The following is a 72,089-nucleotide window of genomic DNA, read 5'->3' as shown; positions in this document are numbered from 1 at the left end:
TGCAGCCTGGGACACCATCCAGTCCCATTGATGATGTGTTCTTAGCTTTGGAGAGGGCTGTCTTTACCTGCATGTCCATGAAGTCTGGGGCTCTGCATTCTTCTGGGATGGACACAGGCCCTTTTGGGGTTGATGGGGGGGAGTTTGCACTGAACCTGTCCCCCAGGATGTGGGCAATGTAAGTTGGTTCAGTGTATTTCTTGCCATTTTTCAGTAGCTGACAGCATATTTGGAAGTTGCCACCTACATTTTTGGTATAGCTAACGAAGGCTTTGTGGTTGTTATTCTTAAATTCCTTGGCAATTTGTCTTTAGAAACTGGCCTTGGATTATTTTATGAGCGATCATTGTTTCTTCATAATAATGATCAGTGATGCCTTTCCTTTTGTGAAGTTTGCTCTATCATGTGTTCGTTTCCTCCTGCTTCTGTCTAGCTTATTTATGGGTGATGACCACCAGATTGGTTTCTTATTTTTAGAGGAGTGCATCTTGGTTTTATTTGGGATGTCTCGATCAATGCATCCCTGTAGATGCTCAAAGGATGCACTTGTAAATTATTTGGAAGATTGTATGGCATTATCCTATAGCAAGGGGGCTTTGGAAGGTTCCACTTTGGTCTTGGGGAAGTGTGCAGTTTACTTTTGAAAATGTCTTCACAGTGGTTTCATTGACTGGATGGGGGGGGGAGGATGTGGATGTCCAGTGTGATTACTTTATGATCTGATATTACCAGCGAGGAGTTTATCTCTGTTGTGGTACACTGGTACCCCGTGTTGGTGATGATCAGGTCCAGTATGTTGTCACATCTAGTGGGCATGGTGACCAGCTGTTCCAGGGTGTTAGAGTTTTTAAACTCTAGGAAACATTGGGCAAAGGACGTTGTACATGAGTAATTCTCCCACTCAGTGTTTGGGTAGTTGTAATCTCCTTATATAATGGTGTTTGATAGGACCTTTGTATTTTCCACTGTTCTCAAGACTACTGAGTGAGGTTCCTGAGACAAGGTAGGTGATCTGTAGCAGGCTACAATCTGATAAGCAGCTTTGCCCAATTTTAGTTGCACTTGCATGGTCTCCAAGGCCTCATGCTGTGCCACTAACCTGTAGGTGTGGGTATCCATAAGGTAAATGGATACACCCCTTCCTTTGGTATTTCACTCGTGGTTTTGAGTCCGAAGATCAGAGGGAATGTGAGTGTTTTAAGTGGAGCATGTCCAACAGCTCTGTGTTTGACATAGCTTTGTATGTTAGGCAGAGAACACCTCTGAGCAAGCGATATGCAAGGGAGTGAGGCTGGAGCATTTTGAGATGGTCTGTGTATGGCATGTATTTCAGGCCACTAATGCTCTTTGTGAGATATTGCTGCAAGCTTTCCAGTTGTTGTAGTTGTCTTGTGAGGTACATAGCAAAAGGGGCGTTGTACTCTATTATGGTTCTAGTGAGTAATGAGTAGAGGGGAACAATATCCTCTTCTATTCTGCATGAGACACCTTTTGTGATGAGGTGTGCCACATAGGAGGATTTCCTGACTACTGTGGGGATGTGATTATCACAGTTGTGTCCACTGTCCACCTGTGACCCAAGGTCTCTTGTCACACTTTCAGTGTTAAGTATACTATCACCTAATTTGTAGTTCATGGCTACAGAGTTTTTAGCAAAGGGGATGACAATGCACATTTTGGCATTGAGCTTGAGCCCATGGCTTTGACAACAGCCATCTGTCTCAGTGAGGCCCTTTTTTAGGATGTCCACATCTTTAGTGTTTACAGTTATGGCTCCTGGTTTGCAGTCATCTGGAAACTTCAGTAGCCACAGACCATCCATGTTAAAGTTTACTTCAGGGAAGTAGATACTAAACAGGACAAGACCCAGGACTGGACCCTGTGGTACTGCACTCGTCACTGGTCCAAAGTCATACATGGAGTCTGCTACTTTCACAGTGTGTGTTCTGTCAGTAAGCCTGTTGGCAGCCCATCTTGTGACATAGCAATTTATACCTCATTTAGTGGGTTTATCTATATTTACAGAGTGTGGGGTGGTGTTGTAAGCCGTGGCAGGATCTACATAAGCTGTGCGAACCACCTTACCCTTGTCTACGGTTCTGGTGACTGCTTCAATGTAATCTTTCAGGTTTAGGAGACATGATCTGCATTTTAAAAACCCAACATGGTTGTGGTTCAGGGTTTGGGGATTACAACTGTATTTTTTATCAGTTGTATGATGATACATTCCATGGCCTTGAAGGGCAGGCTCATCAGGCTAATGGGGCGCTAGTTCTTGGGGTCTGTGGTGTCTCCACCCCTGTGTAGTGGGATAACCATCGCTGTGCACCATTCAGTTGGCACAAAGCCTGAGGTGTGGCTATGACTGAACATGGTACGTCGGTGTGGTGCCTGTTCATTCTGTGGTTTGTGTAGAACACAGCCTGGGAGGTTATCTGGTCCCATGGCTGCTGTGATACTGGCTTTGGAGAGTGTTTTTTACCTGTGCAGCCGTGATGACAGCAACTTTGCAGTCTTCCATTATAGTGATGTGCTCTTTCATGGGTGAGAGGGGGGTAAAGTTAACACTGATCCTATCTGCCAGGATGTTGGCAGTATCAGTTGGGTCTGTATATTTAGTGCCATTGAGCTGCAACTCAGAACAGATCTAAGTGTTGCCATGACATGGACCTGCCTGTTGTGCAGAGATCTCCTGAGTAGACAGCATGCAACAGAGTACAGATTGGGTTAAATTCAGTCTTGTTGCATGGGGAAACTGTTTGAGGCCAGTAATCCTCTTGTTGAGGTACTTCAGTGGTCTTTCCAGCTGCTGACAGTGCCTAGTCAAATTCATCACAAGTGTGTACGAGTACTGGTACTCTCTGATGGGTCTGATGACTGATGAGTAGAGGGAAACTCCTTTGACCTACATGCACAGACCTTGGCAGGTTGTGTGAACACATAGCATGATTTTCTGAGCACTTTGTGAATGTGTTTCTGGAAGTAGAGATGACTAACCACATTTGTCCATAGATCCCTTATTATCACCTCCATATTTAGCCTAAGAGTGTGAGCATGCCCAGTATGACCTTTCAGTATGTTGTTGCCTGACATTTGCTTCATTTATTTAAGTGTGTGAGCATGCCCAGTTTGACCTTTCAGTGTGATGCTGAATGAAATCCACTCCATTTGTTGAAGTGTGTGAGCATGACTGCTATAGACATTTATACTATATGTGTGTGGAAAATCAAGTTGTATTTTTACAGCAGGGCTCACCTTTGTATCATAAATCAACATGGCTCATGCTGTGCCTGCTTCCATGACACACTTTGCATAGACTTATCAACATTTCTATATTCAGTGGGGGCAGCTATTCTTTGTACATTTCTACCCAGGGGCACACCTGATTGTTACTGTGGGTGTACATAGGATGAGGGGTTCACCTGACACTTATACACATTTGCTAGGCCTGCACTGCTATGTAAGGTACTCCATTTCATTCTGTAATGTTGCCTATCGTACTAGCTTGAGGCATACTACTGTATTACAGATCTTAGCGTCCACTGTCACGTATATTAGATTGCGACTTCATAGCCTACCCAACCCACATCACACCACCTGGCCTGCTGTTCTCTGTCTGCATAGACCTGTGAGGGAGGTTACCCATATGCCTCTTTAGGGGCATGCTACAGCATTTCTTTTAGTTTGCATTAGTGTACAATTGTCCTGCTGTGGCTGTGCCAATGAAATGCTGTCATGGCTTAGTGGTTCAGTACTGAGACTATAGTGCACACTATCCTGGGTTCGAACCCTGTCGCTGCTTTTTATTTTCATGCTGAGCAGACCAGAATGCTTAAAGAACAGTAAAGCAGATATGAGCATGTTTACCTGACTTTGCTCAACTTTGCCCGACTTTGCCCGACTTTGCCCAACATTGCTCAACATTACCCGACGTTGCGCTAGTTAGCATGGGCAATTTTGTTTACATATACTAAATAGTGGTAAAAGCTGCTTAGCACTGCTTTATATTGCTTAAAACATGGCAATCATGCTTCAGGTGGTGCTGCAGGGCTGCCTATGTCAGATGCACATAGTACACTCCCTATACATGTGTGGAAACAGGTAGTGTCAAGTTAGGCATCCCTTTTATTTTATGTGTGAGTCAGAGAGAGGTATCATTTTCAGGGTTCCCACTGAGCCAGTGTATGTGCTATGCATTGCCTCTTTGCAAGGCCAAGGCATACTGGGAATGCCTCCTTCTGCCTACTGGGGCAGGCTCAGGTTGTTCCTCCTCTGAGTCATGCTGTGCTTGTGCAGGCCTTGGCAATGGTGGGGGGCTGTTTGGCCAAGCCCCATGCTGTTCCTGTTGCAGCTGTTTTTGCAGGATCGTATTGTGTAGCATGGCACATACCATGACAATTTGGGTACATGTAGTTGGTGAGTACTGCAAGGCTCCACCAGATGTTTCCAGGCACTGGAACCATGACTTGAGCATCCCAAACACATGCTCGATTACATTTCATGTTTGTGCGTGTGCCTCATTATGGAGTTCTTGTTCAGGTGTGTGTGCATTTCTGATGGGTGTCATCAGCCACGGCTCCAGGGAATATCCGGCATCCCCCGCTAGGTGACCATCAGGGATGTCCCCATTGGCAAATGTCTGGTACAGCTGCATCAGATGCCAGATATGGGAATCGTGGTAGCTTCCAGGGCAGCCACCACACACATTCAGTATTATGCCCTGGGCATCTCACACGACCTGGCAGTTGATGGAGTGGAAGCCCTTGCGGTTGATGTAGGCCCTACCCCGCTCACCAGCTGGTGCTTTGATGTGTATGTGCGTGCAGTCAATTGCACCCACTACCTCAGGGTATTTTGCTATTTGCTGGAAGAGACGCATATTGCTGGCCAATACCTCACGGGAATTGGGGAAATATACATGATCACCGACATGTGCTGACATGGCATTCAGGAACTGGTGCAGTACCCTGGATGCTGATGCCTGTAAAATCCCCATCATATCACCAGTTGGTCTCTGGAAGGTACCTTTTGCTGGTATTCTTAGGCCAACACAAACCTTGGTTTCCATGAGGATGGGTTCCCCTCTGTTGGTTCTGTGTGTGAGGCGTGGCCTGCACAGCTCAACAATTTGCTGCAGGAGGTCTCTGTCCACTCTATAGCGCTCCACTATCTCTAGCTCATTTAGCCCCTGGTAGGTTACCCTGGGTCTGTACACTTTTCTCCGTCTCCTCACTCTGGGTTGCTCAGCAGCATTCGCAATGGCACCACCCTCAGCATCTTGCACATTTTGCCTTATAATAGCAATGGCAGTCCCTAACATCTTTTGTCTCAGTTAAGCGTTTTAAGTTTTCACTTCCCTTTGTAGACTGCAGTGTTGCAGTGTTTCTGAGAAAAACATGGGGGAATGCTGTTTGCAGAGTTTTAAGTGCTGGGCTGGGCTAGTGTACTGCCTGTGTAATTGGCTGATTCTGATTGATTTCACCTGACAGCTCTGCTAGTTCTCCTTGGTTAACTTTCTACTACTTCTTTTCCTTCCTTTTCCCTTTCTGTTTGCACAGCGGGCAGTGCCTCGCAAACATGCGCATGCGAGCGCACACACACGCACACAGGCTTACACAAGCTTACACAGACTTAGGTGGGTGCACATGTGCGCACACAGGCTTAGATGGGTTTACAAGCGTGCACACACGTGCATACAGTGTAAGCATCTTTGCAAGAAACTTTAGTGATATCCATGGTGTACACTGGTTTCTGGGTTTCAGTTAAGACAACTGTAGACACGCCTCTTCCAGTCCTGAGTAACTCACAGCAAACACATGCCACTCTGCTCCAATAAGCTTACACTCTTTGATACATACCCCCTCATGATGTCACCTATCTTCTACTCTCCTACTCCCCTAATCCTACACTTACACTCTAGGGACATGGTTCACATTGTAGGGAAAACTGGGATTCACTATCCTTATCCTCATTTGCATAGGATTGCCTACTAATGCTTGGTTACATCTCTCAAACTGAGCTTCCCCCCTTAGCAACCACTACTCAGTAGCCATGTTGTCTTCAGCCTGCCATTCACCTGCATGGCAGAGGAATATTTTTAATAAAATGCCTATTTTTGGCTTTTTTTTTATTTTCTGGTTTTTATAGCACCACACGTTTGCGTGGCGCTGCGCTACACTTAAACATCGGAGATGGGGGAAAAAAAATATTTTTAATATTTTGCAACAGATTAAAATGCCAATGGCCTTATATTTGGCCATTGACATGCTTCCTCAACTAGATGCATCCTTTATTTGGAGCTGTCATAGCTCTGTTTTGCTATTTGCAGAACGGTACTCCGTTACCAACAGAGTACATTTCTGCAAATAACTCTACTCTTACTTGGACAGGTTAGTGTTTCCTGGATTGCAAATTTACCTCATTTGCATAGCTTTCAGTAGCAAATGAGGTAATTTGCATAACATAACACTGTCCGTGCAAGAGTAGTTTTAGGAGCTCTCATGCACGCCCCTGCCGGCTGTTGCTGGATCGCTCGGCAGACATATTCGATGTCTGGAGTCTTACTCTACTCTTAGACTCCGTGCAAGCCTTTGTGAATCCGGCCTTTTGTTTAAGTCTAACTAAATGGCCTTCTAAAACCTGGATTTCACACTGACCATGTCTTCAGTTCTGGTGGAAACTATGGTGGTGTTTCCATATTTGTCAAGCACATCTCATCTAGATTGATACCAGACACTCACAAACTGAGCTCCTAAAACTTCAGCTTAACATGAACAAGAAAAGCTACCAGCTTATAGCATGCTGCAGGACCCCTCCAAGTCTCCAGATGATTATGAGAGATCCCTAGAAGTTTTAGATGAAATTTCTGTAAGGAGTCATTCTATAATCCTAGGTGACTTAAACTAACCAGCCATAGACTGCAGCACCTATGCTTCTAACATAAATATGCCCAGAAATGATCAGATTTCATATATAGGAATTTCCTAAACCTGATAGTTTGTAAACCACAATGGGCCAAAATATTCTGGATCTGATCCTCACTAATATTATGTTTACCTGTACTACTCCCCTAATCCATCCTTCTTCAGTTAAGTTGGGTCATAAGCTTGACCTTTACTGTCAAAACCACCATCCCTCCTGTAACTAGCTTCATCAATTAAATATTTATTCTAACAACATTCATCTCAGATTCCCTTACCTATTTATCTTTATTAAGATTATGTCCTTAAGATTTTACCTAAAACCAAAAACACCTTCTCCTTCTTTCCAAATAACATACCTGGATGCGTATTAAACAGCATCAAACTGTCAATCACGAAATCTCTCATTAAATTGTTTAACCTAAGCCTAGCCACAGGCTGTGTGCCTGAATCTTGGAACACTGCTGTGGTAATGTCCCTCCACATGGGTGGCCCTCCCACTGACTCTGCAAACAGATCAGTCAACCTTAGAAGTCTAATCTGAAAAGCTGTGGAGCATATCATAACTAATTTATTTATTTATTTTGGTTTTTATTTTATTTTACATTTGTTTACCGGGAAAATCCAGCTGGACCAGGTCCATTTTCAGTGGATGCCCAGGGAGAAAAGCTCCACAATTAAGATATAGTAAGAAGATAATACAATGAGAAATATACAAACTGGGAAGACAGTAGATTACTTACAAGCAGAAATATTCAATAATTTGTTCACAATAGTTAACAGGCATTGCATAGTGTGAATTCTAGACTGGAGTTGTTTGGAGGAGAAGAGACGGTATAGAGATTGTCAAGTGATACATGGGCAGATCCAAGTTGTCCTGAGATGAGATATGAGTAATTTTTTGAAGTTTGTGTTTGTTGTTGTGGAAGTTATATTAGTGGGGAGATTGTTCCATTTTTTGGCTATGATATGGTAATATAGGCTTTTACCTGCAGTGTTTGTTAGCAGTAGTAACACTGAGAAGACATTTATTGAATGTGCGGAGAGGGTGACTGGAAGAGTGGGAGGTTGATAGCTGCTTGAGAGCTGGAGATTTTTCTGGGTAGTTTCTGATGTTAAAGGCACATGTGAGTTGTTGGTTAGCTAGTAAGTTAGGAAATTCAAGCCATTGAATTTCTTTTAGTACTTGGCAGTGGTGAGTTCTAAAGGGGGAATTGTTGGCAAATTTGGCAGTTTTGTTATAGCATGACTCTAACTTGTCCAGATCTGAATTTCTAGTATGGGTTAGGATTGGTACAGCATAAGTAAGTGTTGATAAGAGGTGAGTTTGAGCTAGGGTGATTCTTGCTTTTGCTGTGAGATAGTTTTTGTGCCTGTAAAGGGTTCCCATTTTTTTTCAACTTTCTGAATGGTTTGTACTATGTCTAGATCAAATGATAGGTTGTTATCTATTTCAACTCCTAAGAGTTTTGTATGGGTGGATGGAGAGATGATAGTGCCATTCCTAGATGAAACAGAGAAAGTAGAGGGGGTAGATTTTGTTTTATTAGGGGTGAACAGGAGAAGTTTGGTTTTGTTTGGATTGAGAATAAGTTGGATGTCAGTGATGCAAGTTTCAATAGCAGAGAATGATTCTTGGGCTAGTTGTTGTAGGGTGTTGACAGATGGGGCTGCACAGATGAGAGTGGAATCATCTGTGTACTGAATTAGTGAGGGTTGCTTGGAGGAGGTGTATAGATTGTTTGTAAAGATATAGAAAAGTAGTGGGCCTAATACTGAGCCTTGTGGTACTCCTATAGAGTTAGGGAAAGGAGGGGATAGTTCATTGTGCCACTGTACAGACTGTTGTCTGTCTAATAAGTAGCTTTTGAACCAAGAGATAGTAGAGTAAGTAAAGGATAGAGAATGAAGAGCATCCAATAGTTTAGGGTGTGAGACCATGTCAAATGCTTTAGAGACGTCTAAAAAGCAGATACATAGTTGTTGTTTCTATGATGATTAACCAGATTGGTGAAGGAGAGGAGAGAAGAGCAGAAGTTGTACTATGGTGAGGGCGGAATCTGTATTGGGTGGAGGAGAAAAGATTGTTTGTATTCAGGAATTGCATAACTTGTGAGTGTATGCATTTCACACATTAATTACGTATTAAAACACTTCATTAAGCTACATTCTCAACAGGCTGTCTTCAACAAAGGCAAATCATGCTCGTTAAAACTTGTTAACTTCTTAGCGAGAGTTACACAACATGAAGAGAGTGATCATACTGTTCATACAGCACTGGATATCACACCTCATTTTTGGAATTATAAGGAAACTGGCATCCTTAAACTTTACATCTTTCATTGGTAAGATAAATTGTTAGCTGACTGCAAAACAGAAAGCTAGCTCCCTGATGGTGTTTTGAAAACATAAATAAGGAAGTGAAGTAGTTTTATTTTATTTCTTTGTGTCTGCACTTACTTCTTCACCATTTTCACCATTTAGATCTGCCTTCTGTAATGTCTGTTCTGTTTTTGCATTTTATGTATTGATTTCCTGTTTTCAGAAATCTGCAGGCCATTGTTTTAGGTCTGCCTGAGATTGTGTATGTATCTGAGTGAGAGCTTAATATACTACTGATCCAGGGAAAAATCTTTACTAATTCGGCTTCAGATTTCACTTGATTGTCACTGATTATTTTGCTTCATTGACTGGTATTTAATACATAACTGTGTAGGCAAAACTGGCCTTTTAATAAGCCTTGGGCTACATTTACAATGAAACAATTATCGGGATACCTGCAGGAGTTTTAAAAATAGGAAATAAGCAAGGGAAGTAATTTTATTTTCTTTTTATGTCTGCACTTACTTTTCTAGCTATTTGGTTCTGCCTAATGCAGTATTTATTCTGTTTTTGCATTTTATTTACTGCTTTGATTTCCTGTTTTAGAATTCCCTCCCTACCTTATCTCATCTACTCATTCTACTGGTCATTGAAAAATTAAACTGGGAAGGCCTTCCCCTTAGACTCCTAAAGCCTGTGTTAGCCTCTGTTTCATTTCACCTCACTCACTTAGTACACACTGTAATATTCAGAGTGTTACTCCCTTCTTTCCAGATTACGTTTGAAATCTGTAACACCTGGGACTAGACTACCAATCAATGGAGAGCTTGGGAACTGCTTTTCATGAATCAGTTTGGGATTAGTGCTTCTATTTTGCTCCTGTGAGAAAAAAAGCAAAGGGACATTATATTATTTCTGAAGACTGCTGCTGTATTTTCAAATTATTTTTTTGCATTTTATTGCATTTTTTCAATATAACGTGTGTGACGACCCTCCACCTCTAGGCCAATAATCAAGGAACCTCAATCCTCACCACTGGCACCAGTGGGGGATGTTCACTGGGAGGATAACAGGTACACCCACAGTATCTCCAGGTGCAGCTCTCTGCATCAAGCACAATCAAGCATAATTTCCCTTAAGACCACATGGGGAACTCAGTTAGTCCAGATCTGGTTTCTCCCTCTTTCTCCAGATCCCCAGTAAGACTCCCCACTGGCACAGCTACAGAGTTGAGATCTAAGATGAGTGTTCAAGCCAAGACCTCCAGCACCCTCTGTATCCAACCAGTGCTTCATGTCCCTGCCCAAGTAGCTGGCAAACATACTCTAGGAGGTTTGATTTACACACACACACACACACACACACACACACACACACACACACACACACACACATACACACACACACACATGCACAACCCCCCCACCCGGGAAAGGCTGGCACAGGCTTAATAGCTATGCCACTTTCCGCCCAAACGATAAGCTAGTTTTGACTGCCACCAGACTCTCCTGTCAGCTACCTTAAGGCTCTCCTAAGGGTACCCAATATACTGAGTGAAATTAATATTAATACGAAAGGTAGTATGACCAAGAGCAAGGCTATTAGGTGTGGCCCACACAGTGTCACCAAATAAATATGCAAGTACTCTCAAAACTTAAATATCTCTACAAAGATCAGCCACAATGAAAGGTTTATTTAAATATATCTAATAATAAATAATAAAATAACAAGAAAATTTTAAATATATATATTCACATTGACATCAGAGTTCAAAACAGAGGAAATATTTAAAATAGCACTGAAGGACGGGCTCAGCCAAATAAAGAAAAACAATATCTAAACTAAGCTTTACTATATTCCTGACTGAATCTAAGAGAATTATACTATTCCCTAATAACTTCCATAATAGAGCAAGGGAGATGATGTTGTGAATGGTCCTTCTTGTTGTCAGGTCCAAGACAGACTACAAATGCTCTATCTAACTAAGAGACTTCTTAAAATAATGTCTAAAATATTACTTCTGAGATAGTTTGCAGAATTACATCACTTCTAGTCATCTGACTTCTAGTTCTCATGCAAACCCCCATTGTTGGAAGCTAGCAGGACTTAGCACCTACCTGTAAAAATACGCACAGAAGGGTTTTTGCTCAGATCTGTGGCAGGTGCTGGAAGCCATAAAACAATTGCATACCTCCACACTTCCAGAGTGGTAATTAGTTTACCCTAAAGTCAATACAGAAAGCTTCCTATTACAGACTTTATGTCTCTGGCTCCATTGAAACCTGTGAAATAGCATCTTTATGACCTAGCCTATAAAGTGGTTTGATTTCAGATATATTTTAAAGTTTGCTTGACAGAGGTTAACCTCCTGATTTCCAGTTTCCTCTATTAAAACATATACATTTAAACAGTTACAATAGTGCATGTGCATTTCTGTTCTCTGCAGTACAGCAGTCTGTGGATATATTTCAAACACAAGCACTTGACAAATGCCTTTTCAACACAAATGTCTGTACAAATCAGTTTGATATACACATGACATACTGTTATAATACATTTGTACCACCAGCATCTTGTATGACATACAGCTGCAATACATTTGTAACACAAGTATCTTGGATAAATCAGATTGATATTCACAAATGACATATAATTATTTATAAAATTCCAGCTAGCTGTGCTGGCAGTACCTCCTTTCATCACAAAGTGCATTAACTTTTACTTGGTGTGGTTTGAAATCCCATTTATTGTATTGGATTTACAGTACTTGCACTCCATTATTTAACTGATTACTGCTGTTTTACTGCATTTAAAGGACCTTTGGTGAAAAAAATTGCTTCTCTTCTTTAAGTATTGCTTTCTAAACTGCTTGCATTTACATCTCCTTGCAAGTAGGGTGATCTAGTCAGGGAATATGTTTTGTTGTTACTTTGCATTTGAGGGTTCCTTTTTGCTGTATTTTTACATTAAGAATACCAGATCATTCAACTTGTGGCAGAAGGTGTTTGCTTGGTCTTTCTGAACTGAGAAGCAGTCCAGAAGTATTCAAAGTGTAGCTGTTTACTGGTTAGAGGGCTCAGGAGTTATATTACAGTTTCTTTTCTATTGCTATAAATTAGACATGTTTGCAGGGAGCTCCCCATCTTGCAGTTGCAGTTAACAGTGCCCTGTACAGAAACAAATGCTTGGAGAGTAAAGTTTTCCTATATAACTAGTACGACTGTAACCTGTAACTTAGTGAAGCACTGAATGAAGTTAAGCTTAGAGCAACTAACTTGTATGTCTAACAGCATTAATGCTATATTTTTACATTGTCTAACTCTAGTGCCTTACCCTAGATACTACCCTGGGAGACCTCTGTATAACCCAGTCTTCAAACCACAGCAGCCTACACAAATACAGGTCCAGTCAACATGGATATGCAATTTCCAAACAACTCTGTAGCCAGCATAGTATATATGGGCATCCTGAGGCAATGTGGCAATTCTCTCAAGTTCATAGACAACCTTTTCATCCTTAAAGAAACTAACACCATATATGAGAGAGGTATATACACAACCTTCTTGAAGGCAAAAATCTCGCTTACATGCAAAGTTGTCAAGACCCCCCCCACACACACACACACACACTACATCCAGTTCAAGTCAATTTCTGTCTTTAACAATATGTAAAGCACATACCAAAAGTGACACAAAACACCACACATACACCTATACCCAATGGGCCCCCAAGAACAAAGCCCATAAGCAAGCAAACACTTTACCCATCACTCTTGTTATAGAAGACTCTATTGTATGTCACACAGATGATGCCCCACTCACCAGACTACCCAAGGAGAAGATAACGGTTAGTTGCTTATGTGAAGTCAGGATTCACCAGGTTATGCACACACTCAAGTCAACGCATACACAGGCACTGGTATGATTCTATCATAGTCCATGTGTAAGTAAATAACCTGAGACATACACTGATGGACTCAAAACACACATTATGGATCTCTCTGAATATGTCTCAGACAGGTATGCACCTTGCACTGAACAACATTTTGCTTTCACCAATGGTGATGATGATGATAATGATGATGAGCCAGTATGAACACAAAATGACTGAATTTAACAACTGGCTTAATTTCTGGTGTCATTCTGGGGGGATTCAGTATTGTCAGCATAGTAGGACATGGTTAACAGACCATGTTGCTTTACCAAGGATGGTCTGCACCTAAACTTTATCAACCCCCTTAGAGCCTATTTTAAGCAATGACAAAGTGACAAAACTACTGACATAGCAAAGAAAACCCAAAGGAACTTAAAGATGTTCCTCTTCAATGCCAGGGCTATTAACAAGACACTACACACTCTACATACTCTCCTTACCCTGGGGAATGTAAACATCTGTATTGTTACCAAAACTTTGTTTAAAGCTGCAGAAAGTACTGCAGCAGTGCCTTCCACACATTTAGACCATCTGCCACACAGACAGGGAACAAAGGTGGAGGTGTCTTGATCTACATTAGCAACAAGTATACCTCTAGGTTGGTTAAACAGCATGATGTCTTGGAGTTCATCTATGTGCAGATCACCATAGTGAAAGTCCCTTACCAAATCTTAGCAAGATATAGATTGCCACCTATGCCCCAAGAAACCCATAGCTCATACCTAGACCTTATGGAGCCACTCACCATTCATCATATACCCTATTCACTGGAATACTTTAACTATTCCTCTACAGATTGGGAACATGTACTACCTCCAACTTGCAGGTATGTTTCCTGGACTTTATTAACACAAATACCCTTGACCATATAATGCAAACTCCAACCAATGTTTCAAACATACTGGACCTAATGCTAACCAGTATGGGAGAGCACTTCACTCCACTCCGCCCCAGTGTCACTTCCTTACTGGTGAGGTTGGATCACAAAGCTGTCTCCTTCTAGATAACAATCAACTTGGAATATGCAGCAAAACCTGTGACAAGTAGGAACTGTTCTAAAGCAAACTATATTAAACAACAGTTTGTCAAAATTCAATGTCCTTCCAAACTCTGAGATCACAATAACCTGTGCATAATTGTTCACAGAAATACAACCATATAAATAGCTGCTTAGCAGCTGCTATACCTTCCAGAATTAAGCTCAAAACAAACCATTGAAACAAACCACACTGGTGGAATCTTACCTTATTGCACTGAAGGAGTTATATCCAAAAGCTTTGCTGTAATAAAGTATTGACATTCTTGGAGTTGAAATTTTTCTGTTATTCAGCTTTTATTTTCTAACTTCTGGTTTATCACTACATCAGCCTTTGGTCAGGGTGCATAACAAAAGGAAAAAAAGTCATGGCCAAAATGAGAAAGATCAACTCTCATAGCAACAAGAGCTCACTAATTAAACTAAACAGTAAACTAAGAGGACTAATTAAATCCAACAAGGCAGATTACAAGGTCAAGATAGCCTCTCAGACTTAAGGTAACCACAAGGCCTTCTGCAGCTGTGTCCAAAACCTTAGAGGTAACTCACAGCAGTGTGCTGAATTGGTGAAAAATTGTAATACTTTCACAAAGCAGAACGACATACAAATCTGCTGGCTGACAAATTCAGCTCTAACTTCACTCCCGCTCCCCCTGCCACCCCCTGTGAAATCCCTTCTAGTAGACCCCCCAACTATAAGCAGTGAGCAAGTCATGGCAGCACTTGCTAAGGCCAAAAAATCAGCCTCAGTGGGTCCAAACAATATCCCGTGTTACTTTCTAAATAACTTGAAACTTAACTTATCTGGACCACAACAGTCACTTAGCAACTACAGCCTCAAAACAAGCTACGTATAACATGAATGGAAGACTGCAACAATTATCACTCTTCACAAGGGTGGACCATCAACCAACCCCAGAAACTCCAGACCTATTAGTCTGACTAGTCTATTATGCAAAGCCATGGAGTCAATTATCATGGAAATTATCAAAAAAATATTGACAAACTACAGACACTGGATACATCCCAGTTTGGCTTTGTCAAATGAAGGTCATGCCTACTTGACCTGGTAGACTTCTTTGAGACAGTCACCAAAAGAATGGTTGAGGAGAAAACAGTGGCTAAGGCATTTGATACAATAACCCTGCTCAGATATTATGGACAAACTCACTGAACTAGACATAAGGCCCTACACAACTTGCTGGATTGCCAACTGGCTCACAGAAAGGACCCAAGAAATCAGGATTGGTGAGACCACCTCCACCAAGAGAACAGTCACCAGCAGAGCACCCCAGAACTCTGTGCTAGACCTCCTCCTCCTGTTTGTCACTTACCTCTCAGAGGTCAAGGTTAATATCAAGTGTCCCTGGCTTATCAAGTTTGCAGACAAACTGGGAGCTGTCATAGATTCTCCCAATGACACAAGCATCCTGCAAGAGAGTCTAACACAAACACATGACTGGTGCTAAAGCCACAGATTAAAACTCAATGCCAAGAAGTGCATTATAGTGGCTTTTGGAAGCACATCCACCCAAGTTAATTACTTCATTGATAACATACCCTAACAGCTTACCCAGTAGTTAGGGACCTGGGAACATATGTAGAAAGCAATCAGGCCTTTGACCAACATGCTAAAAAAATCATTCTATGTTACCCAACTTATTAGTAAGGATAATGCATCCAGGTCCAAGGAAGTTATAGTGCCATCATTGAGTACAGTGCCCCCTTCAGCATGTACCAGACCAGGCATATACAATAGCTGGAATGCTCACAGATGCTTCTCACAAAGAGAATCCAGGGTATTAACACATTGTCCTACATTATGGCCTTAAAGCCCTATCTCTTCTACAGGTTACTGAGAGATAGTTTATGCCTGGCATATAAAGAATCCTCAATCAAGCCCTGATTGACATTTTTGCATTTCTGGAAAACAAACACTAAATCTAAGGACTTAAACTTTGTTTTCAATATAAATAGAACATGCTAGTGAGATAGATATGTGTCTCAAAGGATCCCCACTCTCTGTAATAGGAACCCCATCATGTGAAGCAGAGTACATCCCTAACCCTATTCAAATGTAACCTAGATCATTGGATGGAAATCGTAAATTCACCCCCAGTCTGGCACCCATATCTCTGGTAGACAGAGGTTGACAGCAAATATTCCATAACAAGCACCCCCCCCCAAACTAAAACTATAGCAATCTGTTAACTAACATACCCCTACAAATTGTGTCCCCATCCCCAATTGGAATGGGTTGCTCATCTAGGTTTATAAAGGCCCTAGTGGTTGTTAGCGTAGCATATACTTTTTAACCTATGAAGAACCCAAAATAGTTTGTATGGCAGGAATGTCTTAAAATATTTCTATGAAAACCAGATGAACCTTTCAGAGGTCTGTGCTTGGTCCTCCCCTGTTTGGCATCTGTTTCCCTGAACTAAAACTGATGACATGGACTTCTGGTTAACAACATTTGCAGATGACTATAAACCAGGTGGAGTTATTAAAACCCCTTCAATTATCTGACCCGTTCAGAAAGAGCATACTTTAATTAATATCTTAGGTACAGAAAATGGGCTTAAACTGAAAGCCAAGAAGTGTACTATTGTTTCTTTCAGAAAACAGACATTATCCACATTGTACAGTATAACACACTCTTGCAAAATAAAACAGTAGTCAGGGACCTAGGAAAATTAGTCAATGCTTCCCTTTGTTTTGATCATCACATGGCAACTGTTGTCAGGAAGTACTTTTACTTAACACAACTAGTATTTTGTCTAGATCCCAAGATGTTATTGTTCCCTGTATTTAGCACTGATAAAAGACCAATTATAGAGAACAATGCTCCATTCAATATCTGTCTCTCATGACATCTCAACAAACTTGTAAAGCCCCAAAGGTTCCAAACAAAATGATCTCTGGTCTTAAGAACCTTAGTTACCAGAAGAAAGCCTTCTCCCTGTACATTCTCTCTTATAGATCCCTAAGCTGTGATCTATGCCTCGCTTATCACTCCATTAGAGATCATTGACCACCTATATCTCAGTAATGCAAACAGCTCAATTAACAGTAGAACCAAGGTCCTTAAACGTCATTATCAGATAAACAGAATGTGATGGAGAGAGAGAGAGAGAGAGAGGGAGTAATCATTCAATATCTTCCCCTTCTATGGAATAAACTGCCACTACAGGTTATACAGTGTGATTCTGCATCTCCATTTAAATTAAACCTGAAAGACTGGATGGGTGCTCTCACATTTACCCTAGACCACAAGGCACTCAACCAGTATGCCACCCAGTATCCCACTAATTCTGTATGTAAACTCTAACCATTTGTTCAATTATCATTGTACCAAGACTCATAACCTATGTCAGACTATCACTGTACCCATATTCTCACTCAGTATCCCACTATATCTGTATACAAGCTTTCACTCATACACCAGTATCCCACTATCTCTATATCCACGCTGTCACTCCATATCCCTACCTATATATTCAGGCTGTCACTCATTATCCCACTATCTTTATATCCACTTTGTCATACAATATCACATTACCTCTATACCTCCACTGTAACTTAGTATCCCATTATCTTTATATCCAGGCTGTCACTCACTATCCCACTATCTCTATATCCACTCTGTCACCCAGCATCCCATTATCTTTTAATCCATGGTGTCACTCAGTATCCTACTATCTCTTTATCTACTCTGTCACTCAGTATTCCACTAAATCTGGAGCTACACTGTCACTCGGTATCCCACTATCTCTTTATCCACTCTGTCACTCAGTATCCCACTAAATATGTAGCCACACTGTCATTCAGTATCCCACTATCTCTTTATCCACTCTGTCACTCAGTATCCCACTAAATCTGTAGCCACACTAACACTCAGTATCCCACTATCTCTTTATCCACTCTGTCACTCAGTGTCCCACTAAATCTGTAGCCACACTGTCACTCAGTATCCCACTATTTTTATATCAAGACTATAAATCAGTATCCCACTATCTCTGTATCCAATCTGTCACTCAGTGTCCCACTATCTTTATGTCCATGCTGTTACTCAGTATCCCACCATCTCTATATATCCAGGCTGTCACTCAGTACCCCACTACCTCCATATCCAGGATATCATGCAGTATCTCATTATCTCTTTATCCAGATTCTCATGCAATGTCCCGGTAACACTGTACCTAGACCCTCTCCCAGTGCCCCACTGTTTTTGTGTAAATGCTCTCCTGAGTATCTCACTTTCTCTGTGCCCAGGATTGTCTCTCTCCCTGTGTCCCACTTTAATGGTACTCAGATTCTCACCCAGTATTCCACTGTTTTTGTGCCCTGGAACTCATCAAGTATCCCAGTGTCTCTGTACCATGGTTCTCACCCATTATCCCACTATATACCTAGACTCACACCAAATATCCTTCTCTCTGTACCCTGCCTTTCATTGAGTGTCCCATTATCACTGTTTCCAAAGTCTCATCCATTTCCTTAGTATCACAGTACCCAGACTATTGCCCTTTGTCCCATTATCATTGTGCCATGGCTCTCACCCTATGTCACACTATAACTCCACCCAGACTCTCATCCAGTGTCCACTACCACTGTACCCAAATTCTCACCCAGCATCGCTCCGTCTCTGTACTCGGACTCTCACCTGATATTCCACAATCTCTCTACATGGACTGTTGACCAGTGTCCCACCATCATGGTATGGTGACTCTCACCCAGTACCCCATTATCATTGCACACATACTCTCACCCAGTATCTCACTATATCTGAGTCCCACTCAGTGTCCCACCATCACTGTACTGAGACTCTCAAGTAGTGCCACACTATCTCTGTAAACTGCTTTTCATCAGTATCCTTCTATCCCTGTGCCCAGACTCTCACTCAATGTCCCACCATCTCTGTACTTTCACATAGTGCCTCACTATCTTTGTACCCTACTATCTCTAGGCCCAGAATCTCAGCCTGTGTCATGCCATAATGCTACCCAGACTCTCATCCTGTCTCCCACTATCATTGTGCCCAGACTCACCAGTATCCCACCATCTCTGTACACAGACTCTCACACAGTGCCTTACTATCTCTGTACCCCACTATCTCTGTGCCCAGAGTCTCACCCTATGTCATGCCATAATGCTACCCAGACTTTCATCCTGTCTCCCTCTATCATTGTGCCCAGACTCACCCAGTATCCCAATATCTCTCTACTCAGGTTCTCACCCAGTATCCCACCATCGCTGTATACAGAATCTCATCAGGTGCCCCACTGTCACAGTACCCTGACTCTTTCCCAGCAACCCAACTATTTCTGTACACAGGTTCTCATCCCATATCCCTCTGTCTGTTTTCACACTGGGGGGAGGGTTGGCATAATAGTTAGGTCTTATCCTCACAGATAGAAGGTACAGGTTTTGAGTCAGACCTCTAGTTATTGACTAGCCATGTAGTAGTCTACAGACTGATAGCCTAGTGCTTATCTATGAAGCTATGCACAACTATCACTGTGCACAAACTGTCATGCAGGGTCACACTTTCTGCATACCCAGGCGCTCGCCCAGTATCCCACTTTCACTGTGCCAAGAATTTCATCTAATATCCAACTATCACTGTGCCAGACTCACATCCAGTGAATCATTATATCTATAGTTAGTGTGAGTCTGGGTAAAGGGACAATGGAATAATGGTGTCAGTCTGAATGAATCATTATATCTATAGTTAGTGTGAGTCTGGGTAAAGGGACAATGGAATAATGGTGGCAGTCTGAGTGCCCCACTATCTCTGTACTCTGACTATCAGCCAGTATCCCACTATGTTTGCACACTGGTTCTCATCCAGTATCCCACTGTCTCTTTGCCCAGACCTTTACCCATTATCACAGAATCACTGTGCCCTGGACTCTCACCCAGTATCCCACTATCTTTATACAAATGACCTCAGCCAGTATCCTACTATCTCTTTACAAATACTGTCATCCAGTGTCCCACTATCTCTGTACTCAGACTCTCACCCAGTGCCCAGCTATCACTGTACCTTGATTTCTGCTCACTTCCTGAGCCAGTGGTAAAATTGGTCAATTGCCTCCTTCCTCCACATAGTGGCTCTTGAAATGGCTGGTAGTTCTTAGGGGACTTCTATACTGCTCAGGCTCCTTTGTCATGATATTGTCTCCTTGATCATTTCCACTGAATCTTTTATATCCTTTTCGACCAATCGGCTGATTCCTAATAGGATCATTATATACAGGTTACCTGATAATTTTGTAATCACTTTGTTCTGTCCTCAACTAGTCCCGCCAGGAGCTGCACACATTCATTATACTTTCTATCCCCTGACACTCATCTAGTTTGTCTACTGAGTCCCCATCTGCCATCACTGATTATCTGTTTCCTAGACTGTTTACTTGCTCCTTATAGGTTCACCATTAAATACCAGGCTAGTTGCCCTGGAGAACCAATTTAAGCCTAGCCAGTTTTGCTTTTTGTGCTCAAAATAACTTGTCACATTTGGTTATAGATTGGCTTTACCCATCCCATGGTTGATAATTATAAATTGCTCATTGTGAAGGCTGCCAGCCTAGCCAGACAGAATTTTATAGATAATTCTATCATTTGTAAATATTAATGTAAGGCACAGGCTTGTTGTCTTAAATGGAAAAACTGCTGTTAGATGTGGAACTGCAAAAAAATGTCACAACAGTGCTCTCTACTGACCAAGTAAAAGCATGCTGTGACCCTTTGATCTAAAGTTGGCTCCAGCCCATCTATTTATTTATTTTATTTATTTTACATTTGTTTACTGGGATAGTCCGACTGGATACATGATCATTTTCAGTGGATGCCAGGGGAGAAAAGCTCCACATAGACAAACTTACATAGATTACACAGAAGTTATCAAACAATTATAAAAACAAAGTGATTATATACAATGCCTTAGTAGTGTTCCCTAGTTGTTCTTCTTTCGGCTTTTCCTGGTTAGGGGTCACCACAGTGGAACTCCGGTCTGCTAATGATTGGCAATAGATTTTTTATGGGTGCCGAGGTGCCAGCTCAACACCCAACCTTCAATGAAGGCACGCCCATTCTACGCATGTCTTTCGAACGCTACTCGACTGCGGGGAGGACATGCAGACTCCACACAGAAGATGCTCCAGCCGAGAATTGAATGGGAGAACCTCTTGCTTTGAGGCAACAACGCTAGTAGCGTTCCCTAGTAGGGACTCACAATTCTCATGGACAGACACAATTAAAAGTAAGAGACATCAGATTGGAAGCATAACTTGGTGATGTAGTTACAAGTTATGATATTTACAGAATATGCTTTCAGTTTATAACTTAATCAGGGTTGGTACATGGGCATAGCCAATACACTTTGAGATACTGTTTGAGGTTTTTTTTGAAGAGACTTTTGGAGGATAGTAGGGTTATATAGTTTGGCAATAAATTCCAGGTTTTGCCAACGAAGTTGGCAAACAGGGATTCACCAGCAGAGTTATTAGCTTTGTGGGTTTGGACCAGTAGTTTATCAGCTGATCGTAGGGATCTCAGGTTGCTATATGGCTTAATAATATTTTTAAGTAAGGGGGTATCCTCAGGGTGGTACAAAATGTTGTGCGCTATTAAGAGTTGATTCAATTGAAATAAGCTGGGCAGTTCTAGCCACTCTAGTTGTTTAAGGTTTTGGCAGTGGTGGGTTCTATAGGTGGAGCCAGTAGCGAATCTGGCAATATGATTGTAGCTATGGGACAGCTTACCTAGTTCAGATTTGTTGAGGTTTGAGAGTACAGGCAAGGCATATAAAAGAGTAGAGATTGTGAAGGCTGCCAGGCTAGCCAGATAGAATTTTATAGATAATTCTATCATTTCTAAATATTAATGTAAGGCACAGGCTTGGTGTCTTAAATGGAAAAACTGCTGTTAGATGTGGAACTGAAAAAAATGTCACAACAGTGCTCTCTACTGACCAAGTAAAAGCATGTTGTGACCCTTTGATCTAAAGCCGGCTCCAGCCCGTCTAGATGAAGGCATTCTTTCTATTGTTTTAACCAAGAGCTAAATTGCTAGATTTAAACATGCAAATGTAGTTTTATTGCTCTGCTTCCTGACCAGCTGCAAGATAACAAAAGGAGATGTTAAGAATGTATATGCCGTTTCTGTTAGCCTGGGAACCCAGGGAAGTGTGAAGAATGATGTAATGGGAATCAAGAATGTGATTTTAAAAACAGAGAGAATCAGAGACCATTAAGCATTTTTTCTTGACCATCCAACTCACAGCACTGCCTTGCTCTATATGTAAGTTATCTTAGACGTGTGTTTTCTCTTAGAAATAGCTAGAAACTAGAAATATTAGACTAAGTGTTTTTCTGTGATGTCAGAACTATACTACTGAATTATTTTAAGTATTTCTCTGTGATCTCTGAACTCTTGACTAGCACTGTGTAGTAAGAAGTATTGTGTTGTGTTTTTAGTGTTTATTATTAAATATTTTTAAACCTTTCAACTGTGGCTGTTTTGTGTAGAGATAATTTAAGCTCTAGAGTACATTGCATATTTATAGTGTTTACTGCACAAGTCACTCCAAATAAGCCTTGACTGTTTAGTCACACTTACCAATTGGATAATAATATTGCACAGTAATAATTGGACACCATTGAGTAGCTGATAAATATTAGCTGGGTGGTGGCAGTGATTTCTACCGTATAGTCTTGGTAAAAGGGGCACAGCTGGAGAACCTGTGCCAGCCTTCCCCAGAAGTGTCTGTGTGGTTGTATAAACTCTTATCTCAAAGTGTGTGTGTGTGTCAGCTACATGGGCAGGGACACGAAGCACTGGTTGGACAGAGAGGGTGCTGGAGATTTTAGCTTGCTGAACTGGCTGAGATCTGGACCTTATAGCTGTGCCAGTGGGGAGTCTTATTTGGGACCTGGAGAGCAAGGAAGCAACCAGCCCTGGACTGACTGTGATCTCTGTGTGCTCTTAAGGAAAATTGCACTTTACTGTGTGTATTTATTATCCTTTCCTCCTATATGAGATTCCCGTCACTGGTGTTAGTGGTGAGGATTGATTGCTAGGCCAGGGCATGGGCTTCACACTCATAATAAGAATATCTGGGATTGAACCATAGATAATCTGAGGGGACCTATGCATGCATTTAAGAGCTGCATATGTCCATTAGTAATACAGGGGCAGTCCTGGGATAAATATTATGTTTCCCATCCATAGATCCAAGTTGCACTTGAATATGGACAAGGATGAACTTTGCTTTATGTGAATGGGAATCTGTGCCATAGTAGTGGTATCCTCTGCAAGATATACCTGTCGCTCCAAACTATTCTGTTGATGTTTCAGAAGTACTTCTTTTGGCATCTAACTTGTTAATGTGCAGTAAATCCATCAGCAATGGTTTGGAGGATGCCTTGTATGCCAGACACAGGTCACCTCTTATCAGTGTGTAATATATAGAGTACAGTGACATGGCTTTGAATTAGTCCATGTAGGACATGTTGTTTTTGCCTTTCCAAGTGTTTGCCTGTGACCCCCTCTGTTATTATATTACAAACCTTTTCGACCACTTGAACTTCATAGCTCACCTCCTTTTGCCCCTCTAACTCTCTTCCCTCCTTATTCACTTCCCTCCAGCTCTTCTTCTACTGCTGCCTGTTATCTTGCCACCACCACTGGCTCTGTCTCCCCTTCTTCACTGCAACTAGTATCCACTGGTGTACCTCCAGTTTGGCTTCTTCGGTACCTTTATCCCTGACTACTTCCCTTTGTCTCACTATATACTGTCAGAAGGATAGTCATTCCTTACAATTATTATATATGACTCTTAGTTATGGAAATCCTTCCAACTTTAAATTATCAGGTGTTCTTATTGCTGCAGCTTGGATCAGACATTCTCATTTTGTGTTACAGTTATGCTTCTCACTTGTAATTTAGAGCAGCATGGTAGCTTTAAGTAATTACTTGGCCATAGAATGAATTATGCAGTATAGGTTTTGGCAGAAATACATTGGCCTTGTGTAGGTGCAAATTATAGCCAGCTATTTAGAAAATGACAAATGTGCAATTACTAACGGATTCTGCACATTTTCAGTAATAGGTCATTAAAAAATGGGCATAAACCTTTTTTTGCACAATTCTCTAAATGTAGCTTAGAAATATTAAATGAAACTAAGAAAAAATATATCTGCTAAGAAACATAGGGATAGTCAGTATGTAAAGGACTGGGATATTCATTTCTAAAGTATGTTTATACACAACTTTGTATCTTTCATGAGCTGAAGAGTAGGACATAGATGTACTAATGTCTGTAACAATAATCACTGTACAATAAAACAAAGACATTATCAGCAATATCTTTCTTTTCCTTTGTTAATGCTAACTTCATTGTCCACTGCTATATTTATTAACATGGAACTCTTGATAACTATCCACAAATGGGGAAATTGAATGTTACTAAGAATACAGACTTTCCTGACATTTTCGCTTTACTAATTGCTTTGTCACTGTCTGCCATTTTTTTCCCACTCTTTCTTTCTTTTTCTCTTCATAAGTGGTCAAAACCCCACTTGACAGAGCTGAAGTCATGCAGATATAAACAAAAAAGGTACAAAAAGTGAATAGTAATTTATTTCCAGACTCTACCTCTGCAGTTGATAATGGGAACATTGATGTTTATGTGATTAATATAACTTAGCTGACAGTGAAAACTTCTCATTTTATCCTGCTAGACTGAACTACCTTAAGTAATAGACATAACATTTACTTGAATGTGTGACTTTTTGGAGTTAGTATATATATGTAAGGGAGACATGAGCAAGATGAAGTCCAGTTTTGGCGGGTGCAAAGGTTTTTCCTCTGCAGAAAATGGGAGTTGTTTATTTTTCTGTGTGTCTGCTTCTGACAATTAATTTTAAGATGAATACAAATCCTTAATATTTCTGCAGTTTGAATGTAACCCATTATTCAGTAACACCTTAACACAATTCACTGTCATCATCATCATCTTCTTTCGGCTGTTCCCGTTAGGGGTCGCCACAGCGGATCACCTGTTTCCATTTCTTCCTGTCCTCTGCATCTTGCTCTGTCACAACAACCACCTGCATGTCCTCTCTCACCACATCCATAAACCTTATCTTAGGCCTTCCTCTTTTCCTGTTACCTGGTAGCTTCATCCTTAGCATCTTTTTCCCAATATACTCAGCATCCCTCCTCAGCACATGTCCAAACCAACGTAATCTTGCCTCTCTGGCTTTGTCTCCACACCTTCCAACCTGGGATGACCCTCTAATATACTTATTCCTAATCCTATCCACCCTCATCACACCCAGTGCAAATCTTAACATCTTTAACTCTGCCACATCCAGCTCAAACTCCTGCCATTTTGTCAATGCCACTGTTTCCAACCCATATAACAAAGCTGGTCTCACTACCCTCTTGTAGACTTTCCCTTTCACTGTTGCAGGTACTCGTCTGTCACAAATCACTCCTGACACTTTTCTCCACCCACTCCATCCTGCCTGTACTCTCACTGTTACCTTGAACTATTGACCCCAAGTATTTAAACTCATCCTCTTTCGCCACCTCTACTCCTTGGATCCTCACCATTCTTCTATCCTCCCTCTCATTCACACACATATATTCTGTCTTAGTCCTGCTGACCTTCATTCCTCTTCTCTCTAGAGCATATCTCCATCTCTCAAGGGTCTCCTTCACTTGTTCCCTACTCTCACTACAGATCACAATGTCATCTGCAAACATCATAGTCCATCATAGTACAATTCACTATGTATTGCTGCTGTAACACTGTAAACAACATATGCTGTTGAGCAATATATTTGACAAGCTCCCAATAGCAGATGAACAATTCCCTTAAAGAATGCTAGCAATCTCAATGAAACATTTATGATCCCCATAACATCACACCACAGGGCTAAAGCATGGTGCAAGAAAAATGACGGTATGTAAGTCTTCTAATAAAACACCCCAGAATATACTGTAAAAGGAAACAAAACATGTCAAGCTTTGAAAAGAAGCCTGTTTATGCAAATTAAAACTGGTTTGCTGTTTGTTCTAAAGTGGTAAAATTATTTTATATTATTAACAGCACTTCATAGTTCTTACCACATATCTATCTGTACCTCTCTACGTGTACATGTAGAGGGCACTTTATCAACAACTGGTTAATTCAGCCTGTAATTTGATAGACTTACCCCGGGATTCATGAACCTTGCGCCAGGCGCCCGCATAGCGTTGGCGTTATAACGCCAAATATGGCTGCTGAGCGATTCAGGTATGAATGAATTCCACGTGCACTACCGGCGTGCGCCGGACCGTCTCCGCCCCCCGGCGTAGGTATGCAAAACACACTGTGTGCGGTATTGCACCATGCAAATGAGGGCAATAGCGATCCACGAAGTGGCGCAGGCGTAGCGTAAGAACGGAAATGTAAACCAAAAAGCGGTTTACATTTACCCAAACATACCGGAGGAGTAGCGGAAGGCTGTCAAAGTCAGGTATCATATAGGTGCAATATGCCAATGTGGAAAGGCACGAGAATGTCCAAAGAAAATATGCACAAAATGTAAAAATGACATAAATGGCGTGCGTAGAAAGAACAGCAGACCCGGGATGTGTGCACAGAAGTTGTAAAGCAATGAAATAATATGATAATGTCGAAAAGAGCATTAGAACACAAATCAGCTGCACAGCCACCACACACCATAGTATGTATGTAAAGCTGCAACCCCAGCGCAATGGTTGTCAAGGAGTGGGCGGTGTCGGCGCCCGTAACCAGGTATTAGTAGTCAATTCCATGCAAATGAGGCAGATAATAGTGAATCGCAAAAGCGGCCCAGCGTAAGGATGGAGCAAGCGTAAGCGGTACTACACCGAGTGGCCTACACCAGATACCGTCAACCACACAGGGGTGTGCCACCGTGGGAGGAAGGATATTGGAGGACAGCAAATCTGGGCTGTACAATGCACATCACAACATCATGACTGGCGTGTTAGGAAATAGATCGCTGACAGTACAGAATCTTGGCGTACAAATGCATGTGCGAGGGCGACTACGTTCCCGAAACCAGTCATGTGGCGGCCTCACCGGCAACAACCAGGGATATAGGGAGGTAATGCTGAGAATACGAGGAAATGCGGAAGCAGTGTAAATGTATCCGTAGCGAGCAATTAACACCAATCAATGCAGGAAGGGCAAAGCGCCCGGCAGCTGATAAGTCTGCATGCAGACTCCTGCAGAACGCGAAAGGGGAGGCATATGAGAGCAAAGATAATAGGGGATGTAGTAGAAATGCAAAGAGCAAAGAACCGAAATAGCACAGCCAAGTACAGATGTAGCATAACTGCGGCCGCAGATAAAATGCATCATATGCCATGTGCGTGCAGGATGCAGTAATGTAAGATGCCAGGCGAAGGCAATGCAGGCAACTGTAATGTTACACTACAGGCAGTACCGTTGCAGCTGCAAGCGTAAAACCACGGAAATAATCCATGGATAGGGCCGCACAGACACACCCAATGACATCACGCGGTATACAGCACAACAGTAATAAATGTGAATCGCACAACACACAGCGATTTCCCAAAGCGCCGCACCGTGGGGTGTAAACAGGCGGGAACTTTTAACATGTATATGCTGGGTGCCGCCGTGGCCGTGATGAATAGGTATGTGGCAGAGACAGGCGGAGTTGCGGAGGGTGGTGCCGACAACTACCGTAGGCCTCACAGGAGAAGGAGAGTGTTCAGACCAAGGGTGACCTACCAGGGGCTGCGAGACCTGGAGCTAGTAGAAGCTACAGGGTGGACAGGGACACGTTACAGCAAATAGTGGAGCTGTGCGGCCGCCTGAGAACAAGAGACAACAGAGGGCCCATCCCAGTGGACACAAAGGTATGTGTGAGCTTGCGAATACTGGCTACAGGTACCTTCAAAGGCCCACGGGGACATAATGGGCATCTCACAGGCATCAGCATCCAGGGTACTACACCAGTTCCTGGATGCCATGTTCCACATGCCCATGAGCACATAAAGTTCCCCACATCTCAGGAGGAGTTGGCTAGCAATATCGCCGCTTCCACCGTGTGGCACAATACCGGAGGTCCTGGGTGCGATAGACTATGCGCACATAGAAATCAAGTCACCACCTGGGGAGCAGGGTAGGCGCTACATAAACCGCAAGGGATACCCCTCCATCAATTGCCAGGTGGTGCAATGCGCGGGGCATTATCATGGATGTGTGTGCTGGCAGCCCTGGAAGCTACCACGACTCCCATATCTGGCATGCCTCACAGCTGTATCAGGTATTAGCCAGTGGGGACATCACACAAGGTCACCTTGTGGGGATGCTGGCTACGCACTGGAGCCGTGGTTGATGACACCCATCAGAAATGCACACACACACATGCAAGAGCGCCATAATGAGGCACCGCACAAGCGAGAATAATCATAGGCGTGTGTTGGGATCTTGAAATCACGGTTCGGTGCTTGGATACATCCGGTGGAGCCTTGCAGTACTCTCCAGGCACAAGTGCCCACATATTCATAGTATGTTGTATGCTACACAATATGATTCTGCGGAAACAGCTGCTGCAGGGACATAATGCGGAGGGCCACCAAGCCCGCCACAACTGCCAGGGCAAGCACAGGCACAGGGCGTGCGCCCGCGGACACACTGAGCCAGCCCCAGTAGGTAGACAGGCGTACCCAATATGCCTACGCCCTGGCAAAGAGGGAACGCATAGCACATACTTTGACAGTGTAGGCCCCATGGACTGACACCTCCTGACCTGCACACACAGTAAAATGGGCGCCACACAAACATGTCCGCCCGTAATGTGTACCGTATGCGGACGTATGTGTGACTCCAACAAAGGGACCGGCCGAACACTGCACACCCAATAGTGAGCAGAGCATGGAGCGCCAACACCTCAGCGCAGCGCCGGTTCAACAGCACACGGCGTAGCCATATGCTGCCACTATCGGCGCAAGTCGACCACACATATGCGCATTTGCATACACAGATGCGAAATACATATCAGTACACATGTAGAATTACATGTACGCATACACAGATAGAAAGGACATCAGGGTAACATGGAACCCAGGGATGCAAGGTCACAGATAAGTAAGGCGAAATCACCACATATTAAACATAGTGACCGACAACCCGATCATCCTGGAGGGTGGGCAGGGCAGGTAGCGCGCGCCATGGAAATGTTAGCCTGCAGCAACACATATCAGCGTGTCGGGATGGTCACCGTGCCATGGTACAGTAACGGGATATGTGTAGGGTCACCACCTGTCCCACGTTGTGAGGGACAGTCCACCTTTGGGCAGTTGTGTCCTGCAAAAACAATGACAAAATGGCAAATGTCCTGAGATTGTAGGACAAAACCATTCCCCATAATTACGCTATCAGTTGCAGAAAACAGTTATTTTGTAGAAGAAACATCTAAATATGATAATAAACAGAATAAGCAACTGTAATGCTACAGCTTTGTATTCCGTCAAAAAAGTGAATCGCTGTCCTCTGTACTGGCCGTGGGTATGTGTTGGCATGCAAAACCTGATGTACGTACTAAAAATGTCCCACCTTGGCCATTTGAAAAGGTGGCAACCCTACATATGTGCGTGTCATATCCATAGGACATGAGTGCGGAGATACCAGCCGCCTCCGGCGATCAGCGTAGGTATTGTGTCCAACCGTCGGTCGGCGGAAAGCATACCAGTGAAGTGTACGACATTATGAGGCATTACCTCATCTGGGGTGTAAAACAGTGCATGTTCCTCGCAGTTCCTCCAAGTTCCACATTGAAAATGTCTCTCAAACAACCATTGTTAGGAATGTATATAAATGACATCCTGGTAAATACAATGTACTCATAGTAAGTCATTAAAGGTTCTTCACTGTAAGTAAATCATCATATCATAATCAACCTATGACCTACTTAGCTGAAGTTGTCACTATGCCATTACTATGTGTTCCACATTATGCCCATGTGTTTCACATTACTACTGTGTGTGTTCCCCACTCCGGCAATAGAAGGTTGACAGCCATGGCGGCAATATGTGTATGTGTGAGGTGAGGTTGTCGTGTGTTCCGCTGTGTGTGTGTAATGTGTGTGCCACTGTAAACTGTGTATGAAGGTGACATGTCACAGCAGTGTAATAATAGGCGTAGGCATACAGTACAGGAACCATAGGCGTATGTACAGCAGTACCCACAAAGTAGTACCGACATCTCCTCAGTGGCTATGCGCGTGGCGACGTAAAATGATGCAAAGCGCCAAATGTCCCAAACTGTACCACAGGGCCATAGCAAACAGGAGATGCAAAGGGCGCATGTACAAACCACGACCGTAGGTATGGCGGCCATAGCGTACACTCCACACGGTCCGTCGACAGCGTTACACAGCATCAGGCATATGCGGCGAAAATCTGAATGTGCCATCCGGCACCGATCGTGAACAGTCACGGTCCGGTAAATACAGCGGTGTGTTCCACGACCGACCGTGGCGTAAACAAGCGGCACCACGAATAGGAGGCTACGGTAGCATACAGTCCGCCCAAGTATAGGACCACAATCACCGTAACTATCAGCGACAAAATGCCAATGGATGGTAGGCGCGGACGAACATCCGCAGATATATAACCGATGTGAAGGAGGAATCGTGCAGGAAGCACACATGCAGGCGACACCGACAGCAGGCGACATCAACAAAACAAATATTCCCGGAACAACACACAGGTAACCCGCGGCTCCTAAGCACGGATGGAGCACACACACAAGCATATCTGGTATGTATAAATGCAAGACTCACACACCGTCCCGTCAACCACATCCGCAGATATACCCCATTGCACATATCAAAGGGATAACAGCTAAAACAGTAGCAAACACATACAGGCAGTGAATGACAGCGGCATACCCACAACAAGCTCCTGGGAAACACTAGCAGCGGCTCATGCATCCATGCATTAAGCTATGTACAGGAAAATAACAGCCAGGTAACACATTTGAATGCACAGCGCCATCGACAGGCGCCGCCAGGACACGGGGACCCACATGTCGAACACAATACCATACCCAACACACACAATCCACGGCTAACACCACAGCGAAATGTACCCGACAACACACATAGCGGATGCAGTCACACAAACATGATACAATACATACCATCCTCCGCGAAGGTATTGCAAATAACCAGCGGCCACACGAGGAAAGAACCATGGCCTAGTGCCGGCGTAGCGAGCGAAGGGGATCACGCTGATATGCGCATAAGTACACACCGAGGAACAGCTATTGGCCTGATTAACCCACATGCATCAGGCGGCGAATATAAGGAAGACCTCCTGGATATTCAAACCGTATGTTCATACCGAACTAATCCAAACAGAGAAGAGAAACAAGAGAAACAAGGAATAGAGGCGAACTCGAACAAAAGGCGGAAAGGGTATGTCGAACCCACGACATGTACTGGTGTGTAGCGCCGCGATCGTATGGCGAATCTGTACAGTATGTGAGCGGTGTGTGTAGGTAAAGATACCTGTCCATCAGGCAGAGAGGCGAAGGTTGGATATGTAATGCTAAAGCGCAGCATACCAACAACTGTGGACAGCGTGTGCACAGCAGTGGGACAACATGTAAACACCAGCGATAACCCCAGGGCGGCTTGCCACCCTTTCAAAAGGCCAAAGTGTGAAATCGTCGGGACACACTTCAGATGTTACAGGTGGACACATACCCATGGTCAGTACAAAGGTTAGAACTCTACTCTTTTGCATAATGAAATGTGTAGTCTTGTAGCAGGTCAGTTGCTTATTGTGTGTCTTGTAACAGTTAGGAATGTACATACATAAACAAGTATGTTATGCAACTCCTACATAAGAATGGGATATAGTGATGTCCCACAATCTCAGGACATTTGCCATTTGTGATACATTTGTCAGGACACAACTGCCCAAGGAGGGACTGTCCCTTGCAAAGAGGCACAGGTGGTAACCCTACCCCAGGTCTGCCATAGGGGTTGCAAACACAGAACAATGCCACCACCCACGCCGATGTTGGCAGTGGATATCCAACACTGAAGTGCCACAGCAGGGGATAGGACATTTATGTATAGTGTCACAGCACACATGTGCATGGGCATATACCGTCGATGTCATCACGGAATGTGCGCCTGGCGTGCACCTATCACGCAGTAGGCGACTATGTCAATTATGTGTAATGCAAAGCTGGCATGATGGATATGTTCACAAATCATAGACAGTATCACAGGCATAGCATGCATGATGGGCGATGGGCTAATGTTATATACATACACAAGATATGTATGGCCTGCACATATGGGACAATGTAGTAGCAGAAGAGGTACCCAAAATGGAGGTAACAGCAAGTGACCATGTCCAAGCGTTCCATAGCAGGTGCAATGTGTGCCACAATGATGTCCAGCAGGGCCGTGTGTAAACACATGTGCAATGTACACAGTACTGACACCCCCATGGTAGTGTCCACTGAGCGGCAGAACTGGATGTCAACTGTCATGTCTATACAATCGTCCGCTGTGGTGGTACCATGGGTGTGTGTCACCCACCAGCAAGGCAGCTATCACTGCGACTAGTGACACAGTGTGCCCCTGTGGGATGTGCACAGGACCTATGTCCCACAGCATGGTGTGTGTCCAGTCTGTGGATGTCACACAGGCGCCGGGCTGAGCAATGTGGCATGTGTGCACACATGCAGGACTGCTACTCCCCTGCCCACAGCAAGCGCCATGTAGGAGTACTACATGCATCAGTACTGTGGAGAACATGGCCCATGGCAGAGTACATTACACCCCTGTGTTCGTGGCATGCAGGTGAGCACAGATGTGTTACATGACTGTCATTTGCATATGTCAACTGTCTGAGCTGGGTAGACAGCACAGCATGACTATACTGAGACATGTAGCGTTGTATCCATTGTGTAAGGTACACCACACATGTGTCATTGTAACACGGCCTGCGTGTACATGTGTGTATGGCACAGGTACAAGGGCACCCAAGGTATCAGCTAGACATACGGTCCAGAAATGTGTAGTCCTGCACATGTGTACCGCTATGGTGTAATATGGCAACCACAGCACCATGTGGGCCATGTGTGTGTACATCAACCATGTACAGCGTGATATGCCTGAACACGGACAGTATCCATGTGATACACACCGCATGACTGTCAGTATGCAAATGTGATGTGTATGCAGTATGTGTGATGTAACTGATGCAATGATATCTACATGATATATCTGCCACACTGACACCTGTATGGGTGTCAGCAACATAACAGGATGACCTAGAATGCTGCCAGGTATGTAGTAGTGGTACATGTAGGCATGTACAGTACTGTGTGACAGCAGGTAGTGTACGTATGCAAATATTGAGCATGAGGGGCCACATGTCTGAGGAATGTGCAATGCCACACGTCCCTGAAATGTCAGTCAGCATGATATGCCTGCACCACTGTGTGAACTGTACAGAAGGCACATGGCATAACATGCCGAAACATACGGTACGATGTGATGCAGGATGTGTACACTGTCAACAGCATAAAGTGGAATGGTGCTGAAGGGCAAGAGCGGATCATGTCTGATGTGATACCCTCTGTAGCACCCCAACCACCCATGCAATAATATGACAGGTGGCCAGCATGGGATGTGGTGTGCTGTGGTGCACAGAAGCCCAACAAGGGTGCCAGGAAAGGCATGCAGGTAGTCATTGAGTGTGTGAAGCATGTATGTCAAGATGTGGCCCAGTGCCATACTGAATGGCCCAGTCATGGGTGTAGAGATGCAGCCCCATACGTGCAATGCAGTACCATCCATGTGTAGTGTGATAGATGTGGTAGTGTGGTGGTCAGGGTGCACATCGTACATGAATGGGCTGGCAGTCACTGGGGTGTACAGCTGCAGAGACATGTAACAGCCAGGTTGGCGGGATACAACAACTTCTGGCGGTTGGAGGTGACATTGGGACTGTGTTCCCAGACATAACATGTGCATGACAGTACTATGTATGTGTCCACAGGGTTAATACAATGTCCAGCCAAGGATTGGAACCCTGTAGTGAGTGAGAGTGTGTATTGTTGGTAGGTACCCCATTGGCAGGCAGGATGCCAGCAACATCTGTGTCGTCAATGCCTGCATGACCGTGGTATGCTGCATTGAATGTGGATGTAGTCAAACAGCAGAGACATACCACCACACTGCGTGAGGGCCCACACTGCAATGTCTGGCAGTCATGTGTAGGTAGCTAGCTGTGGGTATGTCATGCACCAGCAGGACACACCATGACTGTCAAGTGACACACAACACACAGGTGAACAAAACTACCGTGCAACAGCCTGCACATGTGCCCATACAGCACGTGTGCATGGAACAGGAATACCACTGTGGCATCTGTGAAAGTGCCAGCACCACCATGTCTCAGTGTGGGATAGCATGGTCCCTACCGGTGTGTAAATGTAGCAGAAGTGCACTGTGATCACTGTTGGCATAGGCACATAGACTGTCCATCGGATGGGGTGCCATGCCCTCAACTACCTCTGTCAGTGGATGTCAGTAATACCGGCTGTAGTGTGTATGTACCATGCATGCTGCTATGGTTGTGTGCTTAGGGTGTGGCTAGCAGGGATGGTAAGCATGGATGTTCAGCAAACAGAGGGGGGAGGTGTGTAGGCCTAGCATACAGACACATGGAGGTTTGGTGCATGCTGAGGGTATTGCAGGTATGGTATGTGTCGTGTAATGTGTCACCCAGCTATGCGTACTGCATGGCCAAGCATGTGTGGATACGTGGGAGTCCATACTAGGGAAGGTCCTGTTGCCCGCAATACATAGCAGTAGCAACTGTCCCAGGTGCAATGTACAGCATGCCAACCCGACTGGCATGTAACCTGTGGTGTACAGTGTCTGCACTGTCGCGTGTCACAATGTGTGTACTGGTCACAAACATGGGTATCTGAACATGGACTACCTATGATGCAATGTGTCATGGGAAAATACAGTATGTGTGTAAATCACGGTGTGGTTTGGGAACCACCCACCTGTGTGTGTTGCAGTCCAGGTATGTGACTGGGAGGTATGATCTGTGTACAATCTGGACTGGCAGGTGTGCCGTGTAGGGCATGGAGGCATGTCCCAGGCACCGTAGATAAATGACATGTGTGCTGTACTGTGTGTGCAGTGCTACTGTACAGCACAGTGGAGGGTGTAAGCATTGTCACACATCACTGCATGCTGTGCCCACCTGTGACAGCCCTGCCAGAGGCAGACATGTGACACCGCTGCACAGGCAGCATAGCATGAGAAGATGTACATGTGGGCTGCACACCTTAGCCAGATGTCCAGCCGTCACGTGTGCCCGCGGTAGTGTGGTTCAACACGACTATCAGACTGGACAAACAGCACATGCCTGCATAACAACAGTATGACCATAGTCAACAGTCCCAGTGACAGAGTAGGCCAATGTAGACTATCCCTGCATGCAGACCAGTGGCTACTGGACACCTGGCTAGACACACACCTGGGCGGTTAATTCACCATTGAGCCATCACATGTCCACGTCCATGTGGGCGTACAATGTCATCACAGGGTGGTCACAATAGCAGGTGGCAAGGCAGACACGGTGTACCAGGTGATGTGTCATGTCTGCATATGTTGAGTAGCACAGCCGTTCACATGTCTGCAACATACTGGTGCATGATGTATACTGTTACATGATGAATGGAACTGCACTGTCACCCACTACAGGGCCAGCTGGCACAGGTGTGGTGTGACTGGTGTAACCATGTTTGCACAGGATACACACTGCTGTTGTAGGCAGCCATGCTGGTGGCCACCAGTGATATATGCAGTGGTCATACAAACATACTGTACACAGTGTTCAGGCAGGAATGTCAATTGTAGGTGGGCGATGTGCTGCTATGTGAATGTGGGTGTTTGTTGTGAATGTCACACATCCAGAAGACACCATCTGGTGCAGTCATGGTTGTCAACACGGTACACACATCCACAGCAGTCAGAACCCAGTCCGACAATGTGTGTCAGTCACCCTTGCACCGTGTGACATATGTGCACATGGCGGAACACCTCCACTGTCATCTAAGCTGTCTACATGATGGCTGGAATGTGCTGTAGAAATGTACAATGCTGGTAGCCCAATGAAGTACCTGGAATCAGACACAGTACACTATGTCAGCCATGTAAACCATGCACAACAATGACTGCCAAACAGACATGAACAATGCATTGACACATGGAACATGTGCTCATGACAACCCCCACTGAGGTATGTTGCACATATAGATGTACAATTGTCATCTATGGCCATAGCATGGATGCAGACACACATACTCCACAGGTAGTACCATGTGATGTCGGTAGGGGGGCATTGCTTGTGTATATGTCACAGTAGATGTACACAGACATGTCCTGCATAGCCGTCATGTAGGGGTAGCTGTGGTATGTCACTACTGGACATGCCCATACAGAGTACCATGTCCGCGGGAGATGTGTTAGGTGTGTACCACATGTGACATGCTGACAACAATCTGAAAAGTGTATGGCTCGCGGTGTACCTGTGTGACAATGTCTGTGATGGGTGCAAAGGCACATAGTATCGTATTGTATGCACACAAGCCCCACATAGCTGCATAGCCTGAACATACAGTACAAGGAGTGTGTGGGATGATAGCAACCCACAGGTGGAGATGGGTATGGGCGGCCCACAACCACATGTGTGTGTGCGGTGTTCCGTCCACGACACATGAGCATCTGAGAGGCTAGCGTCACAGTTGTACAGGGTCGCATGTACATATGTTCCGGAACATCCCTGTATGTCCCACCACTGGCCTGTGGACCGATGGACAACAAGCAAATGTGCAGGTATGAGATGTGCACAGCACATCACAGATGCCTACCGTAGAACAGGCCTACCATGTAGACATGTGCACAGTAGGTCTCGCCACCTGCAGTCAAACACATTAGGTGCCAAACAACACCAATAGTCCGGCCAATGACACAGATGGGCGTGCATGCCTCTGTGTATGTATGTCTGTGAATGGCTCCGGCATAGCAATATAGCCGTGTCACCATTGTGAACAACAATATGAATGGGTCGTATGTGTGAGGGTGCATCATATGTGTATGGTCAGATGGGCGATACCATCAGTGGGCCTGCTATGTGAACATCCATGGATACCTCTGCTGAGGCCAACACCACATTCACACAGGGAGGGATGGCGGTGTGTAGTGCAGCAGCAGACATGTGGGTGGCAGCGGGCAATGTATGTACACATATGTGTTACCCACATCAGTTCAGGCAGATATCCATGTGCATGGGATAGCGGTGTGTGTACACATACAGCATTGTGTCGATCAACATCCCAGCACATAGCACCTGCCAGGGCTACAGTGTATGCATGGATGTGTGATACCTGCATGCACCACACACACCCTCAACAAGCAGCGTACAGCATACCTGCGCTGGAGGACAGTGTCCACACCATGGTGATAAACATGTGGAATGTCCATTTTCACACAGCTATGACAAAAGCAATGGACAGCCACCCTGCCAATACCGTCAGCCCCTGAGTGGGTCACACCCATTGCCATGTATGTGGCATACCCTGCCATATCATGCAGAGATGACCAGCAAGGCTGCATGAGCTATCACGGTCCCACATGGTGCAATGGACAAAGGCACTCTCACTATCAACCATACACAGTAGTAATGTGGTGGCGATGCACCCTGTCATGTTACAGGTGCTGTGTGATGCTCTGCACAATGTGTGCGTGTACCGCTATGCATGACCTTTCCTGCCAATGTGTCATGGTTACACATTGCTCCATGTGTATCACATCGTAACACAGGTGAGCTGGGGCAAGTTGTCCAGCACGGTACAGTGCTGTGTGGTAGTACATGGCACAACACATGCATGTGCAGGTGTCCATGTGTAAGTGTACAGTGCGCTGCTGGCGTTCACAATGGACACAGGCGTGATGTGTACTGACATATACACAGTGTACAGGTGAACAGTAGCACAGGCGTCACATGGGGACATATGCCAACTGATATGGACATAGGTGCAGCCAGGTACACATGTCCATGGCAGGCTAACATCTACATGGTGCGTGCACAGTGTGATGGGGTGGCACACAGATATGATGTGACACCCAGTGCTCAATGGTGTGAAGCCACAACATCGGCTGTGTCACCGCCACGATGCCCTTCACAGATCACTGTGCAGATGTCGTACATGTCATAGCAATGCATTTCCAACAGTATGCCAGCACAGCAGTGTGAATGTGACCTGCCACCATCATTATGTCTTCCAGATAATGCCACGTTCCTGGCTTCCACCATTTAGCCGACAGGAGGAGGAGGTCATCATACCATACCTCCAGAGTAACTACATCACCATGTTCATCCATGTGCCACAGCAGGCACAAGACCGGCAGGAGATGTGGGAGGAGTTGTGCAGGAGGGTGAACAGCGTGGGCGGAAACAACCGCAGCTACCAACAGATCCGCAGGCACTGCACAGACCTGATCCGGCATGCAAGACAGCGTGCGCTGCAATCGCCAGGCAACAGCGTGGGACAGGTGGTGGGCCACCAACACAGCCCCACTCACAGCTACAGAGGAGCTCCTGGCTAGTCTGGGGACACCCGCGGAACAACAGCAGAAACACCTCGTCCATCGTGGAGGTGGGTGTCTCCCGAGCTATGAGCCTGGAGCTGCCTGGTAAGTCAGTGTTGCATGTTTGTATGATAGGCGTCGTGGGTGTGGGTGTCATAGTACAACACATGATATAGCAATACATGCCAGGTATATGGCCACACAAGATGCAAACCATTGTATGCTATGTTGTGTTAGAGACATGTGCATAGCACATGCAACCACACACATGCATGATGTGTCATGCACAGTGCTGACCGTGGAGATAGTAATGGCTAATGTGTATACCTTTGTGTAATGCCTTTACAGATACGTCTGGCGTGTGGCAAAGGCAAGGGTCTGTTGCAGGTAAGTCTGTTGCCAGTGAGGCGGATGTTCTGCTGTATTGGTATTCCCCATGTGTCTAGGCATGACATGCTCGCCTGTGTGTGCCCCGTCACGGTATACAGCTCGCACCACCGACATACACACCACCCATGTACAGTAGATACACCCGTTACCGTAGAGTGGTATGACACCACACAACCAATTGGTGTGTTACGTGCATTCAGCTATGCATACAATGGTGTAGGTGTTACACAATGGCTGCATGTGTAGTATGCATTGGTATGCCAGTGCAGTATGGACACAGTACCACAGAGTGAGCTGTGATCTGGCCAGAGCACAGGTGTTACCAATGTGACCCATGCCCTGCATCGGGTGCTGCGTTGTGACATGGCGCATGCCATGTCCCATGCGATGGATGTCTGGCTGCAGCATTGTCACACCATGATATGACCTATGCACAACATAGCAGACATACACACTGTCAGCATATCCGTAGAGAATGTGACCGTCACACTAGTATGGGTGTATGTCACATGGGCCACCACAGGGCCGTGTGCACAATGTCTACCACACACAATTGTCAATGAGTCAGACAGACAAGGCCATGGTTGATACCTACAGGCATGTTGCCACACAGCACATCCACAGTGGGTACTCACCATTGCACCCTGTACACACATAGTGGGTTCATCAATGTAGTGGACCCCCTGGACATCTGATGTAGTACACCAGTGACATGACATTCCTCTCCACAGCTACTACAGGTGCCTCCAATGTTCACCATATATGTGCTGCTGAGCAGCTGAACTGGCTTACAGACATGGCAATGTAATGCGTCCAGGTCACGCATCGCACAGACACATAGCTGTGTCCTGCTACTGTGCAGTGGCACAGAGCCCGCACCACACACCGTACAGCTATGCACACAGCTCACAGCAAGCGTGCCTACACAGACATCACTGTTACACATACATTGTATCTGTACACTGTACACATAACACTGCACCATGACAGCCATCATGATGTGGTGCATGCGGTGGGACACCATCTTCACCGTCCACATGATACGCACATGTTTTGCTGTACATTACATACTGTTGCCAGCCATGTGTACTCCCAACTTGCCCATGGCCACCGCGGTGTATCACGCTGATGCATGCAAACTACCATGAATGTGTGTACTGCATGCCTACTAAATGACACCTGCCTGTTGTACTGTCCCCACCAGGGCAGTGTACATACTGCCACTAAGAATGTCTGGTCTGCATTCACTGGTCTGTGTTGTGTGAATGCTGCATGCCACCTGCATAATCACATGCATGCTGTGTGTGTGTGTGTGTCTGTGTGTGTGTGTGTGTGTGTGTGTGTGTGTGTGTGTGTGTGTGTGTGTGTGTGTGTGTGTGTGTGTGTGTGTGTGTGTGTGTGTGTGTATTGTAACCCGATGGTATGTCTTTGTATTGACAGGTGCTGTTGGTGCGTTACCCTCCTGCGGTCAATCTGATGCTAGTGTCCCCACAGATACTAGTGGTGATGAGCATGTGCATGAGGCACAGGCAGGGTCGTCACAGGCAGAGACTGTGCCACTGGAGAACATCACACATCGTCCCTTTCATCCCTGCACACAGTTCAGATGCCGACACATACCCCAACACCATTGCCCATAGATGATGGTCAGTCAGCGTCTGTTGTCCCGAGCAGGAATGTGTGGTGGCTGCAGAAGGTGTGGGGACACCGCGATGTTGCCAGTGTAAGGACTGGTGCAGTGCCGCGCAGGCATGTGGCAGGTGCTGCCCGTGGGGAGCACCGCTAGACATACACCTGCCGTCCAGGGTGCAGCAGCTGGTATAACCAGGCGCATGTTCCAGACTGTAATGGCGAGCGAGCGCGTGCGAGCGGCAGAACCAGGAGGGGCAGAGGCTGCAGAGGTCTGCAATCCGTACCCTAAATGACAGCATCCAGGCATTGGCGAATGCACAACAGCATCTTGCCGATGTTCTGGATAGGAGATTAGGCGATATGGCTGGTCTCATCGACCGAGGCTTGGCCATCCTTGGCGTCGCACTCCGTGCAGGAACACCAGGTAGGGGTGAGGCATAGGGCGCGTGGCGTGTGCCAGCAACACCACCTGCTGCAGGTCAGCGTGTGCGTGCCACCTCCCATGCCCACACAGACAGTGATGGTAGCAGTAGCACTGCAGCTGCTACCACACCATCCACACCTGGACAGAGTAGGCCGCGTGGGCGTGGCCCTGGGCGGACCCGTCGTGGGCGCGTTTCCAGCGGACATGTGACATCGGAGAGTGGACAGTCTGTACCTCCACCCGGTTGTGCCCGTGCGACCCCAGGCAGGCGCGTGTGACTTCGCAACCGGCAGACACAGTGATGCATAACACCTGCACTGTACAGTCAGGGGCTGCCAAGCATACCCGTGTAGGCATCACAGATGACTGAACTGTGTACACACACACCCACACAGCAGACACAACTGTAGGGCTCCACCACACCCACATGCAATCTACATAGTCATGCCCACTCAATGCACTGGCCCTTACACACACACATGATGTCATCCATTGGTACAGCCCATGCCTGTGGCACTATATCACCCTGTGCAAATGATTAAGTCTCTGCCGCATAACTGTGAGCCACACCATCAATGCGGTTAAGCTGACATATTATGATGCACAGGGTGGACCGCGATAGTGAGAGGTGTATGTGATACCTGTGTCCGCATAGTGCGTGCTGTGTATGTTGTGGTGTGTGTGTATGGCTGGTGACAGGTGTGTATGTGATGTGTGTTCTGCACGGACATCATGCAGCAGACATACCATGCAGGACAGGTGCAGCATTCATTGATATGTGTACACAGTATGTGTGGTGGTTACATGTGTAGCACCATGTCGGTGCAGTTAACCCGTATGATACTGATGGTGTACTTGCGTGCCTACTGGGAGCACTGTAATTAGTTCCCCGCGTGTAGTCGTGGTGTACCGACAGGCATGTCTGGCAAAGTGAGCATAGCACGGTGACCCACATCTGGCATGGACCCTACATAGGTACATAGGCACACATGAGCGTGACAGGATATGTGCCCTCGACATGTGTGGACCTAGCATGACTGTGTGTGGCATCTAACACCCCTCAGGATGGTGATGCCATATCCATCAGTCCCCAGTCCCTGGTCTAGCAGTGACACACAGAGGTTGACTGGCGCATAACTATAGTCACACATCCACCGTCAGTAGCAGTCCTGGACAAAGGCAGTCAGGGCCTTTCCTTCACATGGCCTGGCACCCCTCCCGTGTTGTAGTGTGTGTCTGGCGTTACCCTGTTCCCCAGCCGTCCCACTCATCGTTGGGTTGAGGTGTCTGACAGTCGCTTCTGTGCCCGTGTTTGCATGGGGCCTGGGAGGTGGAATGTGCCCATGTCACCCAGGTCAGACATGGCCGTGTATGTCGGGCACAGATCACCCGCGAACAGCTGTGCTGTGGAGATCCACAGCCAGTGTCCCCTTGGCGTGCACCTTGTGACACATGTCTAGCAGCGTCATCCCGTCTTGTGGAGCGTTTGCGGTCCTTCCGAGTGCTGCAGGCATCAGGTTAGCTACAGGCCACATGTGCCATTATGCGCAGTCATTGCACTGGTGTGTGATGTGTACAGGGGTACAATGAACACCCTGATGTGGTTGCCATTCCATCCAGACCAGGAGGCCACAATGGAATGTCTTCACACCCACATTGCCATTGTGTGTGTTGACAGAGGTTGCCAACAGGTGTGGTAGCCATTACCCTGAACATGTCCACCATCTTTAATGGCGTACCACCTACATGTGAAATTGGGACGAACATGTTCTTCACACTGGGTAGGGCTGCACCTTCTCTGGCATTTGTTAGCAGGCCATGGCTCTGGCACCAGTCAGCCATGTCTATGGCGCCCTAGGTGGATGTACGTGTAACATGGGGTGCTGGGTATGTCGGCAGGTGCGTAGTCATCTGCATACCTTGTCTGCTACAATCCCCCTATGATTGCATGCACATTGGAAGGTCGGATGCTATCTGGCAGGGTGCACAGGAGTGAGCCCTGTGGCCCTCCACTGGGTCCAGATATGAGTGTGACAAAGCACCTTCAGCACCAACCCTGTGTGGTGTGACCTCCAACCTGTGTGAGAAGCATCGGGTGACATATGTCCCCACATGTATGCTGGCGAGCCTTTACATGGGTCCCATGTGTAGTGTGCTCTGATCGCTCCCACCAGGTCATGGTACTGTGTGCAAACCCACATATCCCCATCAATGGCCTTGGTGAACACTCCAGACTGGGCGAGCAGGTTGGGAGGCAGGATCCGCCCTTGACTATGTAGTTGTGGGTATGTTCGGTATTGGCTGTACACGCTATCTGTAACCATGACCACCTGTATGGACCTCCACACAGCTTTGCAGACAACATTTGTCAAGCGTATAGGGTGTGGCTGTTGACAGTCCATAGGAGCACTACCCTGGCATAGTGGGACCACAGATGCCATATGGCATCCATTGGGGACATAGCCCATAGTAAGGCTAACATGACACAGTGGCGCATGTGTGGGCGAGGGCCTCAAAGAGGATGGGTAGCACACAGCCAGGAAACCATCGGTGCCCATTGCTGGCGTGTCAAGCGCCATGGAGATAGGGGATCACCCCAGCCCGTATCACATGTTTTGGAGGATACACTCTGGTGGGATGGATATGTTCCCTGTTGGGGGGGGCGATGTATGCATGGAACATGTCCTGTGGTATGCAGACAATGTCTGTGGGTGCAGTGACTGTTGTACCATTCTGGACCATTTCCAGGCATGTCAGTGTGCCCCCTACCATGTCCTTACCACAGTTAGGGAAGTCCCTGTGGTTGTCTCATGTGCCCTCTGCAGTACCACTCCAGCCAGCGGACCTGGATGTTGGTATGTGGGCCCGTATGGTGACGCCGGTATGAATGGGTGATGGTTTCCCTGGTACTGTCATTGCCCTGCCATGTAGTAGCTCCAACTGTTGATGTACAGGTAGTCAGTGGCTGCGGTCCACCACACCATGTGCCTACCTGTGGTGGACAAGGTCCTGATGTCATCATGTTTGCCTGTTGCAGAGATGCATGGGTGGTCGGGCAAGGCATTGGTAGGTGTTTTCGGTCTGGCCTCTGTTCAACATTGGCATGGAGGACATGTAGGGTACCACACGGTCATATGATGTGTGTGGTTTTCTGTGGAGAGGTCATCACTGAGGTCCCCATGCTGGTGTTGGTTACAGTGAGTGGATGACCAGTGGATCCACTATCGTTCTTGCATCACCATTGAGGGCTGTACATCCTGTGTGGGGCCTATCCTCACCATGCGTGATGGGCAGAACTGTCAGACATCCCCTGGTATGTATGGTGCATGGCTGTTTAACAGTGGCCAGGTGTGTGAACACCTGGGACTGCTGGCGTACTGTGTTGCGCCATGGGTAATGTTCCCAGGCTATGCATGGGTGGTTCATGTCACACAAGCGGTGCTGTTGTGAGAGCATGCCCACTCACCAGTGTCCTCAGGACATCTGTGAAGGTATCCTGTGTATGTGAGGGTTGTCTGTAGCATGCAACAAACTGTAGACCAGTCCTACACATGGTTAATTGTACCTACATATTCCCGCAGCAACAACAGCGTCTGTGGCATGACCGGGTTACTGTTGTGTGGCGGAAACACAGGATGGTCCGCATTCCGCCACCCATGCCGTCGCACCATGTGTATGCATGTCTGATCTGTGCCGACTCTAAGTGTCTGAGCATGCCCAGTAGGCAGCTGTGTAGATAGACACACAGCACAGTGCACACCGCTGCCGTCTGCAGTAATACCCCGGGTGCATGCCTCTATCCCCTACATAGCGGCCCGCGTCTGTGGCATGGCCAGGTTTCTGTTGTGTGGCTGGACACACCACGGCGGTCCACATTCGCCACCCATGCCGTGCGCAACATGTGTATGCATGTCTGCCCTGTGCCGAGTCTAAGTGTCTGAGCATGCCCAGTATGCAGTGATGTACTGATCAGTAGTTACTTGTTATTCTGGACTGCAGCACTACCGTGTTAGTGTCTGGCGACCTTGGGATGGTAACAGACTGCGTGACTGCGCACTCTGTCGAACACCCGGCGGGCGCATTGCCTTTGCAAATGATACCACTCACGTAGGGGTATGCCTCCTGACAGCGCTCTGCTCAGTAAACTTCGGTGGCGGCGTTCTGTAAATGCTTCATACTGTAGTGTGTTCATGTAGATAGGCGTAGGTTCGTCCCCGTCCTTTCCGTGTGTGTGTGTGTGTGTGTGTGTGTGTGTGTGTGTGTGTGTGTTTCCAGCTCGTCTGCGACTGAATATGCTTTTAGGCGGCTCCGCAACACATGCCTTGGCTATTGCCACCTATTGTCTTCGGCTGGCGTCAGCAGCCTACAAGTATGCCTGTGACAGCGCTCTGTTTAGCAAACTTCGGTAGCGTTCTGTAAATGCTTCATACTGTAGTGAGTTCATGTAGATAGGCGTAGGTTCGACTCCGGCCCTTCCGTGTGTGTGTGTGTGTGTGTCTCTGTGTGTGTGTGTGTGTTTCCAGCTCGTCTGCGACTGCATATGCTTTTAGGCGGCTCCGCAACACATGCCTTGGCTATTGCCACCTATTGTCTTCGGCTGGCGTCAGCAGCCTACAAGTATGCCTGTGACAGCGCTCTGTTTAGCAAACTTCGGTAGCGTTCTGTAAATGCTTCATACTGTAGTGAGTTCATGTAGATAGGCGTAGGTTCGACTCCGGCCCTTCCGTGTGTGTGTGTGTGTGTGTCTCTGTGTGTGTGTGTGTGTTTCCAGCTCGTCTGCGACTGAATATGCTTTTAGGCGGCTCCGCAACACATGCCTTGGCTATTGCCACCTATTGTCTTCGCGGCTGGCGTCAGCAGCCTACAAGTATGCCTGTGACAGCGCTCTGTTTAGCAAACTTCGGTGGCGCGTTCTGTAAATGCTTCATACTGTAGTGAGTTCATGTAGATAGGCGTAGGTTCGACTCCGGCCCTTCCGTGTGTGTGTGTGTGTGTCTCTGTGTGTGTGTGTGTGTTTCCAGCTCGTCTGCGACTGCATATGCTTTTAGGCGGCTCCGCAACACATGCCTTGGCTATTGCCACCTATTGTCTTCGGCTGGCGTCAGCAGCCTACAAGTATGCCTGTGACAGCGCTCTGTTTAGCAAACTTCGGTGGCAGCGTTCTGTAAATGCTCCATACTGTAGTGAGTTCATGTAGATAGGCGTAGGTTCGACTCCGGGGCTTTCCGTGTGTGTGTGTGTGTGTGTGTGTGTGTGTGTGTTTCCAGCTCGTCTGCGACTGCATATGCTTTTAGGCGGCTCCGCAACACATGCCTTGGCTATTGCCACCTATTGTCTTCGGCTGGCGTCAGCAGCCTACAAGTATGCCTGTGACAGCGCTCTGTTTAGCAAACTTCGGTGGCAGCGTTCTGTAAATGCTTCATACTGTAGTGAGTTCATGTAGATAGGCGTAGGTTCGACTCCGGCCCTTCCGTGTGTGTGTGTGTGTGTCTCTGTGTGTGTGTGTGTGTTTCCAGCTCGTCTGCGACTGCATATGCTTTTAGGCGCTCCGCAACACATGCCTTGGCTATTGCCACCTATTGTCTTCGCGGCTGGCGTCAGCAGCCTACAAGTATGCCTGTGACAGCGCTCTGTTTAGCAAACTTCGGTAGCGTTCTGTAAATGCTTCATACTGTAGTGAGTTCATGTAGATAGGCGTAGGTTCGACTCCGGCCCTTCCGTGTGTGTGTGTGTGTGTGTGTGTGTGTGTTTCCAGCTCGTCTGCGACTGCATATGCTTTTAGGCGGCTCCGCAACACATGCCTTGGCTATTGCCACCTATTGTCTTGCGGCTGGCGTCAGCAGCCTACAAGTATGCCTGTGACAGCGCTCTGTTTAGCAAACTTCGGTGGCGTTCTGTAAATGCTTCATACTGTAGTGAGTTCATGTAGATAGGCGTAGGTTCGACTCCGGCCCTTCCGTGTGTGTGTGTGTGTGTGTGTTTCCAGCTCGTCTGCGACTGATTATGCTTTTAGGCGGCTCCGCAACACATGCCTTGGCTATTGCCACCTATTGTCTTGCGGCTGGCGTCAGCAGCCTACAAGTATGCCTGTGACAGCGCTCTGTTTAGCAAACTTCGGTAGCGTTCTGTAAATGCTTCATACAGTAGTGTGTTCATGTAGATAGTCGTGGGTTCGACTCCCGTCCCTTCCGTGTGTGTGTGTGTTTCCAGCTGTCTCTGCGACTGATTATGCTTATAGGCGGCTCCGCAACACATGCCTTGGCTATTGCCAACTATTGTCTTCGGGTGATGTCAGCAGCCTACAAGTATGCCTGTGACAGCGCTCTGTTTAGCAAACTTCGGTGGCGCGTTCTGTAAATGCTTCATACTGTAGTGAGTTCATGTAGATAGGCGTAGGTTCGACTCCCGGCCCTTCCATGTGTGTGTGTGTGTTTCCAGCTGCCTCTGCGGATACACATACTATTATCGCCATAACACATACCTTGCCTATTGCCAGCTATTGTTTTGCGGGTGATGTCACCAGCCTAGAAGTATGCCTCTGTCAGCGCTGTGCTCAGTAAACTTGGTAGTGCGTTCTGTAAATGCTTCATACTGTAGTGAGTTCATGTAGATAGGCGTAGGTTCGACTGCCGGCCCTTGCGTGTGTTTGTGTGTGTGTGTTTTGCAGCTGCCTCTGCGGATGTACATGCTTTTAGGCGGCCGCACACATACCTTGCCTACCAGCGGCCATTCCTGTACGGTTGTTGTCACCCACCTGTACATGTGCCTCTGCTGGTGGTGTGCTTTCGGTGGTCCGTGGCGCATACCATACCTGTGTTATGCGTTTGTGCGGTTGGGTATGTGGGGTGTGGTCAATCACCATCGTGCCACATGTGTGTGTGTGTCCATGCTCCCAGCTGCATGGGTTCATAGGGTATGGCTTTGAGGTTTCTGCGGAACACCCATATCCTGGCGCCATCCTTGTGTTTGTGGATGGTGGGGCGCAGAATCGTGTACTGCTTGTGTGCTTCTTCTGGTGGCGACCTCCGTGGCGTGTTCTCCACGTGTACCCTACTATGGTGTTGTGGGTTGCTGCTGTGTACATTACACTCACGGGCCTGCGGATGTGCTCGTGTGTACCTCTTTCTTTGTATATCTATGTACCTATGTTGTGGCGTGCGCTGCTCTCCATGGACAGCCGTCTTCCCCATGTATCGCATATTTGCACGGCTGACACATATAACTGTGGTACTTTGCATATCCACACATTGTCCATGCACTGTCCGTATTCAGAACACCTCATAGACATGGCTGGATTACATGGCAGACAGCTATCCTTGCTGTCCTTACACTTTACCCATACATGACATACACCTTGTGTGTACTTGCCTATTTATGGTGTGTGTATGTCTATGTGTGCTGTATGCATGGCGTGTGTGTGTCCCACTATAGCCATGTGTGCAGCTGTCGCCACTATGGGTATCCTTGTGGCCAGCTGTCACATGTGCGTCTGCACATACCTGCAGACTGTACTACCCCTGCGGCGGCAGCGGCCTTAGATCGGCGGTGCCCTAGGCTGTGGGGCTACATGGCTGCGCCAGCACAACACATGGTGCACCCATCTTGATATACCTCGTGACCGCCTACTAGACAGGTGTCCCTACTAGGGCAGCGGCCTGGGCAGCCGCAGGATTGGCGTATGCCTACGACGACTATGGGCACATCACAAGGCACATGTCTACAGTCGGTGTTTCACGGCGTCTAGGGTATTACACCACAGGAGGGACCTCCACAGCTATGCTGAAGAATGCGTATGTAGATAGATTAGTAGGTGGAGGTTTGGCCACACACCAGGGCTGACCGATGGATAACTGTTGAGGCATCCTTTGTGAAGCAGGTGGAGCAAACACCCGTAACGGGAATGTAGTGTAGATGCAGATGTAGGGTTAACATACATTTGTCTACTCTGTCAGTTCTGTACCATTGTATTACAGTGATATGCTATGCATATCTTCCATATACATTGTTAGGTCTCTGATTGTTGTGGGGTCGGCATAGTACAATATCATGTAATCGTGTGTTCATAGGATGCCTTCTGAATTGTTGACATACGTGTGTGTCGTTAGCAGTCGTCTGTGCTTTCTATGCTGTGGCTACATGGTCATTGGTGGCATAGAAAGTGACAAATGGAAGTGTCCGTGTGGGGACTTAAAGGCTGGATGCGCCCATGTTATGTGTGCGTCTCCACGGGGCCTACGGGTGATAAGCGCATACATGTCTAACCTTTGGATACCATGTGTGACCTGCCGTGCACGAAATGTTTCGTTGACTGTTCCATCTACCTATGTGTGACATGGTTTGTGGCCATAGGGTGCCAGCGGGTCTTTATTGTTGAGCATGTGTTTTCCATGGTCAATTGACATCAATCCTATTAATCCACTGAAGGATGTCTTTCATTGGTGGGAGCGCCATGGTTCGACCATCGTATGTCTTTCCCAGCTGGCGTTGATATTGTGCCATTGGTATGGTTCTACAGGTCACCCATCTGTTCTGCTGTATGGGCGTCGATCCCCATTAATGTGCTGGCGGATTAAGTGCCGTATACTCCGGTATCTGCCCAGCGGTCTGGCTTTGTATGGGGAGTGTCTACTGTAGTCCCTATCTGTATTTCCTGGGTTATGCCTTGTAACAGCTGTGGGATTCCCCCAGGTTTGCAGCTATGGGTGCCATCTTGGCCCTACGTTTGTCCATCTATGGGAACTGCCTACTGGACACTAGTATAGGGCTGTACACATTACACAGCTGCATTCATCATTTTCAGCGGGATGATTGCCATTATTAGTGCGAATGCGCATATGCCATGCCCGTCCCTCACGAGGCGGGACAGCGAATCATCTGCCAATCCGCGCGAGACCCATTTTTGCATACCCACGATCCCATGTCTGCAACACTTTCGACAGTACCCATTGCACATCCTTCATGTGTGCGGGAATGGGATGTGAGCATGCCGTCTATTGACACGACGAGCTGGGGAGTCCTATTCATATGTCCTGCATGTCATGGACACTTGTCATCACCCTTGTACACGCTTGTGGTGCCCATATCTACCTGTGCGTAGTCACGGCTGTCACTTCTTCTGGTTCGCGCGATAGCAGCCTGTAAGCCAACACCTATGGACAAATATGTGGGTCCTACTATGGACACCGATGTGCATATGTAAAGTGTAGAACATGTTGGACCGTGTCCATTCGGCCAGTGGTTTTGACTGCGCTGTATGTTCCCCAGTCGCGGATGTCTGTTTGCCTACCCATGTTATGTAGTGCTCACGGAACCCGTGTCCTTCCACAATTAACCCATATGGTGTTACTGTAGTCCTGCAGGTTGGCAACTGCTTTATGTAATCCTCAGAGGTCCCATTGTGAACTATCCGCCACTGTATTGCCATAATAACACAGCGGTACAAGTAGAACCTATTTATTCATGACAGGATGTTCTTTATGAGTGGGAGCGCCATACATTAAGAGTGCTATGACCTTCCTAGATGACGTTGTTGGAGTGCCATTAATATGTGTTCCACAGGCGCCCGTATGTTCAGCGGGTGGAAGCGGGTGATCCCCATAGACTTGCTAGCAGCTTGGTTGCTGTATGCGCGGGATTATGCGGCTGGATGGATGTCTATGGAGTGTGTCTACTGTTGTTTCCAGCTGTATTTCCTGTGTTATGCCTTGCTACAGCTGTGTTATTTCACCAGGTTTGCTATTCTGGGTGCCATCTTGTCCGTGCGTTTGTCCAGCCTTGGGAAATGCCTACTGGACACTGGTGTATGGCTGTACCCATTTCACACCTGCATGTTGCATTCTCCGGTGGATGATTGCCATTATTGGTGGGGGGTAAGCCATGTTCTGTACCCACATCCCTCCCGCAGGCGGGACAATGGATCCTCTGCCAATCATCTCCGACACCCATTTCTGCATACCCAAGATGCCATGGCTGCAACCCTCGACAGTAGCCATTGCAAATCCTCCATGTGATGCGGGAATGGGATGTGGGCTTACATGTGTGGACTCGACAATCTGTGGATGTCTGTGCATATGTCCCTCATTTCATGGACAGGTGTCATCAACCTTGAACACGCTGGCGGTGCATTTCTGCTGCTGTGCGTAGTCACGGCTGTAGTTCATCTTGGTCTCCTCGCAGAAGGAGAAATTTTTGGGTCCTACAATGGACACAAATGTGCATATGTAAAATGTAGAACATGTTGGACTGTGTCCATCTGGCCAGTGGTTGTGACGCTGCTGTATGTTCCCCAATGGCGGATGTGTGTTTGACTACACATATTATGTTGTGCTCTGAAACCCGTGTCCTACTACGATTAACCCAAATGGTAATGATGTCATGCTGCAGGTTGGCAACTGCTTTAGGTAATCCTCAAAAGGCCCAGTAGGGCGTATCGCCACTGTATTGTCAATATAACACAGCGGAACATGTATACCCTATTTATTCATTTCACGGATGTTAAGTTATATGCGTGAGCGCCAGTGTTGAAACATCCTATGACCTTCCTAGTTGAAGTTGTTTGTGTGCCATTAGTATATGTTCCACAGGTAAGCCCATTTGTTCCGCGGTATGGGCGAGTGATCCTCATGTTGTTGATGGCAGATCCAGTGCCATGTCGCCCGGTATTATACGGCAGTCTGTCTTTGTATGGGGAGTGTCTACTGTAGTCCCTATCTGTATTTCCTGTGTTATGCCTTACTGCAGCTGTGTAATTCCATCAGGTTTCCAGTTATAGGTGCCATCTCGGTCGTACACTTGTCCATCCATGGGAATTGCCTACTGGACACTGATATAGGGCTGTACAACACTCACACCTGCTTTTACCATTATCCGGTGGATGCTTTGCATCATTAGTGGGGAGTAAGGCCGTGCTATACCGCATCCCTCCCAGGCGTGACAGCGGATTATCTGCCAAACAACATCGAGCCCCATATCTGCATACCCAGGATCCCATGGCTGCAACCCTCCACGGTACCCATTACACATCCGTCATGTGTGCGGGACTGGGATGTGGGCGCACTTCTATGGACCACGACAATCTGGGGATTTCTGTTCATATGTCCTGCATTTCATGGACAGTTGTCCCCAACCTTAAACACGCTGGTGGTGCATATGTCTAGCTGTGCGCAGTCACGGCTGTCACTTCTTCTGCGTCGATGGCAGCTGGTCGATGCTGCGAATGGATCAATTTTGGAGTCCTACAATGGACACCGATGTGCATATGTAAAGTGTAGAGCGTGTTGGACTGTCACCATCTGGCCAGTGGTTGTGACTGCTGCTGTATGTTCCCCAATCGTGGATGTCTGTTTGACTACCCATATTATGTATTACTTGGCCTGTCTATGTCCACGAGCGGTGGCGGAAATACAGCAAAACCGACAATGGAGCCTAGTACCAGAACAGTCACAACTAAACAAAGCAAAAGGTACTAGTGGAAGAAAGCGGCTCCTTTTTTTCTTTTTAGCAGCTTTATTAACAAAGTAGCGAACCAAGCAGCAACCGTAGTTTCAGCAAAACACTCCAAACACATTAGCGCTATGTCTCCACACCTGCGTTTTCGTTTGAATACACTTCCTCAGATGCACAATACTACAAGCTCTTCCCCTTCTGCTTAAATACTATTGCTGATTGAATAATTAATCCTAATAATACAATAATTACTTAATTGCCATATTCTTCATATATTATACTATACATCACATTTACAAAGTGCCTTCATGTCTACCCTTGAAATCATGTTACAATTTATTACATTCCTGCTCACAACATTTTCTATAATTAATTATCAACTTTTATTCATGATATTCAAAACATTAAAATTTGACATTTTATATACAAAAATCTAAACATATAAAATATATCTACAATAATATATACAAACATACAACTAAAAAACATCCAATGCCCTCTGGTGTCTGGATGAACACATTACAACCACTGTTTTCACAGTTATGCCCAAACTTAATACACTTCAAAGTTTACCCAGGTTCAAATTCATTTCTTACAGATACCCTTTCCCATAATTATCCTGTCACTTCTTTTTACCTTTTTTCCACAAAATAGTGCTGATTAATTATATATTTAATTATCTTTAATAATGTCTCAGTATCTTTAATCCCGTTATAAATTTTCCAACTCAGAGCTTAGCTGCTCTTATTTTTCAATACTGGGGCCAAAGATACATAATTATTCAACCCTGGTGGGTTATAAGCTTCCAAATGAAGTTGCCATAATAACTCTTTGTACTCAATTGTCTCCTCCCATTGTCCACCACGTATATCTTTGTTTACTACCTCTAACACAAAGAAGGTATAATCAGCTTCTTCACATTTTATTTTATGCTTGTACAGAGCATTACACATATCTTTTGTCTTCATCTCATAGTTATGCTCGTAGATTCTATCTCTTAGTCTTCTTTCAGACTTCCCCACATAAAATGCCTCACATTTCTTACAAATACTTAGGTATATTATACCTTTTGTTTGACAATTAACATATTGCTTACTCTGCACTAATATGTCCCTACTTTTCACATAAATTTATATCTTTATTGCAAATATTCGGGCACTGGGAGCACCTCCCACATTTATATGTGCCTTTTCTCTCCCTGGAAGTATTGTTTTCCTTAATTTTTCTTTCAAACTTCTCCCTTTTCTATATGTACATTTCAAGGGTTGTATAAACAGACTTCTTAAATCAGAGAATTCACCAAACTGTACCCATTCTTCCTCCACTATTCTTTGTATGACCTTAGCCTCCCCACTATAATCTGTTATAAAGTTATTTCTTAACTCAAAATTGTTTTTGTCGAGGTTGGTCACCTTCTCAAGGTCATCTTCCTGTCCTAAAATAGGCCGATGTTGTCCACTCTTCCTTCCCTTACTTCCTTCTCAATTTCATCTATTAATTTCCTTGGGTAGCCTCTATCTAAAACATCCCTCTTAGTTTCATACACTCTCCCTCATAATCACTGTCCCTAGGGGTCACCCAACTCCCTCGAACATACTGCCCTTTTACTATTCCTTTTTGTGGTGGTGGGGGTGTGGAAATACAGCAAACCTTGGGTCCTGGTCATCTTCATAACAGACATTATTGCATATATATCAGGCCAAAACAGACAATGACACTAAAGATACACTCCACAGTCAAATGATACAGAGCTCTTTCACCCACTGACATGAGGCATCGTCGGATTACAAAATACATTGGATAGTCGTCCCTTATACACTTCCTTCAGAGTCAGTTCGAAGTCAATTAATCAATAAACCTGCTCATAGTTAAGTAGACAGTGCTCCAGGTCTTGATGATAACGTGACATATACTGATCAGTGTTGCATACATTACTTAATGGAAACAATAATACACCAGCGATGTGTTAATATATCTACAATATTGGTAAATACAATCAGTATCCGGACACATAGTTGATAATTGTTGAGAGTGCACCTTAGGATGTAGTGTGTTGATCAGGTTATTGTATATCGATGTGTATATTAGTAGCATTACGATAACAAAGCATGGAATCAATAGGTACTATTTAAGCATATATTTCACAATTGTGAATGTAAGCGTGTGGAGGAGACATCCGTAACCTTCTCTGGTTCCACTGGATCACACTGCGCTGCGTACACTTTCGCATGTCGGATTGTGTGTTGCAGCGCGCGCACATGCATATCCGTATTCCGTTTATATATGTTTACAGTGTCTGTGTGGTTACGTGTTTTGCGTTACTTGTGACTATTCGGTAACATATGTCTGATCCGGTTGGCGGGCGTGTGCAGAAAGCACTGACAGCTTTATATATGTAGCGGTCTTTGCAGCATGGGCGGCTTTACGTGCGTGCACATCTATATGTTCTATAGTCATGATTCCAGCGTGACTGCAGTCACGTTTGAGACTACTGTGACCAGTGCCGTTAGCTGTTCGTTGTCATTAATATGCATACCCGTGGTACCTATGTACATTTGCATATCACCCCCGCACCCACGCGCGTCACAGGCATCCATTCCCCTGCTGGGAAAGGTGCGGTACTGGATGTTGGACATTCCTAATTCCCCTCGCTCATGGCCCAGGATGCATATGTCGTCACCACAGGGCTGTTCAGATGACAGCTGCTTATATCCCATATGCATACAGGCCTTCGATTGTCAGGGTGTTGCTGTGGTGCTTTGGGTTTGGTCTTGTCCGCCCACAGTGCGGGACCGCCCTGACCCTGTCTGAATGTTAGATGAGTCACATGGGCGCGTTTTGTCCGTGTCCATGGTACTATATCACGGCCCCAATTAGTCTTAACCGTGTCGAGATGTCCGGTGTATCCGTTGTAGATCTCGTTATACTAATTGCACCGCGGTCTGATCGAAGTAACCTACTGCCATTACTAACCCTCCGTATGTATGGGCTGTGTCGCAATATTACAAGGGTTTGACATTGCGTGGCGGCGTTCACTGAGCCACAGACATGTCCGTTGCTTTTGGCCCGGTTCGCTGTGCTACACACATTTAACATGGCGTAACAGGTTGAACAGCTCGAACACGAGGACATCGGGTTGTCCGTCGTTGTCTATTATTGAATGTCTCTGTGGAGTTTGTTTCACAAAGCGACACATTGTGCGGCATTGTTAGCGGACATCTCGCGCGAATGCGTCCGCACCGGCCTTGGTGGCGTATGTCTGCCTTTGGCGGCGAACAGGCATTATGCTGTGCCATTCTGTCTGGGGATATATGGTTTCCTTCCTTACGTAGATGATGTGCCATACTAGCAATGACCCTAGCGATGACCAGCGTCTAGGTGTGGGTACTGCTGTATTACCCACGAGAAGAGTGGCCTTAGGGTAAGTGGTGACCTAGGCAGAGGTTGCCACCGATCGTCACCGCTACCCCCTCCTGGTCTACCTACACCACATAGAGTCTGGAAAGGTGCCCGGTATAGCAACACCCTAGGCGGCTACCTGCTTGGCCTATGCCTAAGGCCGGCTATGTGTGTGGTCCCTTGGGCATCGGACTCGGGAGCGTGGCACGTCTGCGTTGGTATGTCAGCATTACCCACATCCGGCCCCAAGGCAGTTAACACAACATCCATGGGTCCACATGGTGTCCCAGCTGTGCACTCCGGGAACTCTATGGGGAATTTAACCCACGCCGGACAGCTGTGTAATCCTAGCCTCACCTCAGGATCGTACCTGAGTAGTAGCACAGAGGCGACTGTAGTCACACTCCACATAGATGGTGCCTCCACTGACCCTGGGTATTACCATACCATTAGTTTGACAAGCCTTATCTGCAAAGCCATGGAGATGGATCATAATGGGACACATAGATGAGGACATAGGGGACCCGCATACTTTGGATACAACCCAGTTTAGCTTGGTCATAGTCAGATCATGCCCTTTACACGTGTTTCACTTTGTAGAATCAGTCACCAAGGCCATTGCTGAGGGTAAACCAGTCCATACAGCCTACCTCAACCCGGCAGAGGCCGTCGACACAATACCCCTCGGGTATACTTGATAAACCCGTCATCTTGAATGTAAGTCCATACATCGCCCTATGGGTTGCAAGCGGGCTAGGTCACAGAACACACATGGCCATAGTTGCTGGCGCCATGTCATACTCACAGCCAGTCACAGGTGGTGTCCCATGGGGCTCAGTCCTGGGTCCACTATTTCCAGCATCTCGTTTCCAATGTACCGCACACACAGGGGTTATGGGTGACAATGTTTGCATCGACTGCAAACCGGATGCCAGGTCAGACACACATCTGACACAGATATCCTTCAGGAGTGCCTCACAGATGTGGATAAGTGGTACCAGAGACATGTCCTACAGCTAAATGCCAGGAAATGCATAGGCATACCGCCGGGATGAACAAGGTTACCCGAGCTACCATATAGGTGGCAGTCCACTGAACACGGAGGGTTACCAGTGATCTGGGGACCGTGTTGTTGTTAACCGTTCGTTAGACACACATGTTGCTAACATAGTTGGGTAGACCTTCCACATTGGCCACATCATCATGAAGGGATTCACATCTAGATCAGGGGAGGTCATTGTCCCCTTGTACTCATCACTCAATAGACCTATGATTGGGTACAATGCCCGTTCAGAATGTATCTGACCCAACACCTGCAGCAGCTGGAAGGCAACAACAGTTCTTCGACAAGCGGATGCAGGGTCTCAGGTATATGTGTTATACTGACCGACTGAAAGTATTCCAGCTGTATACAGTTGCATACCAGTTGCCCAGAGGTGACCCGTGCCTGGCATGCGGCTAGGTCGAACCAGATCTGATGACTATGCTTCCGCGTAAATAAGGTAGATCCCTCAGAACCACAAGGGCAGCTGGCGTACACCTTGACACTGTCATTAATCGAGCGTGTTGTTGGGGCGGATTCATCACCCGGACACTCACTATGCTGTGGAGCGACATCCCAGTACATGTAAGGGCAAGCACCTCGCTGGCCTTCTGTTGAAGTATTACACATGGATGTCTGCATTGATTTATTTCTGTAACCTTGTAAATGAATGTTACATTAGCACATTGTGAATCTTTACATTTCGTTGGTCTATTTTACAGTACTCATATTCATACGGTTTATGTGTATATATTATGGTTCATTCATATTACTAGGTGTCTGCAGTTCTGTTAATATATTGGCACAATCCGTAGGACATATACATGTAGCTTACACAGTCAGAGATTTGGAAAACATTTTATGTTGGTTCATGTTTCATATATGTACATATATTTCCATTTTCCGGTGAATACTGTACCTTTGAGACAATGTCTGTTGTCCTCACTGTGTGGGATGTGTAACCCAAGTAAGGTTTGTTAAGCTTGTCTGCCTTTAAGGCATGTAATTAGTACCTAGCACATCTAATGTACCAACCAATTAATGCTTGTAAATTTAGTAGGTTGAACTACATTGTATGTAGTCTGAATAAGTCTGCTTATGAAGCAGGCGAAGTGTGCTCAATACACTATGGTGACTGCCTTTAATTCTTGGTGTGCTCTGGTTGGTCACTGGCCGGTCCCTACAGTACCTCGTCTTTGCTTTGGACTTCATCGGCTGGTTGTCTGTGTTTCTTGTATGGAGAATGTCAACTGTAGTCCCTATGTGTATGAGTTGTGTAATGCTTTACTACGGCAGTGTAATTCCACGGGTTTGCATTTATGTGTGCCATCTTAGTCATACGCTTGTCCATCCATGTGAATTGCCTACTATACACTGGTATGGGGCTGTACACATTTCACACCTGCATTTTGCATTCCCGGAGTATGGTGTGCATTATTAGTGGAGAGTGGCGCATGTGCTACGCTGCGTCCCTCCCGAGGCGGGACAAAGGATTGCCTTTGAAACAACACGAGGCCTGATTCTACATACCCAGACTCCCTTGACTGCAACAGTGGACAGTACCCATTACACATCCTTCATGTGTGCTGCAGTGTGATGTGGGCCTTGGCTGTATGGACCCGATACCCTGGGTATTTCTGTGCATGTGTGCTGTAGTTCATGGACAGCTATCATCAACATTGAACAGCTTGCGTGCCTATGTGTACCTGTGGCGTGGTGGCGACAATTAGATCACATGAGTAATGCAGGAAGCTAGCAGGCATGCTCTGAACAGAATTTTTGGGTCCTACAATGGACACCGATGTGCATTTGTCAAGTTAGATGTTGCTGGACTGTGTCCACCTGCCCAGTGCTTTTCACTGCTGGTGTATGTTCCCCAATCGCGGATGTCTGTTTGACTACCCATTCCACATGGTGCTACATAACCGGCTGCGTTAGTACTGTGAACAAATGACATACATCCAAAGATGGTGGTTACCAACTGCTTCATATAAACCTCAGACATCCCAATGGGACATATCCGTCACTATATTTCCAATATAACACCACCAGAACATGTTGCTTACCTATGCATTCATGTAACCATGTTGTCTTCGTAGGTGGGAATGCCATAGTTTACACATCCTACGTGGCGTTGTGTGTGTGCCATTAGTAGGTGTTCCACAGCTCGCACATCTGTTCAGCTGTACAGTAGGGGGTGCTCCTCAGTCTGTTGCTGGCAGATTGAGTGCTGTGTGCGCCGGTGTTGGCACGAGAGTCCGGCTCTGTATGTGGAATGTCAACTGTGGGCCCTATGTGTATTTCCTGTGTCATGCCTTACAGCGGCTATGTCATTTACCGGGTTTGCAGTTGTGGGTGCCATCCTGGCCATACGGGTGTCCATCCATGACAATTGCCTACTGGACACTAGTATAGGGCTGTACACATTCCACACCTACATTTAGCATTCTCCGGGTATGTTTTGCATTATTAGCGGGGAGTAAGGCAGGTGCTACGCACATCCCTCCCACAGGGCGGGAGGAAGGATTGCCTCTTGAAACAACACCGAGCACAGAGTCTACATACCCAGAATCCCTTGACGCGACAATTGACAGTACCCATTACACATCCGTCCTGTGTGCGGAAGTGTGATGTGGATGCAGTGCTATGGACCCGGTACCCTGTGTAATTCTGTGCATCTGTGCTGCATTACATGGACAGCTATCAGCAACATTAAACACGTTTGCGGTGCATATGTGTACCTGTGTCGTCAATGAGTTCACTTAAGTGTTGAAAGAATGCGGCATTCCTGTCTTTAGACAAATTTTTGGGTCCTACATTGGACACCACTGTGCATATGTAAAGTGTAGAGCTTGTCGGACTGTGTCCTTGTGAGAAGTGGGTTTCACTGAGACTGTGTGTTCAGGAATCGCGGATGTCTGTTGGACTACCCATTCCACATGGTGCTACATAACCAGGTGATGTAGTACTGTGGACAAATTACATACATCCAACGATGCTGGTTAGCAAATACTCAATTTAAACCGCAGTCGTCCCACTGGGACATATCCGTCACTGTATTTCCACTATAACACCACCAGAACATGTTGCTTACCTATGCATTCATTTAACCATGTTGTCTTCATAGGTGGGAAAGCCATAGTTTACATATCCTACTTGCCGTTGTGTGTGTGCCATTAGTATGTGTTCCACAGGTCGCACATCTGTTACGCTGTGCGGTGGCGGGTGCTCCTCAGTCTGTTGCTGGCAGATTGAGTGCTGTATGCGCCGGTGTTGGCACGGCGGTCCTGCTTTGTATGTGGAATGTCATCTGTAGTGCCTATGTGTATTTGCTGTGGTATGCCTTCCAGCGGCTATGTCATTTACCCGTGTCTGCAGTTGTGGGTGCCATTCTGGCCATACGGGTGTCCATCCATGACAATTGCCTACTGGACACTACTATAGGGCTGTACACATTCCACACCTACATTTAGCATTCTCCGGATTATGGTTTGCATTATTAGCGGAGAGTAAGGCAGGTGCTACATGAAATCCCTCCCACAGGGCGGGTGAATGCTTGCCTGCGAAACAACACCGAGCACAGAGTCTACATACCCAGAATCCCTTGACGCAACAATTGCCAGTACCCATTACACATCCGTCATGTAATGCGGAAGTGTGATGTGGATGCAGTTCTATGGACCGGTACCCTGGGTATTTCTGTGCATCTGTGCTGCATTACATGGAGAGCTATCAGCAACATTAAACACGCTTGCGGTGCATATGTGTACCTGTGACTACAATGAGTTCCGTTAGGTGATTAAAGAAGGCGGAAGAGCTGTCTTTAGACAAATTTTTGGGTCCTACAATGGACACCACTGTGCATATGTAAAGTGTAGAGCTTGGCGGACTGTGTCCTTGTGAGCATTGGATTTCACTGATACTGTGTGTTCAGGTATCGCGGATGTCTGTTTGACTACCCATTCCACATGGTGCTACATAACCAGCTGATTTAGTACTGTGAACAATTGACATACATCCAAAGATGCTGGTTACCAACTGCTTCATATAAACCGCAGACATCCCAATGGGACATATCCGTCACTGTATTTCCAATATAACACCCACGGAACATGTTGCATACCTATGCATTCATTTAACCATGTTGACTTCATAGGTGGGAATGCCATAGCTTACATATCCTACTTGGCGTTGTGTGTGTGCCATTAGTATGTGTTCCACAGGTCGTACATCTGTTCCGCTATGCGGTGGCGGGTGCTCCTCAGTCTGTTGCTGGCAGACTGAGTGCTGTATCGCCGGTGTTGTACGAGTCCGGCTCTGTATGTGGAATGTCAACTGTGGTCCCTATGTGTATTTCCTGTGTCATGCCTTACAGCGGCTATGTCATTTACCGGGTTTGCAGTTGTGGGTGCCATCCTGGACATCACGGGTGTCCATCCATGACAATTGCCTACTGGACACTACTATAGGGCTGTACACATTCCACACCTACATTTAGCATTCTCCGGGTATGTTTTGCATTATTAGCGGGGAGTGAGGCAGGTGCTACGCACACATCCCTCCCACAGGGCGGGAGGAAGGATTGCCTGCTTGAAACAACACCGAGCACAGTGTCTACATACCCAGAATCCCTTGACTGCAACAATTGACAGTACCCATTACACATCCGTCATGTGTGCGGAGGTGTGATGTGGATGCAGTTGTATGGACCGGTACCCTGGGTATTTCTGTGCATCTGTACTGCATTATATGCTCAGCTTTCAGCATCATTAAACACTATGGTTGTGTATTTGTGTACCTGTGCCGACAATGAGTTCAGATGCGCATTGAAATAAGACATAATTTGGTTCTTTCCACAATTTTTGGGTCCTACAATGGACACCACTGTGCATATGTAAAGTGTAGAGCTTGTCGGACTGTGTCCTTGTGAGCAGTGGGTTTCACTGATGCTGTGTGTTCAGCAATTGTGTATGTGTGCTTGACTACCCATACTGTGTTGTGCTACAGGAAACATGTCTTCCGACACCAGAAACCAATGCTATACATCCATTGTTGCAGGTTAACAACCACTTTCATACCATACCCAGAGGTCACGATTGGGAGGTATTGCCACTTTATTATCGGAACAACACCCCAGACTGTGTACATCATGGGAACTTTAGGCCAGTCTTACGGCCATTTCCAATTGTAATTGGCAGACACATGTCAATACATGTATGATAACACATATTGTCATGCAGAAGTTGATCTATGTTATTTGGACATTGGCTTCTGCTTTTGGCATCCGTTGCTGTGAGTGTTGCCAGTTAACATACACATTGCTTGCTCAGAGGCAGACTACACACTACTGCGCAGTACTGTGGTCTCCTTTAAGGACCCTGAGCCAGTGGTCAATGGTACAGCAGCCACTGCATCAATCACATTTGCCATCTACCAGTACCTACAGGACTGCATGTACCAGGCATTCACTTACCCAACTGTGGTTCATTGTACCAATGCCAAGCGTCCAGTGTGGTGTACCCCAGCCATACACATGATGTACAACACGAGGAGGTGGCTACTACAGGGTGGAGCAGACACCTTGTGAGGTGTGACACCCTTGGTCATCATATGTGTAGAGTTACACAATGTCATGGGATTGCTCAGGGCACATTCCACAGATATACCTACATGGACCTGGCTGACAATCATACCACCTTCAGTTGCTATGCTTTCGACACCTGTGAGGTCACTACCACATATGCTCTGACTGGGTTCACATAGAGGTGGGGTTTACTCAACATACACACATTGCCGACATACAGGCTGACAGGTCCAGTGAGGACATCTCCACACCCTCCACCACACATGTGGAGATGTCTGTACCAGCGGTTTGTGGTCACCAAATGTTCTGTGACACACAGGTGGGACATGCTCTCTCCAGGGTAGTGTGAATAGCATCCATGAGACCAGATGGTGAGCCAGCTGTGTACTCCACTATCTCATTTGGGATTAGGACCCACAGTTAGGACAGCTATTTCTTTATAGCCTCACCTCAGGTAGGGTGCCCAGGTTGTATCGCATGACAACTGTATTCCCACATCACAGGGCCAATGCCTCCACTGAGGCTGGTTATTACTGTCCCAGTACCCTGAGGAGACCTATCTGCATAGACATGGGGTGGGATCATACTGCGGTTCGTACATGACTGCATAGGGGACATACATGCGCATCCCACACGGTTTGTCTTGTTCAGGGGCGGTTCATGCCTTTAAGACATGGTTGACATTTTGGGACGGTCACCCAGCCCATTGCTGGGGTGTTGCAGTCCATACAGCCTACCTCGTCCTGGCAAAGGGCTTCATAACATTACCCCCTCAGGTAGCGTTAATGAAACCATTGGCTGGGATGTGAACATGTACATCACAGAATGTGTTGTAAACTGTCTATGTGACACAACCCACATGGTCATAGTTGCTGGCTGCATGTCAGACCAACTGCCTGTCACAGGTGGTGTCCCATGGTGCCATTCGTGGGTGCACCCTGTCATACATCTACATTTCCACGGTACAGGCACACACAGCGGTGTTATGGGTAACATTGTTTGTAGATGCTTGCAGAACAGATGCCATACTGGGACGGACATCTGACACAGATATCCTTCGCAGGGGCCTCCCGGATATGCATATCTGCTGTCAGGGACATGTCCCACAGCTGACTGGTACATAATGCAAAGTCATACCTGTCGAGGGGTAGTAGGTCACCCCTGTCCAGCGTATAGGTGGCTGTCCACACAGCACAGGGGTGACTACCAGGGATCAGGGGACAGGGTTTGTCGGTCGCCTTTCATTCAACACACACATTGCTATCGTGGTTCTGTGGGACTTCTACATTGACCACCTGTATGTGCAGGGAGTCACATCTGACTTCACAGCCCGACCGTACACCACGGTCACTATATAGCATAGAACTTCACTTATTTGCCTAAGTATGAGCTTATTGTTGTGGCAGTTTGGTAGCTTATTCTGTTTCTTGGGACATTTAGGTATTTCAGTTCACGGAGATAACCGATTCAGGCTACAATTACATTAAATCACGGAAATCATTATGACCTACACTCTTAGCACACTTCCGTTTTAATGCTTTATTTGAACACGTATGCCAATACAGGGACTGCCCTCGCAAAGTGGGGCGGTTGGTGACCTTAGTCGCTACTCCTGTGTCGGTCGCGGCGTGCTGACATGCTGCTGTACACCTTCTCTGACTATGCACACTCACAGTACATTGCTGTGCGGACCGCGGTATTCTGGCGTATCCTTTGTTCCTTGGACAGGTACATTTCGGACTCGCGTGGGTTTTATTTGCTTCTCTGTTTAGTTGGGACGGGTACTTTGTTGCATACTCTGCGGACATTTCATTCTGCACGGGCCATGGCTGCAGCCATTTCTATTCTGGGCGGACTATGGCAGACAGCACGTTAGGTTGCTCTTCGCCTGCCTGCTTAAACACGCCTACTGACGCATCCTACTTGGGCTCGCTCACGTACACTACGCACATGCCTGTGGTTACGGTGCACTCTCATTAATATGCATATGGCGCTACTGCGCCGGCTATGCAATGCACCGCCGGCGCAAGCCTTACGCCGGCCTTGCGCCGAGCTTCATGAATCCCGGGGTTAAACTATTAAAGGAATCTACTGATGGTACAAAAAGAGTATTGTCTACCCATCTGGAAGAACATTGTTAGTGCTTACACTCTGGATCTACAATTCAGGATTATAGTTGTGTTTGACTTTGGCTTAGCACAGAAACATGTTCTTGCTCAACTCACAGGTGCGTTGGGTTTGGGTTTCACTGGATTTGCAATGTTTGTGCTTCAGTGAAATGTAGGTGTAACTCCATGAAACAATAAAGTTCCTTATTTCTTTCTCTCTCATTATATCTATTTATATATGTAATGCGTTTATATATCCATGATGCTTTCATAATTGCAATGAGTGATAAGATTTAATTGCAAATATTTTAAGGGTTAACTCTGTAGTCTATTAACCTTTTCTTTATAAACCAGAATAGTTTGATTATTTTTTCTTCTGTATTTTCTAGATTCAACATTTCAAACAAAACATACTCTTTGATGTAAAAACAAGGTGAAGTAGAGGATGACACAGCCAGGCTGTCATTTTCTTATTTTTCAGTAATTCTGATGTAGCCCTGTAGTGATATTTAAAACAAATTTAGAAAAGGTCATCTTATAATTTGTTTTTCCAGTAATTGTAAAGCAAGAAGCAGACAGAAATGTCAGCAGTGCAATTTTAATCACCTAAACACAGATAGCAATGTGACAGACTGCATTAATTTTAAAAACTGAACATTACATATTTTTATGACATTAATATTTCAGCTATAAACTATTCAAATTCTACATTTCATGATAAACATTGATAGATGATTCAGTTATCATACATGGCATGAAATGCATTCACACACCCATATATGTATGTGTGTGTGGGTGTGTGAGTTTATATACTTATCCATGTATGTATTTTATAGAAAAACATACATAGTAATGCAACATGTGTCCTTTGCATTGCCTAGGTATGTAGATACCTCTTTATGGAGAACTCAGTAATTCAGCACAAATGTAAATGAAAGGTATGTAAAAATGTACTGTGTAGCCAAAATCTGATGTCAGGATAGAGCTAAAGTAATCTAGAGTTGTTGAGAAAAAACTGAGAATTTATAAAGGACAGAGTATAGAAGGAAATATGTGATTAAACTTTTTTGCCAGGAGGTGGACCTTTGTGTTTATTTCAACACCAGGGTTATTACAGCATTATTACTGTTTAGACAATGGGCAAACTGTACATCAAAACCCTGATTGAAAAAATGAGTCTGCCTCTTCACAGCAGTTTATCAAGCCGCTGTGGAGATCAGACTGAGGAAATGGAACAGTCACCATTATTTTACACTCACTAAGCAGCTTTTTTGCTGTTTAGCAAGTGTAAAATATAAAAAAGAAGACATCAACAAAAAGGTACGTGTTGTGTGTGTCTGTTTGTGTCTGCATGTGAGTGCATGCGTGCATGTCAATGAAAGTGAGAGTGAGCGAGCCGTTATTTTACACTGGCTAAGCAGGACATTTGCTGTGTAGCGAGTTTAAAATAAAAAAATAAAAAAAATAATAAAATGCAGCGTGAGTGTGAGAGTATGCGTGTATGTAAGAGAGAGAGCAATCAATCAAGCGAAACAGAAGAGTATGTTTATGTTTCTGTCTGCATGTGTGCGTGAATGCGTGCATGAAAGCAGACTGTGTGTGTGTGTGTGTGTGTGTGTGTGTGTGTGTGTGTGTGTGTGTGTGTGTGTGTGTGTGTGTGTGCGTGTGTGTGTGTGTGTGTGTGTGAGAGATGGAGAGAGTGAGAGAGAAAGTGAGAGTGATGTGTGAGTGAAAGTGATGTGTGAGTGAATGCATATATGGAAGCAGAGGAGACTGCCTATGCGAGAGATCGAGAGAGAATGAGACTGAATGTGTGTATAAAATCAGCTGGTGACTGTGAGACTCTAAGAAAGAGGGTGAGACAGATCTTGTGTGAGTGAATGCATCTATGAAAGCAGAGGAGACTGTGTATGTGTGTATGGGGAGAGAGAATGGGCTGTATGTAAAATTGTTTCACTTGCAGCATCGGGCCTCATAACACCCCTGGGCAGGCATTAATTACATATTAACACACACCCTGGAGGGCATTATTGCTTGCTTAGACCACAGACATTGCTTAGCAGCAACTTTGTCTTTTACGTTTGTGGATGCAGGAACTGTAACCCTTAGCCTAAAGTATGTTCTCTGAAGTCCATGCTTAACCTTTGATTGTCAAGTAAACACAATTCTCCTACAAATGGACTTCTGAAAAACAAAAATACATTGTGCTGAGTGCTGTAATGGAGCGTACTGCAAAAATCTAAGCACACCTGTTTCTACCTGGTTTTCAGAAGTTCACGTTGTTATCTGAGAGAGCTGTTTTTTTGGCTGATCTGTGGCTACATGGGAGTCTCAAGCTCACAAATTTCATGAGCCAACTTTTTCTAAAACAGAGCAGTACAGTCTCAGTTGTCTGACGTGAAGTACACAATCCCGAGGATTCATGAAGCTTGGCTCAAGTATGGCGTTAGCCTTGCACCGACCGTGCAATGTAGAGATGGCGCAACAATACCATATGCATATTAATGAAGGCACGCTGCCACAACGGCCACGTGCACAGGAAACATGCTCGAGTGCAGGGGGCGTATCTAAGCACTGCACAGAGGCGTGAACATGTCGGCTGCAGATGCCCAACCTAAAATGCTGACTAGTACAGCCTGCCTCTAATAGTAATCACTCCTGTCAGTGTCCATGGATACTGAAATGTATGCAAAGCATACAAGACAGTTTCACGAACACCAAAATAAAAAGTAAACACAAAGGCATGTAGCTGAATATTGAGCCCAGTCCCTCAAACAAATGACATTTAAAACCCTGTGCCGGTATTCCATTGTAGTGTTGATTGTTATACCAAGTGGAAGCGAAATGCAGCGTGTTTACATGGCACTGCCCTTTGCTAAGCCTAGCCCAATGGTTAGGGTTACCACCTGTCCCACTTTGTGAGGGACAGTCCCTCTCTGGGCAGTTGTGTCCTCACCAAAAATATTAAAAATGGCAAATGTCCTGCGATTGTAGGACATATTTATGTCCCAAATTTTATGTAATAGTTCCATAAAATAGTTATTTCTGTATTTAAAATACCTAAATGTTACAAGAAACAGAAAAAGCAACTAAACTGCTACAAGAATAAGTACTATCCTTTGTACTGACCTTGGGTATGTGTCGGCCTGTAAAATCTGATGTGTGTCCCGAAAATGTCCCACTTTGGACATTTGAAAAGGTGGCAACCCTACCAATGGTCAGAGCATTCGCTCAATATCTGCCCATTTGCGGTCCAAGTCGTCCCTGTCTGAACGGCCCAAAGATGAATGGGTATTATCCAGATCTACTTACCATGTCATGAAAGATAAGTATTTGCGTGTACCTATGTGCGTGAAGTACAGCATGTGGAAGATCAAATATGCCAGGGTTGTCCTCACAACCATATTGGTACCAGAGACATGTAGAATACGCAATGTGTTCTGTTTTCTGTGCCATGGGCCATCAACCAGAGAAGGGATGGATGGTGTGTGTGGAATATGGGGGGGGTGAGGGGTAATGTAATAATTCGCCAAGGGGAGACTGGGTCGGATGTACAATAGGTGAACTGGAGGTGTACGAGGGAACAGTGGGTGAATCAGAAAGGAAACCAAAGAACATACATTCACATCCACAATACACCCTGACAGGCCATACTGCAGAACACAATTCCACAAACATATGAACATTAAAATGTGTGATATACATGTACAGAAACGTTACTGGCTCACACCCATATAATGGTCTGGCCTGAACTGAGCCATCGAACCCCAACACACCTGGATACATAATTGAATACCTATCATCCCCTCCACAGCACCCCCCCCTTGCTGAACATCCACCAAAAACCACCCATACTTGGGCTGTTAGCTTGGTGCAGCCATATCTGCACATAGTACCCCCTACCCATATCTAGTAGGCAGTCTCAACCGAGGCAGTCTCAGGCTTGCAAACTAGGTATCCCATACATGCATAACCCTACCACATTTTCGAATAGCCAGAAGAATGGGGTTCGTTGTCCATAATTTTTGGACATCCCTCATGGGATAAGTGTCTGTTCTCAAGATTAGACTTTGTGGCATAACACAATGTCCACCCCCGTTGACATCTGGGCACAAGTCAGATTAGCAGTACTAGGCTACAACCCTGCTCAGCCTCCACCCTGTCCTGCAGAACCTACGACCCGGTATTAAATATCTGACCATGATGCACATCTCCCCACGTGCATTATCGGGAATATATACCTTTCACATGTTCCCATGAATCTTCCCCATAATGTAATGATGCACACAACCCCTGTATACAAATGGTACAGGTACCTCCCGTATGTGGTTGTTCATATACATGGCCATGTATAACTCCAGATATGTAGTCATATATCTATAAATGTACATACTTATATTGACATAGCTACACATCACACATACATGCATATAAGTAGTTGCCAAGTATGTGCCCTATTCATAAATATGTATACTTGCAAATGTATACATATGCCTCTCAGAAACATATGAACAGTAACATGTACTATACATATGTACACCAACCAACTGTCACATTTGTTGCCAGTACTGTGGATTGCCTATAGTAAAGTCATATATCCTAATTACCACCCATACAGAATGTATCACGGATGGTTTAGTGATAAAACCAGTGACTATGGTGTTCCTATTCCTGGGTCCAAGCCATGCAAGGGCTGCTAATTTTATATGATGCCCACAATAATGGCAGTCGGAAATAGGGTGATTAAGGCGCTCTAAAGCAGACGTAAGCGGGTATGCACAACGGTAACTGGCGGTCATTCCACAGTATGGGAAATGTAAATAAGCATGTAGGTGTATATGCATGTGAATGTACAGACAGATTAGATATATATATATATATATATATATATATATATAGATATATATCCATGAAGAATGAACATGGTCACAATAAAGCAGTCATAATGAATGTGAAGGGAAACAGCAACAGAAACCCCCGTAGTATTTAGTGCTGTCATATCAAGCTGCCCAGATGTGAGCAAACCTCCTGCCTCTCCAAGCACAGGTAGGATGCTACCAGTGAGTAACTTTGTGCACATGCTAAGTCTCGCTTTCAAACAGGTACAGGGCAGTCCCAGTCACCATTCAGACGAGTCAAAAACCAGAAAGCTAATAGAACACCCTGACCTTTATATGAACGTATGTCCCAGGACTATAAGCTTGGGACGTTTGAATATACTTGGAGTGAGCCAACATATGGGATGTGTCTAGAACAGTAGGGAGTGGCACATGTGTAGTGGTGTGGTTTATTTCTGACCAGAGAATGGATGACTGCTGTGTTAGTGATGTTTTGCTGTGCTTGTTCTGGTAACTATGAACCATGGGTATACATGCAAATGAAGTAGCACAGCAATAGTGTAGTGGTTAGACCATCCGCCTATCGAGCAGATGTTGCTGGTTCGACTGCAGCACACACCATTTATGATGCGTAATCCATATCTTGCTAATTTTATGCTGTATAACGATATAATACCATTGAAATGTGAAGTGGGGTGACGTATCACAGTAAGAAGGTGTTTGCATGATGGGAATGGCAGCTAAACGGAAAACTGCTGCTGTAAAGTGTTGTACTCACCCTTTGTCCAATGGCCCTTGTTTTGCCCAGCAACACAATAAACCGCCTCGGCCAGGCTCGACGCCAGGACCCTACACATCATAATCAATATGATTTACCACTACGGCACAGCAGTTATACCTAACTCTGATGTTATCACAAACATAGCAGACAGCACAGTCATTCAATAGTATGATCAAAGTAATTAATCATGTAGATGTATATGCATGCGTATGTATACACACACACACATATATATATATATATATATATATATATATATATATATATATATATATATATATATATATATATATCTACAGAACGAACGTGGGCACAAGAAAACATTCATAATGAATGCGAAGGAAAACAGCAGCAGAACACCCGTATTATTTAGTGCTTGACATATCAAGCTGGTTGAAGTTGAACACAGGTGGGGTGGAGGAACTATGAGTATGAAATTATGGATCCAGGCATGCCAGGGTTAGATGGCTCAGTTCTAATTGGACCACCCCATGGAGGTCAGCAAGTTCATAATAGGTATATATGCATACACATATGCAGACATCAATATGTAGAAGTACATTCTCTGTAACACATGCATTCCATTTGTAGACATAAATAATAGGAATGTGCACATTCAAACATCGACATAGATGGAATAATAGGCTGTGCAGAAGAGGGACGGGACGAAACTGCTAGAATGCAGAGGTGTGTACAGTATCCAAAGTCAGTGCTGTGCTGGTGATAATCAAATGTGAGGGCTTCCCCACACATAATCATTCCTTTCCTGTGTTCTGCCTGCTACGGCAATGCCAAGTACTAAACCGGTCTAATTGTAAAAGAAATATACTGAACACGTACATAATTAGGCTTCCATGTGTAACATGTGCGATACCGCATAGTCAAACATATTAATGAAGTGTAGCATCATGTTAAGGGAAGTAAGGATTTAATAAAGTATAGAGTCTAATCTTGCCATAAACACATGCGTGTCCCATGTGGGACAGCCCAATAATTGCAAATAGTATATCTTTGGTTGCTCATGTCACCAATGTTTGTGGACTAAACGTATGGGAGGTCTTAGGATACGTGGAGTGAGTAAACCAGTGGGATGGCTCTATAGGAGTAGGGTGTGGCCAGTGTGTAGTGGTGTTGATATACCGTAAATCCAACAGGAGAATGGATGACAGCAGTGTTAGGGATACGTTGGGGTGTGTTTGGGGAACCAGGAGCCATGGGTGTATGGTTATATATGCATATGGAGCAGCACAGCAATAGTGCATTTGTTAGAGCAACCCCCTAATGAGCAGACATTCTCGTACTGAATCACACTGTATCACATTCCAATTACCATCAGTAATCCGTACGTGAACATATACTGCAACATCTGTCCGCTGTATAACATGCTAAATACCGATTACAAGATAACTGGAGTGAAGTGTCAGTGTCATAATGAATGCATATAAATATATATATATATATATATATATATATGTATATATATATATATATATATATATATATATATATCTATATATATATATAT

This window comes from Protopterus annectens, chromosome 7.part0 (genome assembly GCF_019279795.1).
Source record: "Protopterus annectens isolate FY-2018-M chromosome 7.part0, PAN1.0, whole genome shotgun sequence".
Taxonomy (NCBI): domain Eukaryota; kingdom Metazoa; phylum Chordata; order Ceratodontiformes; family Protopteridae; genus Protopterus; species Protopterus annectens.
The sequence above is the reverse complement of the archived record's forward strand: the minus strand, read 5'-3'. Positions refer to the sequence as shown.